This window comes from Canis lupus, chromosome 8 (genome assembly GCF_003254725.2).
Source record: "Canis lupus dingo isolate Sandy chromosome 8, ASM325472v2, whole genome shotgun sequence".
In the NCBI taxonomy this organism is placed as follows: Eukaryota; Metazoa; Chordata; class Mammalia; order Carnivora; family Canidae; genus Canis; species Canis lupus.
This window is the reverse complement of record NC_064250.1, coordinates 2781058-2853146: the sequence shown is the minus strand read 5'-3', so window position 1 is coordinate 2853146 and position 72089 is coordinate 2781058. Positions and strand designations below refer to the sequence as shown.

The following is a 72089-nucleotide window of genomic DNA, read 5'->3' as shown; positions in this document are numbered from 1 at the left end:
GCCCTGATAAATATATGCATTTCTTATTTTTAAATTTTTTATTGTTTTTCTTTTTCTGACAAAGCTACCGCCTCAGTTTGGGTAATCCATTTCCTTTCCTCTTCCTTCATTGTCTACCCCTTGGCTGGCACTCACACAGCTTTTACTTTATTGCACTTTGGGACTATTTCTCTGCTTTTTATTGGACTGACTCCCATCAACTCATTAGATTCTGGTTTACTAGAAACTAATTGCGAAAGGAAAGGAGAATCAGGGAGTTTTTAACGGGGACGTGTGGGAAGGTTTGAAGGTTTTGGGGTCATTTCCGGTCTGCTTACCTGGGATGGGCAAGGAGTACATGTGAGCTCTCTCATCCAGGGGCGCTCATGGGCCCAGCCTGGAAAGGCAGAGGGCCTTCACTTTTCATACTCACCAGGATTGACAGTCAGCCTGGTTCCTTGCCCAAACACCAACTTTTGGCTGCCACTCCCTGAGTCACACTACAGCAGATGGCTTTACACAAACTGCACACAGGGCCCCAGTCTCCCCCTTGAGGGCGACGTCTGATCTGCTTTTCTAGCAACCCAGCTGCTGTGGACAGTGGCCCGAATCTAACCAACTAGACAAGCTCAGGGCCACGTCACCTTGAGGCTGCCCTATTTTCTCCTGGACACAGTCTCCTTTAGGCTCCTTTGTAGATGTGTACCAGCTATTTAATCTCTTTGCCAGGCAAATATTTAACGTCTTTATTTCTACTTCATAGAATTTTAACATTTTTAAAAAACTTTCTTTCTGCCTCTGTAGAGCTCCCCCTAAAAACAGCGGGATTAAAAGAATCTTTGAAGACAAAATACTTTAGGTCTCCTGAGTGAAGTCAAGCTGGCTTCCTTCTTAAAATTTCTGGTTTGCATCCTAGGGACTGCTCACCTGGGACCTAATCCATCGGGCTAAGATAGGAAAGGTTAGGAAATCTAGGGGAAATCCTGCCCTGTGAGTCTTTCTTGTCCCTGCACACTTATTTGGACTTATTTCTGTGCTCGTTCTCTTCCTCCAGACCAGGACATTGCTAGCACTTGTCACTGTCAGGGAGCCCTCCTCAACATGGGTTTTAGCAGAAACACATCCACGTGCCCTTTAGTCTGAAAACAGACGGGGTTTCTTTCCTCTGCTCAAGGAAATTTGACTGAAAAACAATTTTCCATTTTGCAAAGTGAAGAGGATTAGAAGAATCTCTGTTTGCCTCTGTTCTCCTCTTCAATAGTGTTAAACTATTTATAGAAACATCCCCTTTGGGGTTAGAGAAATGTGGCAAGTTTCTAATCTCTTCATCTTTTTTTCTTGCTACCTATTTACCGCAGTCATATATTTACAATCTAAATTTACATTTCATTTCCATTTGCAGGAGCTTTCCTATTACTTCCAGAACACTGTGTAATGATAAACTCTATTGAAATAAACCAATTCACAAAGAGTTTTTAGGGCTGGAGGTTGACATTTCTCTCTTCCCAAGACAGTTATTATTACTTTTCAGGGTGAGCCTAAGATAGGGACAGTCTAGCCAAGTGAGCAACCAGGCTTTCGGGGTTGATGTTCTTATGTCTAAATAACTATCTACTGAGCATTGCTTCTTGGGATTAATTTGGATTTTCTTTTTAATCTAGTTCCAAAATGTCAGCTTCCAATCTTTATAGCTCTGAGAATCTCTCTGACAGGCAAAGCTTAAGGTAAATCTCATGGATGTTTTTTGAATCTCAACCAATATTTCATCTCTGTACATATCACAAATAAAGGAACCAAAAGAAGGATGAATGTAACACCTTCGGGAGAAAATTTATAACAGTTCTCCAGGAGAGATGAGAATTATAAATAAAAATGGAATTGTGTGTGCTTTTTCTGATTATCATTTCTAATATCCGGGGGGTTCTAAATACCCAAACGAGTTTGGAAATATAGCTGCTAATGCACCTGCTCTTTGGACTCTTGTTAATGACTGGACACATGGGTCAGCTTGGAAATGCCTTCTTATTTTTGTTTAAGCTTATGTTGTTTGATGCATAAGGGACTTTAGGAAGGTCACCTGGAGCTGATGTAATACTCACTAGGGCATCCTGGTTCTAGCTTTTCTATGGTGGATAATAACTGGGCCACAAAAGTAGAGGTTTTGTTTTGCAGTATTCATTGGGTAGCTGGTATACCTTGGGAATTTTAAACAAAAGTTAACCTCAATTTTTGGGAATGAGCTTCCGTTGTAGTAAATGGAGATGCCTTCATGAAGCTGCATTTCAGCTATATTCAAGTTAATTGAAATTAGGTTTGTTTTGAGAATGGTGGGCAGCAGTCAAAATATCCCTGTCTTGGGTATTGCAAACTGGAGAGAAGGGTCGTTATTACATTTGGATTAGGGAGGGCTTCTCTCATGCTTCCAAGCTCAGCTGCCACTTTTTCACTGAGAGGCACAGAGATAAGTGGTTATCAAAAGGGGCTCAACAAACAAAGGCAGGGATGAAAATGTCCCCATCTGAAACACAGTCCCCAACAGTGTCTTGAGGCATGTTTCTAGAACTTTATGATCTTTCTGACTACTTTGAATATTTGCTTTCAATCTTATCCTTTCCCTAACTATCAGTTTTGTCATCAATATCAACACCAGAAAATCTGACATGGCTTTACCCAAATAGCTGGGTTCCAAAATTTTGAGAGTTACAGGGATTACAAGGTTCTTCTCCTGGTTGCATGGACAAAGAGGCTTTGGGAAGATGGGGCAGATAATATGAGAGAGGTCAGTTGTGTTGGTTGTATCAGTAGGGCCATAGCTCACTGTCTCCATTTGGATCAAGTTGCACTGCACACCCCCTGCCATTGCTAGGTACTTTTGTCTGTTCTTTCTTTCTAGAGAATCTCCCTCTTTTCTTTCTAGATGCCTTCTGCCCCTCCACACTAAAACTTTAAGTCCAATTGCATTTGTCAGACATGCATCTCCAGCAATAACAAAAGCAAGCTCAGCATTTCCAATGCTTAAAGGTGCTGAAGAACAAAGACCCTAAAGGGGCTCCATCGGAGGCTGTCTTCATCATCTTTTCCACCAGAAAGACACATGGCAGCAAGCCCCCGAAGATGCTAAGAACTGGGTGAGTAATTCAGTGATCTTTCACTGTAGAATTTCTAAGAATGGCGGCTTATGTGTAGATACAAGTCATCTTTAAAACATACCTGATCGAACACTCACAGTCGTTCCTTTGCCAAATGTCAGCTTATTATTGCCTCCCATATCACACAATGACACGAGACTCTACAAAAACTCAGCCACCTGTACACCCTCTAGCTATCTGCTTAAATGTTTACTTGTCACCCAAGGATCCCCCTGGTAACAAGCCAGCTTTTTAGAATGAGGGTCTGGTGGTAGAGTCCAGGGACCACTGGGACATTCCTGTTCCTTGCACTGCTGTCATTGTACTGGAAGTGTGTGGACATCTCCTCACAGCATGCTTGCTTTGGTAAAACAGGAGTAGAGATTGCCTCCCCCATTTTACAGAAGAAAATAGAGGCTCAGAGAGTTCACTGATTTTCTCTCAGTTCCTGGAAAATCCCACCATTTTTAATAAGCAGTTAAGCCTTCTAGCAGAATGACTCCTTAGCTCAGTGATCCACTGGCACCATTATTCCCACCTGTTAGATACAGCAGCCCGGGAGGGCAAGCAGGAAAGTCCTGCACGGGGTAGGTACACGTTGGCAGTTGTTTGAACTGCAATCCATCCATGGACTGCCGTGGTTTGGACTTAGGTTATAAAATGGAACGGAAAATTTAGGAATCGGGGTTCCAGAGAGCAATTTGGAAGCATTAGTTATTCAAACTTACATGGCTTTACTGTCAGTTTTATTTCTTTTCCAAAGAAGAGTTGTTCAGATCCACCTTGAGGAACACCCTCCCACCCCTGCCCAGAATGCTTTACAGGGCCTTTCCACCAGGGGCTGGGAACGAGGGCCCCCCCTGCTCTTCCAGGGCCAGCACAAACGCAGAAACACAGTGTGGTGCGATTATACAGTTGGATAGTTAATCCTGAAAACGGAGAGGAACTACAGAAAAAATTAATCACTCTTTACCTAACAGCAAGTTAGATTGTTTGTCATGAATTCATTACTTATTCTAGCTGCAGTTAATTTGAGATAGTTCTGGCTTGGGGGCCAGCAATAACAAAAGCAAGCTCAGCATTTCCTAAGTTGCTGGGCCTCAGTTTCCCCATCTGTAAAGTGGGAGAGAATCATAACTACTGGACTATGTTGTTGCAAGGATTAGGATATATAAGTGGGTCGAGGTAGTGGTCCTGGCTTTACTTACTGAGAGCACATTTCCCCTGGGAATTATTTTGGTAATATTAGAGGCCAAACATCAGTGACCCTGCCCCCTGCCTCCTGAACAGCCACTCCACACCCCCCCTCCCCCCCCCCCCGTCCAACTAGTAAACATTTAGTACTGGAATCTGGTTTCCAAGAATGAAATTCTGGGCCCTCTTCCTCACTGAATCAGTTTAAGCAAGTTATTCACCCTTTCTGTGTTTCTATAAAAACATAAGATATAAAAATATAAAAAGTTCTCTTCTCGAAAATGAGGGTAATAATAGCACCTACCCCTCAGAGCTGCTATAAGGATGGAATGTGCTAAAGGCTGGAGAGCATGCAGCATATTGCCTAACACATAGAAAGCAAGTAAGAGATCGTCGGTATTTTTCTTCCCAGAAGCCAAACACATGTCAACATTCTCCTTTCACCATGACTTAAAAATGACCTGTTTTCCCCTAACTGATAGACTGGCAAAGCTTTGAGGGCAACAAAGGAGCCACCGAACACTTTGATGAAAGGGTTAAGTGATTTTGTGAGAATTGGTAAAAGCTGCATCTAGCTGCGTGGGTGTCACTTCATGGTTGGACTGTTTCAGGGAATGTGGAGAGGGCAGCCTCTAGCCAGCCAGGACTTCAATATGAGCAGAGATGGGCCAACAAGCCACATCTTCTTTAGTTGGAGTCAAAAGTTGATCTCAAAGCACATTTAAAAAGAGGATTCAGTGCTCTCCTCCACTTACCAAGATTCACCGTGAGCAGAGTTCCTTTCCCAAATGTCATTTGAAAACCACTGGCTTGTTGGACACTATGCTGAGGGCCTTTGCAAAAACCTGTGGCATCAACTTAATGAACTCAGCTTTGCAGAGCTTCCCAAGAACTAAGTGATAACTAACTTCTTTAACCTCCACATCTTTAGGACAGGGTAGGGTGACGGTATGTTTCTTTCTGGCAGCCCAGGGCTTCAGGGCTGAGGGAGATATCCAGAGATATGATTGCCACTTTAAGACACCAGAAGGCTTAGCAAGCCAATTCGGTATACATATTCTGCGGCCCAAAGCAATTGCATTGCTGGGTGCGATCTCTCATAGAATATAAACTCCCAGTGGGAAAGAAATTAGCTCTGCAGTATTTTTAGGTAGATGTTTGATGGTCATAGTCATTGTCTGAAGACAAGACCAGCATTTTCATTTTGACTTTTTCTATCTCTGCCCCAGAGTCTGTAGATGGCTGAGCCTTTCTCCAAATATCGAGTTCAGCTATTGTTCTTACTTCATCCGCAATAGACGGGCAATGATTTTATCTCCCTTTGGCACTTTGAGGTTCTGTTTCAAGTCCATTAAGTCTTGGAGAAAGAATGTCTGGGGCGCAAATGGCACTGCTATGGCCAAAGACCAAGATGTTTTTTTCTCCCTTGGGTCAGGCCGGGTCAGAGCTATGGGCTGTCTTGGCTTTGCCCTGGACCAGGCTCAGCTGTGTGACCCTGAGCAAGTTTACAACAACCTCTCTGAGTTTCCCTGTCCTTATTTGCAAAATTAAAGCAGTGAGTTAGATGGTCTTTAAGGGCTTTCTGAGCTAATAGTTTTTGATTTGATTCTCTGGATTTATCTAAAAATGCTGTGCAATGCTCCCCACAGCCCTGCCCCAAGGGTGTCTAGTCCTCCTCCCCACTTCCTAAACAGAATAAATAAGCAAGGTAGGTGTCTAGTTATTATATAGGGAAATAAAGTTTTCCAGGCCTACCATCTGCCTTAACATTTAATCTTTTTAGAAGTTTGAAGTCAGGAGTTTGGAACTGAATCCTCAGGGGAGAAGTGTTCTTTCTTTGGAGCTTCCAGATAATTCAGAAACAAACCAAATAAACCAACACCTCTGCTGTAAAGCTAGTACTTACTAAGTTTCACTCTCACTGGAGTCCTGGTTCCAGATGTAAATTTCCTGTTTCCTTCCTTCCCACAGGAGCTGACGCCTTTACATAAACTACAGGCTCCTGCTCACCCACAGGAAAGGTGGTTTGATCTTTACAGCTTTTTCCCACAGGATAAGGGAATTCATCATCTAGCTGAGACTTTCAGCTATCTGATGGCCAGGTGTTGGGTATTGAGGGGGTTTGATGCTGACACAAAATGGAGGGTACTTACCCAAGCCTACAAAGAACTGAACCCCCTTCCCGAAGTGGGGTTTCTTAGGGTCTTCACACGGTGCCTGGGCTCTTTACCAGAAGTCCCTCCTAGGGTGAACTTGCCACTTCTGTTCTGAGACCTGTCTCTAGTGTAATTAGGGGCACAATACGTAATGAGGTCATTTCGGGTTGCCCTGTCCTACTAGTGCAGTCCAGGACTCAGGCCGTGAGGAGGGCAGGACTGAGCAGGTCAGGATGGCTCAAAGCTCTTCTCTGGCTTCACGGGCAGCTGGGACCCCCTTATTCTGAACACCTAGCAGGCTGTTCTTTGTTGCCCACCCTATTGTCAGGCTCTATAAGAACCAGAATCGCCTAGTGGCTCACTGCTGGTTCTGACCTCCAGCAGGAAGGGAGTCTCCCTTGGGCATCAAGTATAGGAGGGATGCCAGGCTCCTCTTTTTCATTATCAGAAAAACGAAAATGTACCACTTTTCCTATGTTGACTGCTGGGAGCCTAATTTCAGAAATGTAAAATTCTTGAAAAGCTTTTCCCCTGTAGACTTTATGGATCAGCTCAAGATAACTTACAACTGGGAAAGTAAACTTGCCCTACAAAATAATGAACTACATGCTAAAGCCTATCATAAAATAACATTTTTGATTACCTCGTGTTTTAGATTTTCCAAGCTATTGTGCACATTTTTTTTTTTCCCTTCTGAAGCTCAGCTACTTACTCAGGACCATATTCAACTGTGTCTGGGTCTCAAAGGTAAATCTGCTGTCCTTGTTCATCCAGTCTCAGACCCATTGATAAAACCCTCCTCCTCCCTTAGGGCGTTGATCAGATCTTCTCAGAAACTGGCCCAGATGATCCCTGGGAAAAACTCTGGGCACTTAATAAATGTTTGTTAAATTGAATTGTATTAAACTTTCATCTTTTGTTCTTATTCCTCGAGGAACACTTGATTATCTCTCTGACAATTTCCAGATGAAAAAAAATTAATTCTGCCAGATATTACTTGCTGAGTTTCACAATTCTTTTAGTCTTGGTTCTAAATGTCAGTTTCCTATGAACCCTTTTCCCACAGAGGTGAGCACCTTTACAAAAACCAAAAGCATCAGCACGGTTGAAAGGCATGTGGCGTCAACTTTGTTCTGTTTCCTCATAGACTGAGACACCTGCCTGTCCTCTGTGGGTGCTCCATCTTCCCTGGGGAAGGTCTGCCCTCCTTCCCTCTTTCACAGCAGAGACAGGAGGGGGAAGAGTAGATTTCAGGGATGAAGATGATAAATAAGATATCAAAATGTTATCACACTATGCAGAGCTGCCTCCACCTCCTCCTCCTCTTTTTTTTTTTTCCAAATTGATGTTTCTTCCAAAGGCTGTTTTCAGCACTTTCTCTCTCCCCAGATGGAATAATAACTGGATTCCAAGTTGGCATCTGGGCCTGAACCTCCAGGCTTGATGAATCACACATATTGAGTCAAGAAATTATGCTATCCCCCATGAAGAAGCATGCTTTACTTTTTCCCCTCGCTGAACAATGAGGAGCTCAAGCAACACACATGGAGGAATATAAACTAGTGACTCTCCTAGGTCAGCTCTGTAGCTTCATACATTAGTATTCTAGAATATGAGATCTGGAAGGGAACTTAGTGACTGCCTGGGCCAACGCCCTCATTTTAAAGATGAAGAAGCTGAAGCCCTGAGAGGTAAATTTGCTCAAGGTCATGTAGATAGGTAGAGGCAGAGCTAGGGCTAAAATTCAGGACTCCTGAGTCCTGGTCCTGCCTCTGCTGCTCTCTTCCTGTGACACAGGAGAATAAGGATCTTCCCTAGGTAATCTCTGTCCCTCATGGCTCTCTGACCAGTCCTGGTATGGTTATCTCTGTTAAACAGTGGGTAAACCATACAAGGGAGGTGTTTGATTTTGGCACATAGTTTGTGATTTCAAGAGAGATAGAGAACATCTTAATTCATTAATTAAAAAAAAAATTTCTTAGGCTGCAGGCACCACCAATTGATAATAGGGGAAATGATCTATGAGATTTCAGGGAAGCCAAAGGGAAGATAGGGATTTAAAAATTTGCCCTTTACCAGAAGGATAATCCAACAGAAAGTTGGCTCTGATTATCCTTTCTCTGTGGGGCTCATTACAGGAATGACATCTAGAGCAGGGTGGCAAATACAAAACTGTGTGGTGTTACCTCCTGCTCCTGCTCCCATGGCAGATATTGCTAATAGACACATCAATCTTCTGCTCTGAGTCTGCAGGTGGCCTCACAATCCTTCTTAACAGAATGCTCCGGAGAGCCACTACCACTGGCCAGTCAGATATAATCTGTCTGCCCTCCTCACCCTAGGGAATGATTGCAGAGAAGCCCCCACAGAAGGCTTGAGAAACCTGGTTGTCAATAGTCGGGTCCCACACCACCCCAATACAAAAAGGTGTCACTGACCTGGTTGGGCCACCACCCTTCTTTCCACAGGCTGCTCCAGATGAGGCAACAGCAGCACCACAGTTTCATTTCTTCCTCACAGCTTTCCTTCAAATGCTGGCTTTGGGCAACGAATCATGGTGGAGAGCTTCATGCCTGTTCTTGCCCAAAGGGCCTTAGCGAGATCCTTCCCAAAACAGAGGTCCTGGGGGACCCCCTGCCTGGGGGTGAAAGACACCTGCAGGACCTCAATTCCTGCTTGGCAAGCTTCTTGTTATCCATCAGCCCAGGTCTGCCCTGGGGGTGTTGGAATGGAATGTGGCACAGGAAGAGAGTGATAGAAAAACCCTTTCTCCAGACTATTGAACCCCCATCAGCACACATTCAGAGGCTTCTAAGCTTTTCCTTTTAATCACATTTCTATTCTTTCATAAAAAGAGATACGTTTGTCCAGATTCACCGGAGGAAATTGCCCCGTGTCCTCTACTGCTGCACTAGGCTTTTTGTTGGCAGGGAGATGCCTATCTACCCTCTTAGGGTGCTGTCTTACATCCTTAAAGATCGTCCTGTTTCAGTGACTGGGGAGAACAGGCCAACAGAGAAGCAGCTGCAGCTCTAGGGGTTGAAAGGGGAAGGAGAACAGAAGCAGCAGTTTTGACTTAAGATGTGAACAAAGTATTTTCCTCCTCTGACCTCTTTTAGGTCGACATCCCATGTGACCTAATTATGGAGATGGGCTAATTGGAGCAGCAGAGGGCGCTGCAAGGTCAAAAACAGAGCTGCCCGCCTCCTCCAGGAAGAGAAAAGTCTTTTTTTGAGCGAGGGCGGTGACCAGAGAGAGCTGAGCTGTGGGATGAGAATGGCCTTGTTTCCCAATTCCCGCCGGGGACCCTGCCAGATCCGAGGGTGTCCCTTGAGGGATCATTTCAGGCTGAGGAAAGGCAGTCTGGGGCACTTACAGCTTTGGGGAGCTGCTCAGGCTGCAGGCATCAGGGGTTTAAAGGGGCCTCGATAGAGAAATTCAAGAGCCCGTAGTCTGTAATAGGTCACTAGCTCCTGAGTCTCTCTTGTCCTGAAACGCTGGGGGTCACTTGACCATACTAGGCTGCACACTGTGGCCTCGCGTGAATAAGTCTGTTACAACTTTTAGGAAGCATGGGAGCTGCGTTAGAAGGCTCATTTCTCATGCTTCCGCTGCTCTTCGGGATCTGGGAAGAGCACTGCTGGCCCCGGGCTCCAGAAAGCGTGGAGCTCTAGGACGTGCTCACATAATGGACAGAAAATTAGAGATGTGGGTCACTTTTTTTTTTTTTTTTTTTTTGGCTATTAATTGGTACAACGTGACTTTTGCCAGATTTCACAACTTGCTATTTTTAGATTAACTCAGCATCTTTTCTCTAAGTAACTTTTATGAGAATAATGCTCTAGGGAACTACATCCATCAGTCTATTTAATAACTGCAAGAGCGACAACAAAAGCCAATCTTAGATCATTTGCTGGATGTTTTGCATATGTTACTTTATTTAATTTTCCAGCAATCCTGTGAAAAAGCTAGTATTGTCACCTCCATTTTACGATGGAGAAATTGAAGCTTGGAGGGGTCAGGTCATGCTTAAGGTCATAGAACAAATAAATGCTGGAGCTGGATGATCCCAGGCACCTGACTCCAGGACTCCACTTCTCTTTTTTTTTATTAAAAATCAAAACATTGGGGCACCTGAGTGACTCAGTCCTTGAGCATCTGCCTTCCACTCAGGTCGTGATCCTGGAGTCCCAGCGGGGGAGCCTGCTTCTCCCTCTGCCTATGTCTCTGCGTCTCTGTCTCTGATGAATAAATTTAAGAAAACATTAAAATTTTTTTCCCAGCTTTGTTGAGATATGATTGATGTAACATTGTGCACATTCAAGGTGTAAAACCTTTGATTTGATGCACTTATATATTGCAAAATGATTACCACCATAGTGTAAGCTGGCACCTTTATCACATGACATAATTACCACTTCTTTTTTTTGTGGTGGAACATTTAAAATCTTTTTTATTTTTAAATTTTTTAAATTTTTTAAAATTTATTTATGATAGGCACACAGTGAGAGAGAGAGAGGCAGAGACACAGGCAGAGGGAGAAGCAGGCTTCATGCCCCGGGAGCCTGACGCGGGATTCGATCCCAGATCTCCAGGATCGCGCCCTGGGCCAAAGGCAGGTGCTAAACCGCTGTGCCACCCAGGGATCCCTAAAATCTTTTTAAAAAAATATTTTATTTATTTATTTGAGAGAGAAAGTGCATGAAAGCAAGGTGGGAGGGGCAGAGAGAGAAGAGAATCTTAAGCAGACTCCACACTGAGTGAGGAGCCTGATTCAGGGCTTGGTCCCAGGAACCTGAGATCAGGACTTGAGCTGAAACCAAGAGTAAGATGCGTAACCGACTGCGCCTCCCTGGTCCCCCAAGAGACATTGAAGATCTACTTCCTTAGCAACCTTCAAGTATGTAATACAGTATTACAAACTATAATCACCAGGCTGTACATTAGATTCCCAGAACTCATTCATCTTCTGACTGGTGGTTTGTACCCTTGGGCCGACGTCTTGCTGTGCCTCCTGCCCCAGCTCCCTGGTGACCACTGCTCTCCTCTGTTTCTGTGACAGAATTTCATTCTTCATTGTGATACTGCACTGCTGTTCTGAGAAGGGCTCTTCCGGAAGGGATGCTTTTCATGGACTGTTGGAAGGACCCCGCTGGTGGGGAGGGTCATGACTATGACTATGATCATCCCGAAAGTCTCAGGTCCGGGTGAAGCATTCCAGCGAGGGACATCCCTCTGTGCTAGGGTATCTGAAGCCCTCTTCTCTGTTCTTGGGTGTGGTCAGGTTGGAACTGACTTTGGGCAGTCAGAAGAGTGTTGCAGCTTCATTGGAAAATCGTTACTGTCTACATCGGGAAGGGAACACTTGGTTCTCTTATAAATATCAAGGCTGCTGATACCTTTTGGGGAGGGACAGACGCTGGATGCTGGGTGGGGACTGGCAGACTGATGGATGTTGGAGACGGGTGGCCCTGAGCTGGTCTTCGTGCTAGCAGGGGGCTGGGTTCCTGTGGAAGGGACCCCAGCCAGCAGGTGGCAGTGCAGGCCCTGGCAGCCAGGTCACTGAACTATCCTCTTCTTGCTCCTGGGATCTGGGGCTACACATGGGGGGACTTATTCTGGCTGCCCTGTGTTCACTTTCCTTATTCTCCAGGCCTGGGGCTGTCAGATGGAATACAGGGTGTCCAGCAGAATTTGGATTGCAGATAAACAATGAATACCTTTTTAGTATAAATGCATCCCAAATGTCACTAAAAGTGTTTTATTGTTCTTTTGAAATGTGAACTCGACTGGGTGTCCTGTATTTTTATTTGTTAAATCCAGAGAACTGCTCCACATCAGTGGATTTTTAAAGTGTTTTTAAATGAAGAAAGTCGCATTCCTTTATTCTACAAATACTTACTGATTGTCGATTCTGTATCAGACACAATCCTAGGCGCTGGGGGGTATATCAGGGAAGAGATGAGCAAGGCCTTTGCCCTCATGGAACTGACATTATGGAGCACGTGTGTGTGTGTGTGTGTGTGTGTGTGTGTGTGTGTGTGAGGTTGGACAGGAGGCAGTGGATGGACCATTTGTAGGAAAGGAGATCCAGCTGCTATCATCTAATTTACATTCCATAACCTGGAGAATAGATTGTCCAGGGAGAAGAGCGGAAGCAAGAGGACCAGTTAGGGGGTGACTGCAGTGGTCCTGACAAGAGACGGTGGTGTTTGTGGGAGGTGGCGGCAGTGGAGATTGAGAACCTGGACAAATATTTCATGGCAGAACCAACAGGACTCACTGATGAGTCAGACACAGGGAAAGGGAAAAAGAGACTCCTATAAACATTCCTCCAAATGCTGCTGGATGTGGAGGGGTGAAGTAGTCGGTCCTCTCTTTCTCGGGGCAGCGCCTTCCCATTGTTGTCATGTCCTGTCTTACACAGAAAACGATATTTGCCTGGCAGGTGGCTGGAAGGGCTGCTTTCAGGCACGCCAGCCACCGTGGCTCCGGTGGCCACACTGAGCACTAGCCCAGTGAGCTTGTAAACCACTCACAGCACTCCCACCCCCACCCCAGGCCCACCGTGGGCAGCTCTGCTTCGGGGGAGAATTTGCCAGCTGGAGCTAAGCATGTGCTGCAAAGGGCCTACTGAGAGATCGGAAGTCACACTGTGTGACGTGCAGTAAGCACTCTTGGGGGCAGGGTATGCCCCCAGGCATTAGAAATAGAAGATTTCTAGAATTTAGGGCTAGGAGAGATTTCAGAATCAATTTTTTAAAAAAGATTTTATTTATTTACTCATGAGAGACACAGAGAGAGGCAGAGACACAGGGAGGGAGAAGCAGGCTCCACACAGGGAGCCTGATGCGGGACTTGATCCCGGGACCCCGGGGTCACGACCTGGGCCGAAGGCAGATGCTCAACCACTGAGCCACCCAGGTGCCCCCCAAATGCCATTTATTGAGTACCAGTGCAGCTGTGCTGGGTGCTGTGTGATCCTGGACTGGTACCTAGTCTGTGGCCCGAGGATACAGGAATGGAGGGTAAGCCTCTTGTATAGCAACTGGATGTCTAAGCACGTGATCATTGGGCTTGCAGGTCTATTTCTGTGTGTGTGCGTGTGTGTGTTTAAGTAATTTTTATTTTCTTTGTGTTTCATAAAAGGATTAGTTCAAGATGGATTGAGAACCAAAATCACAATAACAACAACAGTTTCTTGGCAGGAAGCATTTGCCTCAGAGAGTTACAGCTCATCCAGTCATGTGACTGTCAGGGCTGCCTGCCTGCTCCTATTCCCTCCCACCTCCTCCCACCAGAAGCCGTGGGATGGTTTCAGAGACTCAGGGACCCCACTTTATTCTTCAGCCTCTGCCCCGCTAGGAAGAGAAGATGATTTTTCTTGTGGGCTTTAGCCTTTTGCTTTTTTGTGAGTATACTCATTTGTGTACATTCCTCTTGTCCTACAACCCTGTTTCCCTTTCTCTTGACTTGAAACACTTGGCCTGTTTCTCTCTACACTTGGTTTTCCAGTTATATCTCTGCCTTTGACTTTCATCTCTGTGTCTTCCTCCTGCCTTTGCCCACTGAGTTCCCTCTGGGTGGGCCCGCAGGGGACCCAGTGCCCATGGAGCGCAGGACTTCACTATATTCTGTTTCTTCTCTTCCCAGACAAGGGTGTGCTGTGTGAGCAAGTGATCCAGAGCTCCCTGGAACAGATGGTGGCAAGTGGCAGTAAGGTGACACTGCTCTGCACTTACGACACTTCATATTCAAACCCAGATTTGTACTGGTACCGAATAAGGTCAGATCATTCCTTTCAGTTTATCCTTTACAGGGATAACACTCAATCCAGAAATGCAGATTTTACTCAGGGTCGATTTTCTGTACTACATAATCCGTCCCAGAAAACCTTCCACTTGGTGATCTCCCAGGTGGAGCCTGAAGACAGTGCCACTTACTACTGTGCCATAGATACCCACAGTGACACAGTTGTCCAGGACGTCTGAACTGAAACCCCTAGCACAACTTCATATAGCAACCACGGCAGGTCACTTCATCAGACATGGGATCCTTCTTCCTAATTATTTTGTGTTCCAGCCTGGCCTTTAGAGGTGCCCTAATGTATCTGCTGAATAATAAAAAGCCAGCTCTGGTTTCCGATGAAGCAGAGCACCTCCCACCTTCTGACTCAATGGGCCCTGGTGGTGGTAGAGGGGGAGCGGTATGTCTGAAGAAGTCTCATCTTTGTATCCCCAGGTGCTCAGGCCACTCATGCCTGAGAGAGCAGGGCCTGACAAGTATGTGCTGAGTCCTATGAAGATATCAGGATGGTGGGGCAGGTGAAGGGCCAGGCTAAGGAGAGTTCATCAGGAGGGTCTTTATTTTAGTCTCCACCATTTATCCATCATTGTGAATTGGTCTGTTTTCTAAGGCTCAAAATTAGACACAAAGTTATTTACTTCAAAAAATTTTCCCCAATTCACCTTTTTTTTTCTTCTTGTACAGCCACCTTATTTTTCCTAATGCTGTTTGACACTGCCATTTTACTTACATTATTTGGAGAATATTTTTCTTTCACTGAAGAGCATGGAGCTCCTGCCAGAAAGTTGTCTGTGATTCCCAGAACCCCAGCTTCAAAGTCCCTGAATTTGGAGCTCTATGGTGTCTCCAAGGAAGATAATCATCTCCAGAGGAAACCAACTATGGTCAACTATAGGCCAAGTAGGGTCAAAAAAGATACACTCTAGGCTCTGGGCATGGGTCCCTCTTTTCTTTATTTTTGTTGAACTCTCTGCCTTCAAACAATGAGTACAATTATGAGATACAACCTTGGAGAGAGTAGAAGTCTTAGCTATGATTTTATAGGAAAAGCATTGGAGCCCAGAGAACTGAGGGACATTCATTCCCAAGGTCAGAGACCTGGTTAATGACAGAGCCAAGGTGGGATACTGCACTTTTAGGGCTCTCCCTGGTAGCTGCACCCTAGCAGGCTTTATCAGTAGGTGCTCTGGCAGCAGTTTATCTGGGCTTCAAGACAGGTGAGTGAAGAGCAGTCACTGTATAGAGAGGAACGTAGAAAACAAGAGTGAGGGAGCAAAAGGGTGTGTGCACCTGACTCAGCCTTCGGAGTCTCTGTTCTGCCTGTGACTGAGTGTGTGTAGCAGCCTTCTGGAGGACTCCCTCAGGGTTGTTGTGGACTTAAACGAGGTGCTGTATGTGAAAGCTCTGGAAAACTAGAATCCACAGTATGATGCCCCCCCCAGACCTGAAGACAGCCACAGTCAGCACACTCCTCTCCCCCAGCTCCTGGCATTAATCTTTTCTGAAGGCTCCTTTAGGTGGAGGAAATTTGAGATCCTGTGATAAGCTATGATTTTTTTTTTTGTTTTTTTAAACCACCAAAGTGGACCAGAGGGTGGCTCATTTATATGCTAAATATAGGATAATCCTGAAGTCCAGTCTAGCTGAAATCAAATCGACACCTTGCCCTTGTCTTAGGGATGCAGTGTGCTCTTGCAGAAGAAAACTTGGGCTGGCACTCTTGATAATGTGGTGCTGCTCATAGACATGTCCTTGTCTCACCAAAGGACTTTGGTCCAGGTACATTACCTTTTTTTGGGGGGGGGATATTTTATCCATCTGAAAAATGAGGATGTGACTTTTTTTTCTTAGCCACTTAGAGAAACATGCTAATGTTACCCAAGGTAACAAATGGGAATGGTTTGGAAAGCAGTTTTCTTTCCATATACAAGACGTAGTTGTAGGGACTCTTAATGATTTTTTTTTTTCCTGGATGGACTTGCTTAGCCACCTAGATGGTCCTAAACCCCATGACTCAGAGAGCTACCGTCCCTTTCTTTGCTTTGGGCTATGAAGACATAACATGGGAGCGCAGATGGCGATGGCAGGGGAGTTGGTGAGCATTTGCCCTTTCACTTGTGACCTCATAAGCCCCCTCTTGATACCCTAGTTAGCACCCTGGGTGCTGAGGAAAACACACTGCTAAGTTGCAAGGACTCTGCTATCTGAGTGGGTGCACCTGGGAAAAGCTGCGGTCTTGCTGAGGTGGGAGTAACAGAAGCCACAGAGGGGTTAGCAGCAACAGCAGGACACCCAGGGTCCCCGAGGCAGGGTCCCTGGGCGGGAGCCTGCAGGCCTGGGACCCAGGAAGCTGCGGTGTGACCTATAAGCTCAGTTTGGCTTTTGTCTGCCTAATAGTGAGTTCACAGCACCCACTTTCCCCTGCGGTGGTGTGTTATGAGTAAAACTAGACGCAAGGCACACTCAGTGTACTTTAATAAATGCAACAGAGAACAGCACTGGGAAGGGCAGAGAACCATCGACAGCATCGGGCAGGCCAGAATCAGCGTCGCCTGAACTCAAATGCCCCGTGCACAGATAGGCAGGCAAAACCTGGTAAAGATAATGTTTTTACAGCCAAAATTGAGGGGTCTCATTCCTATTCCCTCCCTCAAGAAACACTTGCACAGTTAGTTGCTTGAAAATAGGCTCATGCCTTAACTCCCTTTGCACCCTTGGCACATTGCCTAGAACTTAGAGGGACTCCATTCATGTTTGTGAAATCATTTAATAGAACGAAGTACATTTTCTCTGTATTTTACTCTGATCTTTGCTAATAGCTTGGAGAGTATTTAAATGAGGTTTTAGAAACCCCATTGGCTGCATGAGAAGTCAAATATAATTTTGTTTGTAAAGTACTAGGAAAAGCAGAAAATGCTTTTGTGGCCAGCTAGGGGCAAACCTAGTGCTGGGCTGAGCAGAGCCATTCATGTTAGGTAAAGGGCATCTGCTCTCTATCCCCCAGGATTTATTTTCTTCGGGGAGCATGGAGCTGGGAATCTGTTGGATCCCACTTTCACTTTCTACTTCTGAAGAAAGTCAAAGAAACAAACCACCTTTTTCAAAGTATATCAGTTGTAGAAATAAAAAGAGAATGAGTCCTGTATCTCTTTATAAAGCAGCATATAAAGCAGTTAGGACCATAACCCCCGTACTCCCTAGGACTTTTGTCTTTCCACCAGGCTGGAAAATGAGCTGGATTTATTGTCTTCGAAGGAAAACTGGTTTGGGTAGCAGCCATTCAAGCAAGGCTGGGACAGGTCAACTTGAATCACCAAGAAGTCAGAAGCCTAGGAGCCAAGTCCTCTGTAGGCTTTTGTGAAGACATAACGCAAGAGTCTCATAATCAAGCCTTCGCATACCAGTCAGCCTGCAAGTGAAGGACAATTGTCAGAGTGACATAGATCACAGACCATCACTGCCAGAAGGAATAGTAATACTCATGTCATCTGGGGCTGGCCAATACTTGCCATGCCTGTATCATTGCAGACATCACTAGTCTATGGTGGCATGGTTCCCTTCTACACATGGCCATAATTCAGCTGGTCAGTACTAGCTTATGAGTGTTGGCATAAGCCAGCCAACCTATTTGCTCTCCTCAGTCATAACTCCTTTGTTTTGTGGGTGCAAAAACTCAGGCCTGAAGAGGTGGAGCAACCAGGCTAGAGTAGCATAGTGTTAGTGACAAGGTCAGGCTGAAAACCCACATCTTCTGACTCCTAGTGTAGTGCTCTTTGTATAGAGCCACAGTGCCTGTGTCCTTGGGGCTACTGGAAACCAGTCACCCATTTAGAAATGACTGGACATGTTTTCAGGATGGAATGGATCAGGCTTGCACTCGAAATCCAGAGTTGTCACTAGATCAAGAGTTGGGACTGAGGAGTGTTTGAGGATATAGGAGAAGGGGCTTTGTAGGCAAACCTGCTCCCTAGTCTGAACTTTGCATCTGAGATTACCTGAAGAAGGAATGCAGGTAGCAGGCAAATAATGTCTCAGCTGTGATTCTGTATGCATCTTGAATAGCTAGCAGTGAGTGGGTTGGTCACTACTAATGGAGGTAGAGGTTCATCCCAAAGATGGGATGGTCTACACATTGGAGTGCCAAAGGAATGGGAGCTGGTGTCCCCTTTGTGCAGGCAAAGGCATATTCTGAAATTCTTTGAATGAAGCTTTACTGATGGCCTTGCAAATAGCCCATGGCCCCGTGGCCAGATAAACAAAATAGTAAATAAAGAAAACTATTTCTCCTTACTTAGCTTCCTTATTTTTTAGCTCCTGGGTAAGAGGTGGGGATTATTGGCTGGTATTACATTATACTACACAATACATTTTGATGAAATAAGAGGATAATAAGAGATGGGGCATTATGCTGAACATCTGAGGTGGCCCACCTTATTAAATCATATGTCTCTATGTGTTTTCCCTTCTCAAGGCTTCTTGGCTTTGTACATTCCTAAATTCCTTTTCTCCCAGTGTAGCATAGTTTGAGTGGAGGTAGGAATAAAAAGCAGATAATTCTTACCTTAAAAGAAAAATAACTTGGCAGTCAAGACAAAATTGATGGCAAGACTCTTGGCAAACACCATCCGGAGCCCCAACACTGTGAGGGACAGCATGTTCACTGTTCCAGTTGTGAACTCGGAACTGTGATGAACTGTGGATGAACAAGAGTAAAGATGTTGGATTTAGCAAGAGACTAAGTTCCTTTCCAGAACTTATTGGAACACTGACAACCAGCCTGCCCTGAAGCACCAGAAATCTGCCTGGTCTGCAAGCCCGGCTTGATGCCTGACAGCCCTCTGGGACCCCAGGCTACTGTTCACTTGCAGTCGCGCAAGCTGTTGAGAGACTCAGGGAATCGACTGGGCTCAGGTCTGGTTTTGGTTTTCTTTTGAAAGCCGGTGACTTTTGGCCTCATGTGACAATGACAGAGTTTGCTTTAACCTTCAGTTTCGAAGTTGACCCTTGATTTCAACTAACCTTTGGGCGCATAGAAGCTCTCTGACGTTTGCTCCACGTTTGCAGGTTCTGTTGGTTTTGTATTACCTGGAACAAACAGCAGTGGTCAGGGATTCACTGGCAACCAAGAGGCTCAAAGGATTTCAAGTATTAAAAGTGAAGGAGACTTTGAGTAAGAAAACTGAGGACCAGGTGTTATGACTTGGTTAAGGTCAGGCAGTTATTCACATAGCCAACATTCTTCCCATTCTGGGATTTTTTTGTTATACTATGAGGCCTGCATTCAGCTATGCCTCTAATTCATAAGAAGAACTAGGATTCTCAATCTCATGATAGGCTGGGCTGCCCTTTGTTTTGGCATTCACACCGCATTAGGTTGTACATCAATTTTTAAGCCAGAGTCCAGTAGTAGGACAGTCATTAGTATGAAGGAGGCAGGGATTGGTGAAGAAGAGATGGGGGATGAAATAAGATGGCCTTTATATCAGATTCAGGCCAGGGATGCAGAATTCAATTCCAAGTCAATGATGGGTCATAGCTGGTCCTCAGTCTTGTTTCCAGCATGATGCCATATTGAGAGTTCTCTGTCAAGAGTTTGTATCTCTAACCTCCTTTTCCCTCTACTTTTCTTCCCTACAATTCCAGGCTCTTGAAGCTAGATATGACCTACCTGAAGGTTTTTTCTTTGGCTCAAAGTCAGTGGAGTGCACAATTTCATTGTTGTGTTCAACTGAACAGGTCACTGAATTTGGATCTGCATACCGACCAAGCTTGACAGCACTGTACTTCCCACTGGGAGAGATGGCAATTGCAGTGTCATACTCTTCTAGTTTTTTGGATGATTCAAGTCTTATGTTTATAGCCTTAGGGTAGAAATCCTTCACCAGGCAAGCAACAGCTGTCCCATTTCTCATGGTGAAAACGGATGGTTTGGCAGGAAGCTGGCTTCCTACAAATGTAAGCAATTTATTTTGAAAGATGATTATCCACAAGTATGGGAACTAAACAGTGGTATTTACCTCAATTCTACTGGGGCCAAACGTTATAACCCAGACTTTCCTACATCCTGTTAGTGACCTGGGCTTCTTAGCACACCCGTGAAAGGATGGCCAAGAGAAGCAGAAATGAAAGGCAGTCTGTTTGACTTCTATTTAGGAGCTGCTAAGTGATATGGCTGGAAGCAGAGATGGAAAAGAACAACAACAAAGAGGTTTCTATGTTGTCTGAGTTTCAATTGTTTATATTTTATTAATCAATTCTCTGGACAATTGCAGTCAGGCTGAGTAGCTGTCTGCATCAGTTGGTTTATTTTAAATGCATCAGTCCTTGGAGTGAGAGCAGGGCAGGTGCTCCTTCTTTGCATTGTGTCAAAGAATCAGGGTCTGAGAGGGACTACATGACTAGTTGAAATACTCTGAGGATGGTAGTGTTGCAGTTATTCAGTTTGTCATCCCCATTTTATGGGCTAGAAAAGATAACCACTGAAGTCAAGGGGTAAATCTCTCTGCCTTTAGGTAAATACTTCTTTTGTAAGGGACACTCCTGCAGTTTCTTTTGAGTCAGAAATAACAGCTATCATTCCCAGGAAGTCCTTATAGAGATAAAACTAGTTTAAACCCAGTTCTTGTTTTTTTCCTAAGTGAAGCTATGCAGTGTTGGTCCCAATAATTGGCTCTCTTCCTGGCTTCCTCTGTATTCATGCCTCATCTTGATCTACCATCTACCTGTCATTCTGTATCTGCATCTTTTTCTTTCCTTGAAACTGAAAGTTTTAAAGCTTTGAAGGAGGCAGAAATGATTCTTTCCCATTGTGACCTACTGAAGTTTCCAAATTATGATAAATTTTGGCCATGGTGACTTGGCTTCTTAACTATCTTCAAATAACTGTTAAAAAAGGTGGTGTGTGTGTGTGTGTGTGTGTGTGTGTGTGTGCGCGCGGGGGGGGGGGGGTTGGCACCTGAAAATGCATGCAATCAGGAGAGACAACCAATCTGTGAATGGTGATCTGGATATATTTCCATTCACAAACTTACCTGTTAATTTTCAATATTAATTGCTTATGTGAATATAGCTCTTATATTTAAAACTTAGGTGTGTTTGGGGGCACCTGGGTGGCTCAGTCAGTCAAGATTCTGATTCTTGATTTTGGCTCAGGCCATGGTCTCATGGTCATGAGATGGAGCCCTGACTCCAGCTCCTCATTCAGCACAGAATCTGCTTAAAATTCTTTCCCTCTCCCTCTTGCACCCACCCCCATGCCCCACACTGCTTACACTCTTTCTCAAAAAATAAAATAAATAAAATTTAGGTGAGTTTTAAAACTTGTGATATCAAATTAAAAATGCTGAATTCCAGTGTACTTTTATTTACTATGATCTATAGTCAAGACACAAGGTAATGCTAAATGAAAAGTCTTGGTAATGAGTGAGTAAATGCAATGATTTTTCTAATGTTCTGTCCTGAATTTGAATCTGGGCATCAGCTGTGAAGCTCACGGTAGTAAAGCTATAACCAAATTAGTTGGTTTATATCTGGCTGAGATGGAGTGTTTGCTAGTCAGAAGTTCCTGCTGATTGCCATTTTGTGAACGGATTATGGCTAATCAGGGCTTTCCTAGGGAATCAGCTGTTCAGAGAAGCCCCCTCATGACTAGCATCAACATTCTCCAATACATTCTTTGCCAGGAAGCTCAGCTGAAAGACTAGATTCTGTTTTAGGCACTCAGGGCAGGAAACTCATTCTTAAGAATCTGGTTCCTTGTACTTTAGCTTTAGCTCTACACAAGAGGCGGACTGGGGATTTTTTTTCAAGGGGCTCTTCCGGAACCAAATTTCAACCTATGTGAGAAAAGCTTCATTGTTTTGCTTTCCAGCATAGTCGAAGTCACTGATAACAGACACTGATAACTCTCACAGTAACTGCTTGAAAAACCACATGTTCTGCTCGTTCACCTGCATTCAGAAATGTGACATTTCTTGCTCAATATACTGACCCTGGTGACATGTATTCTGGTTGATTTTCAAGGAATCAACAGATATACAGAGAAAGGAGACTAGTGCATTAAAAAATAAACAAAACAAAATAATCCTATCTCTTTGGTTACTTAAGAATATGACCCAATCCTAGCCTGATTTACTTGGATAATTGAGGCTTGCTTGAGATTTTAAAATCTAAATTCAAAGGCAGTTGTCAATGATTACTCAGCTAGAGAGACCTGGTTTGAATAATTTGAACAATGTAATACAGCTGACAAGACAAATGTCTGAAGAAGGTCATACACTTTTTGATATTGAGCTCTTAATCTGTTAGCTTTTCAGATAACTCATAATGCATTGGTTTGGTAAAACATTTTTCTCAGACTCTCTTTCTCATTGAATACCTATCTGTTGAAAACAATTGTTTGAAAGTAAAGTGCTTTATCTAATCCATTCTTTGATATCACAGTAATAAAAAAAAAAGGTTATCTGACAGAATTGAACCTTTAAAAAAATCAAAAAATGGTTATCTGACAGAATTGAACCTGCATTTTCTATCATTGACGTATGTAACCTAGTCGGTCTTATATTTAACTTAACCCAAAATCTGAAGTGGGATAAAATTTGCACTATTGTAGTCCAAAATTTAAAGATGTAATTGTTTATTTATTGAGAATTTCCAGTCTTTTTTCTTGGCCCACAAATATAATTACATTTCAGCTTGGGTTCCAGGGCCCTATTTGTTTGAATAATTGTTTTATTTCAGACTTTCTCTTTTTATGAGTACTGATCCAATGCTAAGGTTATGTTCTGGTCAACAATACCAGAAGAAGTATGTACCTTTCCTGAACAGTCTTTCTTGACTTATAGAAGTAGAAATCATCTAGATTTGCATAGGAATCCTACTGGTTCCCTAGGAATTGTACCATCTGTAACAAATGTCACTCACAATTTCAAGGTTCTCTGACAATAGGAGATTTAACTTGAACACTGAAATACAAGTTTGCTCTACCTGATTACTCTGATCTGGTTAACTGTCTCCCTCCTGAATCTTCTAAGCTACAGGACATTTGTTTGCAGATTGCAATGAGGCATGTACACTAGTCAGCTTAGCCAAAGACATGGATAAAAACAAAACAACCTTCTGGAGATTTTGGGCCAAAGCATCCCTGCATATCCTGCCCCTCCCCCCCCCCCCCCCCCCGCTTATATGTTCCAACAATTACTATATTTTTTCTAGTTTTCTTAGCTGCTTTGAAGAATTCCAGAAATGAGTGGGGGCTATAGGTTTTTTAAATTTTTATTATTATTATTTTTAATGGACTCTACACCCAGCATGGAATCTAACACAGGGTTTGAACTCATGACTCTGATATCAAGACCTGAGCTGAGACTGAGTCGAATGCTTGACCAACTGAGCCACCCAGCAGCCTGGGCCTATAGTTTTAATATATGCTTTTTAAAAACAAAAGTAGTTACAGAGCTACTTCAATGACTCAGCCTGTTTCTTTACTCTGGCCTACCCCCATGTCTAGGCTACTCCATCTCCTAGTTATACTTTGCCAAGTAGTGCAAACCGGGTGGCAGCACCAGTGCCAGAACTCAGTTTATCCCTAGAAATATAGGGGAAAAATCAACTCACGTGGCTCCACGAAGAGTCTGGTGCCAGCTCCAAAAAACATCTGTCGAGTATCCCAAGAGCACATTGCAGCACTGCCTCACAAGTAATCAGCCTGGGGCTGGCCCTGGGGCCTGGGTTAGAACATCTGTGCTCTGCCTCCCCAGCCTGGGTCCCAGCCTAGAGACCCCACAACTCAGAGAACTACAAAGCTGCCCTTGATGAGATGAAGGGGCTGAGTGCACAAAGTCTCAGTTCCCTTTGAAGCTTATAATAGTTTGCTGGATAAGGATGTGAGCATGAAATCCCAGCCAGGAAACACAAGGACATGAGGGACAGAGCTGACATAGAGGGAGAGAGGAAGGGGACAGGTCATTGATAGCTGCCTTCAAGACAGAAAATTTAACTCTCAGTTGATTGGGAGGCCTCTCTAAATAGAGCACAATAGCTTGGGAATAGGGATGGGGCACTGACTGGTGACAGTTCTTGTAATGAGTGTTAGGCTGAGGAGGGTTTAGACACAGGTCTCGTTTTCATATTCTGGCTTTCTTCTCTTGGGTCACAAATTCTGCTTTTTGACTAGAAACCTGATTTCTTCCCTACTCAGACTGAGTCTCACAAAAATAAGGAATTTGTTTCCAAATTTCCAAATTCCATATTTGTTTGGAAACAAATTCCCTAAGCCCAGGAAAAGGCTTTCTAAGGATCTGAGGGTTGAACAAGAAGTTGGTAGCCGATGGGGAGCCCAGTGGTGCCACGTACCATGGATGCAGGTCTGAGAAGCCAGTGCTTTCTTTGGACTGTTTATTTTCATTTTATAATTTCTCCTGTCTAGACTCAGATACAAGCTTTAGGAGGATATACTAATCACTAATCATGTGAAATAGAATTTAAAGACCATATGGATTACTTTGTCTCATCACCAGAAATCCAGAGTCTAGGACTTCTAGAGCCAAAGGGAATGACAGTTGTATCAGGCCATTATTTGCTGTCAAAACTTTAAGGATTGACTTGCAATTCTCACTTTCCCTACCTGAGCTTCACATAATCATATTACACTCCATCACAGCAGGAAGAGAAAACTAAAGAAGTAAATGGAGTATCACTGGAGAGCACAGGTCAGTGTCCCAGCAGAGGGGCTAAGCATCATTTTCTTCTCTTTCCTACTTCTCTAAGACTCCCATAGGCACAGCCTCAGAGATTTGATTCTAACACTGCAGATAATTCTGAATTTCAAGTGGAAATGATTTAAAGGGAAAATGAAACACAATTCTTTTTGCTCAGATGCAATTTGCCCAACATCGATCAGACTGCAATCAGCTACAACATGGTTGTTTCCCTCCTTCTTTCTAGTCTCTCTCCTCTCAAAGGCAACTCACCAAATTTCACTATTTCCCTGGAAGCAACAAGCAATCAAGAACCCCTGTAAGTTTATTTTCCTTCTGAGAAGCAGACGCCATGTTGACATGACCAGCTGCTTTCAGGACTGTCAACCTTGCCGTATTCATATACTTTTCCCTGCTTCTTTATTTCCTCTGAAATAAAATTTAATCATGTAAGGGGTAATGCCTGCATTTTGGAAAGCTTCTGAGAGACTATTGTTCTCTGGACTGGTGTCAGTGACTGTCTGTTGGCAGCTATCCAAACTACCTGAATATTGCCCTGGGATTTCCAAGCCCTGGAACAGATCACCAGTGGACAATATCCCTGGGAGAGTACCATTACTTCCCTATTGTTCTGAAGTTGGTGGCTGTGATTCTACAGTGGATATAGGCTTCTGAACGCTGCGCAGAGTCTTTAGATTCAGGGCTAACAGAAGAGATGAGCACATTAACTGCTCTTGGCCGACCCGGACTAGGGTGGGACCTTGGGGGTCAGTTAGTCTGAGCCAGGTACACTGACTTAAAGCAAGTTCTTAGCCAAAAGACACAAGGGCAAGATTGGCTTCTCAGGGAGAGAAGACTATCTTTTTTGTTTGTTTGTTTTTGACAGAAGACTATCTTGATCTAACTCCGTCTTTAATGATATTTTCCTTCCTTTAAAAGGTCTGTTCTTCTTCTTACACTGTGGCCATGACTTTTTTCCCTCATAAATAGTGGAAGAATCTCCTCACCTAGAACTTGCCTTTTTCCCTGGTCGCAATCTCTGACGAAGAAGAGGACCAAAAGCCTGACTAACGGCTTTCTTCAGGCCACTGTAGAAGGCTTATTGCTGTAAATCTTTAGAACCGAGTTTCCAAGAATATTTTTCTTCAGATAAATTTGTCCTAAAATTTTACCTTGACTCTCTGCAACAACAAAACAATGGATTTCTAGTTTGGAACCTCCTGACTTCTTAAGAAGCTCCATTCATTCAGGACCAGGCTACAACTCCAAGTGAATAAATGCACTAGAGTAAAATGCATAACCTACTTGGTTCCATGAGGAGTCGAGTCCCTCTTCCAAAGACAAGCTGTGCTTCATCACACCACCTCAGGCATCATTACAAAAAAACCTTGCTACCTATTTGCCCTCTGTGTAGTCCATCTGTTTGGAAGGGGATGGGTAGAGCAGAACAGGTATAGTTGGAGATGTAAAACTCTTCAATGGTTTCTGAGATCTAAGCATTATATTTTGGCAGCTTGTTTAATATGTGTTATCTTTTGAGCGTTGGCATTGAGGGAAGTCCCCAAGTTTTCTGCTATTATTTCCTCAACCTGCCATCACTTACCCCTGATCTTGCTTCAGGATCACATTTTCACAGGGAGAAAGGAATCATTTTGGCTTTGCTGAGAATTGACAAATGGCTATTGTTAGCAGAAACCTAACTACAAGGCTCAAGTCCGTCATAAAAGACTATGCCTTAGTTAGAGGTGGAGGAACATGATGGTTAGAGCAAGAGCCATCGATGCAAAAGGCTTGGAGCCTACTCAAAGGGTCATAGTAATCCTAGGTAACTACCATTTGGATAAGTGCTTTGCTACTTACAAATGTCTTGTGTTTATACTACTTTAGCAAACACTGTAACAAACTCCATGAGGTCATATTATTAGATCCTTCTTACAGATGAGGTCACTAAAGCTAAGTATGGTTAAGATAGTGAGTGGCTGGGCAGGACCTTACTCCCAGTTCTCTGTGATTTCCATGCATTGAACTAGAATAGTAGATGATAGGATTGGAAGGAGCCTCATCAGTCACTTGTCAAAGTGATATTATTAGATCCTTCCTACAGATGAAGTCTCTGAAACTAAGTATGGTTAAAATAGTGAGTGGTGGGCTAAGTCTTACACCCAGGTCTCTAGGCCTAGTTTCCATGCATTGAATCAGAGTAATAGATAATAGGACTGGAAGGAACCTCAGCAGTCACTTGTCAAACTTCTGTGATGAAACATAGGTTAATTAATGGATGCATAGGGACAGTTTTGACTCTTTTTACAGTACCTTTTAAAAAGTCAAATCATAGAGGGGTGCCTGGGTGGCTCGGTTGGTAAGCATCTGCCTTCAGCTCAGGTTGTGATTCCAGGGTCCTGGTATTGAACCCCCCCTCTCCCACCGCTTTGCACCTTTGCACTCCCTGCTCAGCGGGGAGACTATTTCTCCCTCTGCCCTTCCCCCACCATTCTCTTTCTCTTTCTCAAATAAATAATAAAACTTTAAAAAAATCAAATCACAGAATTGCTACTGTGTCATAAGACACTCAGACTATTGGACTTCTTTGCTTTTCCTACTAAATCTTCCCTAAGAATTGGTTTGGATGATAATCAGAATCATAATGTGCTCAAGCTGGGAGACACCTTGTAAATCACTTGGCTTAGGTAGAGGGAAACTAAAGTTCAGTGAAGTCAAGTCATAGACCTTGTCGGTCAAAGAGAAGAATTGGAATTTGGTCTTTGAATTCTTGGTCTGTCATGCTCATTATCACATCTCTCTTTTATTAGATGTATTTAGTACAGGTCTGGTTATGACCTGGATCTGTGAATAGTGAACACACAGGTGGTAAGTTGGTTATCTAAAGTTAATCAGGTGGAGGGAAGACAACACATATTCTCCAGGAAAGATCGTGGGTCAGGAGGACCACTGCAGCACATACCTCATTCTGGATCTTATCAGAGACTCAGACCCTGTTGCTCAAATCATCCCTTGCTAAATTACACACTGGTTAGATCTTTTCTTTTCTTTTTTTTTTTTTTTAATTTTTATTTATTTATGATAGTCACAGAGAGAGAGAGAGAGAGAGAGAGGCAGAGACAGAAGCAGGCTCCATGCACCGGGAGCCCGATGTGGGATTCGATCCCGGGTCTCCAGGATCGCGACCTGGGCCAAAGGCAGGCGCCAAACCGCTGCGCCACCCAGGGATCCCTGGTTAGATCTTTTCAAGTGTTTCCCAACCTAGTGACTTGGGAAAATATTTAACAAAGAAAATTGCTAAACATAGTGATCATAAGAAGAAAAAAAGAGTCACTTACATGGTTCTACCACCAGATAGGCTCCTTTGCCAAAGATCATGGATACTGCACAGCTGATAGACATAATTTTAAAATGGCCTTGCTTTCTCTTTATGGCAACCCTGGTACCAGTTGCCAAGTCACATGATATCATGGATGGTATTTCTGTCTCATCTTTAGACTTGGGGGCTATCCTTCAAGACAAAGCAGAAGGTGATTCCTGTGTCAAATAGAAATCTGAACCTTTGCCATGTTGTAATCTGAATTTGTGCTCTGAATGAGAGAGAATGAGTTTGTGCTTTGAATGAGAGAGACTGGAAGGAGTTTCTTAGTTTGATCAGGAGAGAAGGAAGGTGGAATGTTGGTCATAGAGTAGTGGTTCTCAGCCTTTGGGCTACATTTAGGTGGGGCAAAGATCTAGTGAGTTATGTACCTCACTCATTCCTCATTTTAGGGGAATTCCACTTCATACTCTGTATGAGCTTTGTATCGTCGTCAAGCATTGTGCAACAGCCAGACTTCTTAGTATAAACTAGAATTAGAGTCTTCAGTGCATTTTAATAACATATTCATGAATATCGCATTGTAGCAAGCTTTCATGAAATACTCACACTTAAAAGTGACAGTTAAATTAGCCTCTGTAAAAATCAGAGTCTGTAAGATTGCCCCTGTCACTTATAAAAACCAGGGAGAGACTACATTTTCAGATCTGCTTCCAGCCCTGTAAAGGACTGCAGATCTACTTTCAGAATCACTAAAATGAAAAGTGGGTTTCAGTTGTGGTGAAGTAGAAAGATGTCAGAGAACCTGAAATCTAACTGGACTTTGTTCCTCACTGAATGAATAATCGTAGCCATTTTCATAAAGCCTCATCTGCCTCCTTTATAAAGTGAGGGTAATATCTTCTGTATGGGGGGGGGGGGTGGTTCCTAAGATGAAATGAAAGGCTATGTATAAAGCATTCTGTAAATAGAAAGCCTTGGTAGAATGATTAGAATGTTCATTAGGGTTAGACCCAGAGAAGACACATTTTACTTGAAGCAAGGGGTATAATTTTCCTAAGCACAGAGCTACCCAGGGGCAGGATGTTAGGGAAAGATTGTTAAGAGAGAAGAGAATCCTATTTCTTTGGAGTTTAAGATGAGAGTGCTCACTTCTTAGGGGTATGAGTGAAGCCAGAAATCCAAGTTTCTGTCTCCCCTGGTCCTTTCTCGAGGTCAGCTGTGACCTCCATCCCATTCTCCAATCTTCCCTTTCTAGTCCCCACACCAGAGTTCTTACGGTGGCCTATGAGCTTCCCTGTCCCTAGGCCTATTACCAACCTGACCCCCTTTTCAAATTCTCTCCCTGTCACTCTCCTTCCTCCAGCCACATGGGCCTCCTCACTATGCTTCACACACTCTAGGCAGCACTGCGTTCCCCTTGCCTGGAAGTGTTCTTCTTTGGGATTTCTGCATGTGGCTCACTCTGTCACCCCCTCAGGTCTCTGTCAAATGTCACCTTTCCAGTGAGGCCTTCTGGGACTCCTCTGTTAAAAACTGCACACTGCTCCCTCTGCTAGTCTTCTGCATTCCCTTTCCTGTTTTATTTTTCCTTCACAGGGCTTATTACCACCTAAAATATTATATATTTTATTTATTTATTTGGTTTACCATCTGTCCTCTGCCATCAGCATGAAGGCTCCGATAAGGCATGAATTTTTGTCTGCTTTGTTCATGCTGATTCACTCAGCAGCTAGAAGAGCACCCAAGATACAGGGACGGTGACTTGTCAAAGGTTGCAGAGCTAGGACTTAGGCTTGCCTCTGCAGGTTCAGTTGGCTTTTATTTCCGTTTCCCTTTGCCTTATGCCATAATGATTATTCATTCATTCATTCAACAAACGTTTATTTAGTGCCTTCACTGTATTTGTGAATACAGTGAGGAACAATTCAGAGTCTTTGCCCTCAGGGGGCAAGGAAGACAGATGGTAAGTGAGTATATGAAGTTTCAGGTGGAGGTGAGGGTATAGAAATAAAACAGGGTAAGGGGACTACAGAATGACAGGAGGTGGTTGGGGAAGCCATCACTAGAAGTGACATTGAGTAAAGACCTGGAGAAGGAGAGAGAGCTTTTTGAATCTCTGGGAAATAATGGTACCAGGCCAAAGGAACTATAGGGCACAGGCTCCATTCTGAAACTGGTGGTTGCCAAAGGGGAGGGGGTTGGGGAGTGGCAAGAAGGGGAAGGGGAGTGGGAGATACAGGCTTCCAGTTACAGAATGAATAAGTCACAACATAAGATAAAGGCAAACAGAGAGAATATAGTCTAAGATACTGTAATAGTATTGTATAGGGACAGATGATAGCTACACTTGTGGTGAGCATAGCATAATATACAAACCTGTTGAATCACTATGTTGTACACCTGAAACTAATGTAACATTGTATGTCAACTATACTCAAATTTTAAAAAAGTACACTTTGTTCTGGGAGATGTACATCCTAAGTGAGAGGGAATGCCAAAGACAGGTGTGAGAAAATTATCTTTTGGTATTTTAGAAACACATTGACGAGTTTGGGATTTTTCTGTACTCATCTTTCTCGGGATGATAATCTTATCATTAGCTACTTCTTCCTGAGTATAGGGACCCTTGAGTCCAGGGATGTAGTGTGAGGAATGGGTCTTGCCTGAAGAATACCTCTTTGAGTAACTGGTTTTGGTATGGCGGTGGAAGAGCTTCCTTGGGGAAGGATGGTGGTGGAGATGGTGGTTGCAAGGGAAACAGCCTAATAGTGGCTTCACGCGCAGGCAGCTTGGAAAGGAGTCCAGTAGAGGAGGAGGACGAGGCTGGGCCAGGTAAGAAAATCCTCCATGTGTGCCTCAAACTGCAGTCTCCATAGAAAAGTTCTTAAGATGCACAGAGACTGGAATCAGACAGATGACACACATTCTGACTTTGCTAAGCTCTGTGATCTTGGAGAATCCACCATCTATAAACAAGCAGGTCATAGTTCTGCATGGTCACAGTGAGAAGTGCATAAATTGGCATTCATTAATAAAGTGTCTCATCCATGATGTAATGAGCACTGGTTATTATATAAGACTGATGAATCACTGACATCTACCTCTGAGACTAATAATGCATTATATGTTAATTAACTCAGTTTAAATGAAAAAACCCGGGCAGCCTGGGTGGCTCAGCAGTTTAGCGCCACCTTCGGCCCAGGGCCTGGTCCTGGGGACCCGGGATTGAGTCCCACGTCAGGCTCCCTGCATGGAGCCTGCTTCTCCCTCTGCCTGTGTCTCTGCCTCTCTCTCTCTGTGTCTCTCATGAATAAATAAATAAAATCTTAAAAAAAAATTTAAAAAACCCCAAAACCTTGGAATCTCAAAAAAAGAAGTGCCTTGTCCAGTGGCCTGATACACAGTAGACACTCAGAAAGTGGTAGATATAATACTACATATTAATCTAAGTGTGTCTCATGATCCAATTTAATGAAGATGTTCCTGATGACCTTGTGCCTTTTCTGGACTCCAATCGTTGTCACTATCAGTAGAACACATTTATATTGTGGCTCTTTATTCCTTGCTATTTTGTCCTGTTCTCTGGTTCTGTTTCATGAAGTCAGGTGGCATCCCCAGGTTTTCTCTCGCCAAGGGCTAGAAGGCTGATGGATCTGGGGCTGTGGGTTTGTGTACATCTATTGTCAGCTTTGTGCTACTCAGGAGTCCTGCAGGAAAGAACTTGAAAGGAGCATCCAAGGAAAAGGAAGCTTCAAAAGAAAGTAGGTTTCTGCGAAAATAAAGGCTCTGGGTTTGCAGTGAGGCCTCCTCAATCCAATATTAGTTGGCTAAAAAAGAAGACACCATTCAAAGATATTCTGGATCCTTCTCTCTTTGGATGCCCCTTATCTTTTCATTTCAAAGGAGGATGGAATGTACCAGATCAGTGTTTCTTAGCCTTTGATTAGTCACATCTCTGAGTTTTTTTCTTCTTTCTTTTGGTCACATCCATTTGTCATATAATTTGCCTAATAGTTTTCTTTAAATTTACTCACTTTTTGACTTTAAATATAATTAAACTTTAAGTCACATGGGTTTGACAACCTAGTTGTTACTATTCTGATATCCATTAAAAGATAGTACAATTAAAATAAAATAAAAGTCTATATACCATGTAAAATATGGTTTGTGCATCCACACTTTGGGAAACATTGGATCATTAGCTCAGAAAACAGAAGGACTTAATCTATTAAGAAGACACGGTGAACAAAGGGAGACTAGGGAAATCATTCAGTAACTTCACAGGGAATGTGGATGAACAATTATTTTAGTGAGAAATTTTAAAGCCAATGAGGTATAAGGGCAGGAGCCTGAACTAGTTGAAGTTTCAAAATTTTGCCATGATCTTTCTTTTTCTTTCTTTCTTTCTTTCTTTCTTTCTTTCTTTCTTTCTTTCTTCTTTCTTTCTTTCTTTCTTTCTTTCTTTCTTCTTTCTTTCTTTCTTCTTTCTTTCTTTCTTTCTTTCTTTCTTCTTTCTTTCTTTCTTCTTTCTTTCTTTCTTTCTTTTCTTCTTTCTTTCTTCTTCCTTCCTTCTTCTTTCTTTCTTTCTTTCTTTCTTTCTTTCTTTCTTCTTTCTTCTTTCTTTCTTCTCTCCTCTCTCTCTTTCAGAATTTTTCAGCCCTGACTGTGCTAGCATAGCTTTGGATCTCTATCTCTTTCTGGGTGCAAAACCCTACCCCACTTCTCCCCATAGTGTGAAGTCTGGGAATGGCCAGCCTGCGCTCCTTCCTTTTTTTTTTTTTTTTTTTTTTTAAGATTTATTGATTTGTTTTGAGAGAGAGAGAGAAAGAGAGAGAGAGAATACAGCAAAAGTAGGGGCAGAGGGTGAAAGAGAATCCTAAAGTAGACTCTGTGCAGAGAGCATAGCCCTACGTATCTACATATGCAGAGCTCATTCCCAGGATCCTGAGATCATGACCTGAGCTGAAATCAAGAGTCGGTTGCTTAACCAACTGAGCCACCCAGGTGCCCTTTGCACTCCTTCTTCTCCTTTCCTTAGCCCCCAATGCTATGCCTCTTGCAATCATACACCCAGGCATTCTCTGGAGAGGAGCCCACCCCATCACATTCTTCTGCCATGCTTCTTTGGAGCCTACTTTCACCTTGGAAAACACAAGCTGAATGCCAAGCATCAGGCTAGAGTGTGCTGTCACTTTTCTAGTAGCCAGCTCAGCAGATTAGGGACCATTGATCTCACTGTTAGACTTCCCTCACACCTTTGAAATGGGGTTTTGTATTTGTTTTTTACATTTGATGGCTTAATATTAATATCCACTATCTAACTGGAAGCTGCCACCTTTTTTTTTTTTTAAAGCAAGACATGGTTGGATTCAAATATCACTTAAATGACATGAAAAGATGACTTCTATGTTGAGTACAATAATTTGACAACTTTAGCATTGATTATTTTATAACAGTTAATTAGTGAGTGGCTTCATGTCCTCTTAGTGAGGAAGATGAACCCCACGAGTCCTTAGGGACTTACTCCTGCCTGTGTCTTATAGACTTTAAAGCATTTCTTAGTTGGAAGCATTACACATTCACTTTGTTCTGCTTGGAATCTGGTCTCATTGGGAACCAGAATGTTCCCACATCTTTTCTAGTGACCTAGCTTCCATCTGCAACTCAAACAGTTAGAAGCAGATGTTTGGAACTGGTTCCTTTTTTTCTGAAGAGAAATGTAGTGACACCAGTGACCACCCTCTGGCCTCACCCTCTATGGCCAGTGAACTCTCTCTCTCTCTCAGCCTAAAGAAGGTCAGAATTATTTATATCTGGAGAACTTTGATAGAATCACAGACTCAGATCAACTTTTTTTTTCCGATCAGCTCTCTCCTTGGGGTTAAGCTAAGCCAAACAATCTGTGGTCTCTCCAGCCTGGACCTGAATCCCACAGATTAGGCAAAATTTTCTGTTTCTCCAGAGCTGTATGGGTTCTTTCACAGCCCAGATTCAATTTTTTTTACAGACAAACCTCTTCCCAGCTCCTACGGAGGGACTAACCATAGTTCACATCTTCCCCACAGTCCTCCTTGACACTATTTTGATGCTATTACCTGATATTTCTGCCCCCTTACATGAAAGACCCCCCCCAAACCCAAAGAACAGACAAATGAGTTACTTACTTGCTTCTACAACCAGGTGAGTTCCTTTTCCAAAGAAGAGCTTATTTGTAACACAGTGATTGAGGCCATTCCAAAAACTTCAGCAGCTCTCCTTGGGCGTTCCTCTTCGTATCAGCTTTAGGACTGGAGGGTCTTTAGGGCTCAGTTCTTAGAAAGATGCCCTCATTGCTTATCCAAGTGATTCATGATGATTTAATTAACCATAGGTGGGGTGGGTTTGCTTTTGGGAGGCTGTTGACTGAGGAGTAGGTAGGAGCATGTATTCCTACAGTGAACTTTCTGGTATAGTATGCTTCGTGATATTCTCTGAATTACTTCTTTCTCTTGTTTTAGACTCTTCTCACTCCTAGACCCACGCCTAACTCTCAGTCTTGGAAAACTGGTATTGCCAAGAAGATGAATCTTGGATTCATGACTATTTCCAGAGTCAAAGCCTTCACATTCATTAGTGCTGCTTTAAGGACGGAGAGTATGTGTGGCATAACAAGAGGTGACTGGGCATTGTGAAGCACTGATGAGGTTCTGGTGATTTACAGTACAGTCCGCTTTTAGAATGAACAACTACGGCTGGAGATTGCTTAAAAACAAATCAGTCTCTCTTGGAATTTGTCTTCTCAAACTGCAAAGCAGAGCACTCTGGCAAATCTCTCCAGGGATTTGGATTCAGAAATTCCACATGAGATGGCTCATATAACTCTTACCATAGAATCAACATGAACCAAGACAACAAACGTTTTTAAAAAAAACACTCTTTTTGTATTCTCCACATGTGGCTATAGAAGCATATTGAAATGCCAGTTTGATCCAAGGAAGGCAGCAGTGACTGAGAGGCCAGCAGCTGGGGTCACTTCTCTTGGTTGGGTCGACTTCCTGGTGTCCTTCCTGGGTCCCTGAGCAAAGAGAGGTGGTTTCCTGCAGGGTTCATCCCCTGGGGTATTGTAGGCAAGCTGAGGATTTCTCAGGGAAATGCCACCTTTGGCCCTGCAGTTTTTGTATAGGTCTCTGTGGGTTTTGTAGCACTGTGGGTATCCCTCCAATCACAGTGCTACAGGGCTTTACAAAAACCTCCCGTGGTTTCACTCTGTGTGGCGTCTGAGAACCGCTGGGGCCTGATGTTTTCTCCAAGTCAAGCTCCAGCAAGATGAAAGGGTTTTGGCAGTTAGGCTTGCAACAAGCTTGCCCAGTTGCTTCTGTCTGAGGCTTTTCGGCCTCTTGGCCAGACCTGGCCTGGAGCGTGCGACTAGAATGGGCATTCAGAAGGCATCATGTCCATTCCCATCTGTGCCTTCTGGCCAGTCTACTCTCAAATGGTTTCTCATAGAGGAGTTTGTCAGATTTCTGGATGTCTCAAGTGGATTCTACATGCTGTGGTTGGGCTGTGGGTTTGTGGTCAGTGTTATTTCTCCTGTGACCTGCTAAGCCTCTGAATCACCTCTGCCTGTCCCACTTTACACCTGAATAGTGTTATACATTTTACAAAGGGCTTTCATGTAAATTTAAAATTTCATCCTCTCCATTGAGTCCCTAGTGGCTAAATCCAGAGCCAGTAGCCCATATGGTGCTTTGTGTGATGTAGAAAGGGCAAACCTGCTGGGCATATGCAGAGGCACCCCCTCTGGCTCAGGCTTGACAAAGAGATGGCACCTTTGTGTGCTGTATAAAAGCTGTCCCTTTCTCCAGCTGATGCACCTCTCCACCAGGGCCTTGGCTCGGCTGGCAGAGCACAAGCTGAATTTTAGCCCCACTTGACCCCAAGGACTGAGTGCCCTTGTGCAAGGCATGGCCCATGCAACAAGACACAGTGGCTCTGGCTAAATTCAGCGGATGCTTGCTATTCATCTTCTTGTCTGACCTGTGGTTTTCAACAGGTTATTTCCTTTTTGAAAACTCCTCTGGGGCCCTTAACATACTGGTCCCAGTTTGCCTGTGATCTCTGTGACTATTACAATGAAAGCCAGGTGACATTATTAAATGATAACCACTTAAGGAGAGTGTGCATTTTGCTGCTGTTGCTATCAAAAGGGCCTGAGATTTTCTTTCTTTATTTTTACAAAGATTTTATTTATTTATTTGAGAGAGAGAGAACAAGTGTGCATAAGCAGGGGAAAGGGGCAGAGGGAAAGGGAGAAGCAGATTCCCTGCTGAGCAGGGAGCCCGAGCTCAATCCCAGGACCCTGGGATCATGACCTGAGCCCGAAGGCAGACCTTAACTGACTAAACCACCAAGATGCCCCAAAAGGGATAAAGGTTTTAAAAAGATTTCTCTTCACACTCTGTCTAGCTGATCTTATGCAAATTCATGCCTTGATTAAGTTATCACAATTTTACTTATCATCTTTGTGACAACTCCTTCCTACCCTACAACTGCATGCCTGTCCCATAAATTCCAAGTAAATTTGTCTCCATATACAAAGCCTAAGATTCTTCTGTTGAAAAACAAAACAAAACAAACCCAAACAAACCAAAGAACAAACAGGAAAAAGGGAAAAGAAGAAATGTTATGCTCTCAATAGTAATGTAATAGGATGGCTTTGGGCAGAAAGCAAGGAAATGTGGGTCTCGTGGGTAGGGCTAGATGAGAACAAGGAACTATAACCTAGACTCGAGTAGAACTGGTTTTAGGTGCTAGGGTTTGAAATGGCAGGAGGTGGGTGGTTACTGTGTTTGTTAATGAACTAGGGTTCTCGTTAACCCATGTGAGACTCACTGACCCATTCCTAGTGCTGGTGTAAGGCTTTCCCAAACAGCCATTAGAAACTGGTTTGAATAGACCTAGTTATAGGAGACAAAAAGTTGGGGAACTTGTAACTCCAAAGTTGGAACTTTGGAACTTCCAACTTGGAACTCCAAAAAACAGTGGAACTTGGGAGTAATACCAAACTTAAACCAGGCAACCTTATGAGTCTGGGGCAGTGAACCTTCAATCCCCTGGCCATGGCAGAGAGATCTGGGGTGATGAATCCTGATGAGAATGTGCCTCTTGTGGCTTCTAATCCTTCACTCCCTCTCTGCAACAGAAGTGTGTAGCCCAGGTACTTTGCCCCATGACTTTGCAAGGCCCACTACAAGCAGAGTATACGTCCCACTCTGTTGACTTTGGGGTTTGGCCCTATTTTGACTGATAGAATATATGGAAGGGACAGTGTGCTAGTCTAAGCTGAGGCTCCAAGAGATGTCCTATCATGGATTTTCACCAGCACTCCTAAACCTCTTTCTTCTGAAATGAGAAGAGTATACTCCAGGGATCATTGCTGCTTCAGCCTGGGTTCTAGAATGAAGACAAGTAGAGAAGACCTGAATCCAACTCACGTCTTGAAGCCAAGTCCAGCTGGACTGCAGAACAGTGAGCAAAAGCAATGTATATTTGCTGTTGTAATCAACTGACAATTTGGGATTGTTATAGATCATAATCACAGCAAGAAATAGCTAATTAATACAGATGCTAAGCCTCGGGAGGATCTCAAATATATAATTATATGCTTGAAATTATTGGTAGCTCTCCATTATCCTCAAGATGAAATGATATGGAGCACAGGCTTTTGTCTACCTACCAGGCCTACATGTACTTTTTTCACTTGCTCAGCTCACTTAAACTCAGCTGCACTGAACTACTTGCTTCCTAAAAGCACCATGTCATTTCCTACCTCTTTGCCTTTGTCATCTGATTGCTTTTGCCTGAAATGTCCTTCCCTTCTTCTATTCCCCAATTTGGACCATAACCCACTTCCTTAGATACTATTCATTTTCTGGTCTTATCTATGCTGGTGAATTCCCTGGGAAGACTAGGCTGGGTTAGATACCTTTCTTTTCCCTCCCTGCAACAGAAATGTGCAGAAAAGAGGATGAAAACCATTTTTCTCTTTTTCATTAGGTAGAGACCCTTGAGAGAAGGGATTTTATCTGGTTCATCTCTGTGTATTCTGGGCCGGCATAGTGCCTGCCTCAGTGAGTGCTCAGAAAGTATCTTCTGAATCCATTCTAAGGATGAAATTCATCTCACGTTTGGGGAGGATAAGTTAGGAAGTGACGCAGCCATGGCCAGAATCCACATGTTCCCAACTCCAAGTCCTTTGTTTTCTCGCTGGCGCCAGCCTGCCTTACGGAATATTACCTACACTTCTTTAGTGGAGCATAGCAACATTAGTTGTAGGCAAATTGATTTTTAACATTAGCCTAAATTAAGCATCATAGGGAAGATAAGTCTCGTGATTTGCTGCACACCAAGAAATATATTCTAAAGTCACATAGAAATGAGTTTCACCTGATCTACATTCAGATCACATTCTTTTTCACTAATGAGTAATCAAAGACCACTTGTGTCTCTGGAGAGGCACCCTAGAACTGGGGAGACCTGAGTGATCATATATTCACTCCTTTGGGTGTTCAGATGAAAGAGTCTAGAAAGATCCAAAGAGGTTTCACAACTTCACCAAGGTACCCAGTTTCAAAGCAACGTTCAAGAAATCAAATATCCCAATTCCTAGTCCAATGCTATTTTTTGGTACACTTAGGCAAATATTTAGTCTTCTTTGGTTTCTATTCTGGCATTTATCACTGGGTATCATGTCAGTCCCATAGCTGACCTCCTTCCCTGAAGTGACCGGAGACTAGCCTGGATAACGTGTCATTTTCTTTCTCTCTCTGTGGTTTTACAGTATTGTATGAGATGCCCTTCTGTGGGAAAGGGGAGGAGCAAGCAGACACAGGGAGGGTGTATGCTCAGGTTCAGCTCTTCCTAGAATGAGCCTGGGCCATGTTCTCAGTGCTGGGCAACCTCATTCTCAGTGTTGGTGGGGAGAGAAACAGAGGAAATGGAAACTGTGTGAAAACTGGGCTTCCATAGTATTGTCTAAGACCAGGCCCTGTGTTCAGAGACTCCAACCATTTTGAAAAAGTTCATGGGATACCATGGCAAGAAATGAAGTAGAGGTTGGTCAGAGGCAGCCTCCAGGCTTTAAACTAGTTTTATTTATCTCCACCCCAGCTCCTGGTATATTGACATATACTCTGACGGTTATAGACAAACTGCAGGGTATTCAAAGGAGAATACCAGGCTGTTGAAGATACTTTATATCATGGACAGGAAGGAACAGCTAGAAAACATGGGGAGTGTAGACTGAAGGAAAAGATACTGGGGGTGTTTGATCATATTCGAATATCTGTCAGGGCAGAGCTGGCTTATAAGAAGGCAGCTGGATTCTCAGGTCTACTTACACATTCTGTCTCTGCAATATGCTGGTTTGGTTAAAAAATATAAGAAAACACTGGCCTTTATGCAGATATATAGTTCGAACGAGATGTTAGTTGCAATATGGAATCTGAAATCATATTAATAAACTTTTTATACTCTGTTGAATCCATTGGTTTAGTTTGCATTTTGGATGAAACTTTCATCCAGGCATGGTTTTGTAACATCATCCATTGGTCATTTGGTTCACTGATTTAGGCAACTTCCATATGTTAACGCATTTTATTATAGAGTATGAAACTATCATAGTTGTTATATCACCATCAGTAGCTTTAAATCAGATAAGAATTTAAAGGTTGAGGGGCTCATGGTGGCAGATACAAGATTTCCTAAACTCTACCTTTGGCTAGAAAGCTTGGATTTTTATCATTAGCAACAACTTTCAGTTGTTTTTCTTGATGTGACAGGCTCAGTTCATTCATTTTCAATATGCCTGCCAAATTCTCAAGTCTGAATAACTATAGTTTATCTGTCAGTTATTTTTTCAAGCAAAAGTGATGTTTCAGGGAAAAAGTGGCTAGTTCAGCTTGCAATTCAACCAATTGTACAAATGTTTTCCCTTGAGATAACTATCATAATTTAGAATGCCACAAAAGTATTTTATGTGTACATAAAACTTTGTGTACCCTTTTTTGTCACAGAATACCAAAATGACACATATGCAAGAGGTGAGATTTAATACAATTAATAGTTTTTACTGCTTTGTCAATGTTATAGACTGAATTGCGTGCTCCCCTCAATTTATATATTGAAGTCCTCTCTCCCAGTACCTCAGAAGAATGTGACTGTATCTAGAGATAGGATTTTTAAAGATATGATTAAGTTAAAGTGAGGCCGTTTGGATTGGATTAGGATGAGTCTTAGGGTGGACCCTAATCCAGTCTAACTGGCATTCTTATAAGAAGAGGAAATTTGGACACACAAAAGGAAGGGAGAGCAGGGCTATGAATACACAGAGGAAAGACCCTGTGAGAAGGTGGCCATATACAAGCCAAAGGAAGAGGCCTCAGGGATCAGCTCTGTAGGCACCTTGATCTTGGACTTTCAGCTTCTGAACTATGAGAAAATAGATTTCTGTTTTGTAAACTATGTATGTGGTATTTTATTATGGCAGCCTTGGCAAACTAATACAGTCAATAATACTTTAAAGCAACACTGAATTCCCCCCCCCCCTGCAAATACATGGAGGTAGAGAACACAATGACTACTAACACAGAATTGATGCCCCTATCTTGATCCATGCCAAGGCGCTAGCAGCATCACCTATCATTGCTTTTGCACTATTAGTGCAAATAGCAACACAATGAAAAGGGCAAGGAATGTTTGGTATTATTGTGAAAATAGTTCTGACCTCACGGACTCCTTGCAAAGGTCTTGGGGACTCTATAGGTCCATGGTCTGCCTGTACTTTGGGAGCTACTTACTGTTTTACATCTATATTTGTGCTGCCAAAGCTGCAGTGGCAACTGGAAGGCCCAAACTTTCTCTATGGCTCCCGCACTCTCAACTTGTTTGCTAGTGATTAGCAGATCAATTGTAGCAGATGCTTTGATTGATCAATGAATCTGACCATCAGAATGATGATCAGAAGCCTAGAGCAGCAGCCTCTAGTTCTGTAAAAATTATAAATATGACTCAGATTCTTTGGTTGGATTCTCTAGAGTCAAGGACCATGGATATGCAAGTGATTTGCCACTGGTTTCTTTTTTTGGGATGGTACACTGGGGATCAGATGCTGGATCCAGGATAATTGTGCTTTGGTGACAGAGAAAGAGCTCAGTGAAGTGATAGAGTCTGACTACATTGTCTTCAGTACCCATTCAACATTTCTGTGGCAGTGCTTCAGACTTTCCATTAAAAATAATGTTTACTTATTTAATTAGTTTATTTATTGATTAATTGATTTATAGCATTTGAGAGAGGGGAGGGGCAGAAGGAAAGGGAGAGAAATCATCTCAAGCAAAGTCCACCCTGAATGTGGAGCCCAACACAGGGCTTGATTTCATGACCCTGAGATTATGACCTGAATCAAAATCAAGAGTTGGTTGCTGAACTGACTGAGTCACCCAGGTGCCCCCAAGGCAATTCATTCTTAAACATTTCAGCATGCATTTAAAAAAACAAAAAACAAAAATATTTTCCTGCATAAGTATAATACCACTTCCCACCTAATAAAGTTAACAATTCCCTAAAATCATTTAATAGCCAGTCCACCATCAAATTTTCCTAATTCTTCCCCAGATGTCTTGTACAGATGGTTTTTAAAAACAGGAATCCCATTAAAGATTATGCATTTCATTTGGTGCTAAATGTTTTATGTTTCTTTAACATGTGTTTGTCCTCCTTCCACTGCTTTCCCTCCAGTGTATGTCTTTTTCTTCCCATAACACTGATTATCAAAGGGACGCATCCTGTTGTCCTGTAGAATATCTCACTTTCTGGATTAGTCTCATTGTTTCTTTGTGGAATCCTGTATTTTGTACTTCTAGCTCCCTCATCTTTTTTTAAACTTAAAGGTTGGATTAGGTTTATTTACTCATTTGGGGCAGGAATACTGTATGGTGATGCTGTGTCTTGTGTACTACATCATGTTAAGATGGACATGATGACTCAATGAGGCTAAAATTGATCCCTAGGATAAGATGGTGACAGAAAAAATATCTACCTTTTGTAAAGTTACACATTCCCATTGCGACCGGCAGGTAATCTGAAATTTTTAAAGTGTTTTAGATGTTTTTTTTTTGGCTTGATATATTTTTTTCTGCATGATTTCTTACATGAAGCGGGAGGCTTATCTTATTTCTTCTTTCTGTGGCTGTGAGTGCCTCCAGTCTGCTATACCAGAAAGAAATGTTAAAACTCAACACTCTATGCCGAAAAATTTGTATCTATAAGAATTTGCTCTTTTAGAAAATAAGCAAAAGTGAGAATTTCATTTAAGTGTTATCTGTGAATTGTTTATATTCCCTGAAAATGGGCTCTTCTGATTTTATTTTGATTGAGTTGATGTATTCTACCCTTTAAGTCATAAGCCTTGTTATTTTGCACAACCTGGAAGGAAGTCTGGGTATAATTTTATTCTCCTCTGCGTTGCTTTTGCTCTTCTAGAAATAAAAAGAGAAATTGGACTTGGTGTGCTAGCTGGTGATTGTAATCCCAGGATGAAGAGATTAATCCCTATGCTCTTGGATCAAACATATGCAGGGTCAAGAGAAAAGTGAAGGAGAGTCCAGGACTCGTAAGCTCTCAGATCTATGGTATTAACATTGACTGATCCTCTGAAGTGAACAGAAGTATTGCCTGGTTCCCGGGAAATATCTTTCAAAAACACACAGTTTAGGTGAGTAGGGATAAATTGTGTCTTTGCTTGGTGATGAGGAAACTGCTTGGTGGCATTCTGTCACAGAAGGAGATTCCTTGACTCTGAAATAATATTCCTGATTGTGCTAGATCTTTCACTATCTTCAAAGACCAGCTCAGGATTCATCTCCAAGATCATTTCCCAGCTAACTCTACCTGCAAAATTTCCCCTGCCACCATCTGTTTACTTACTTGTGACTTTCTGATAATTCAGATTTTATTTATGAAAAGTCCATATTCTCCATCACATCCCTTGGCCATTTGTCCAGGACGGCCTGCTAGCAACCTCCTAGCCACCCCTACTCCCTCATTCCACAGTTTGTCATTTGAACAAGACACATGAACTGTTAGGATTTGGAGATTTGGTGTCAGAGGTTCATCTCATGGATCTGCTTCTGGTTCTTTAAAAAAAAAAGACTCTATAAGCATGTCATATTCCAAGGAAGAGAAATTCAATTCATAACAATCACTTTCCAAGCACTTGTTTTATTTTGTACTAGGCATCGAACTCTTTGAAGGGAGAAATTTTGTAAATCAGCCAGACACAGGTTCACCTGGGTTCATCATTTACAAGTGTGAGACCCAGCAGCCAGGCTCACAGCCATTGTTACTTCTGTTCTCTGTACTTCTTCCACGGTATTTTACACTGCACAAGGATATTTAATAAATGTTATTAAAATATGTGGTTGGGGTTATTTATCACTGATAACTTTGGTGATTCGTGCCCACATTCTGCAATGATTGTAGTAGGGGATATGGAGTAAATCTCCAAAGAAAGGAGTCGGGGCTCGGCGACGCGCGGGGGGTGGTCACGCCAGCGCCCCTCGCCGCCCGGCCGGGCCCCTCGGATGCCTCGCTTCTGCGCGGCGATTTGCTGTAGGAACCATCGGGGACGAAAGCTGAGTTGTTACCCGTTTCCTCTACATGGCAAAGAAAGACTTGAAAAATGGTTAAAGAATATGAAACGAGATTCATGGGTACCCAGGAAATACCAGTTCCTGTGTAGTGACCATTTTACTCCTGACTCTCTTGACATCAGATGGGGTATTCGATATTTGAAACAAACTGCAATTCCAACAATATTTTCTTTGCCTGAAGACGATCAGGACAAAGACCCTTCCAAAAAAAAAAATCTCAGAAGAAAAAAATTAGATGATGAGAAAGAAGTGTGCCTAAAAGCCAAGTCACAAGAATCATTTGCTTCAAATGAGTTAAAGAAAAATACGGTTAATACAAATATCCTCCCTGAACACACAGAATTACGTAATTCATCTACTTTGGTGAAGCCACCAGCTGCCAAACCAGAATGTATACAAAATAACATATTAAATCTTAATCTGCTTAAACAAGATATTGGAATACCAGTATCTACCTTGGAAACTTCAGTTACCCAAGACATAGATATAGGTGGTTTTCACACATTTTTTGAGAATCTAAATTCTACAACTATTACCTTGACAACTTCAAACTCTGAAGATGTTCAGCCGTTTTTGGAAACCCAAGAAGTGTTTGAAATAACTGCGAATCATCTTGCTAACCCAAACTTTACAAATAATTCCATGGAAATTAAGTCTGCACAGGAAAGTCCATTTTTACTCAGCACAATTACTCAAACAGTCGAAGAGTTAAATACAAATAAAGAATCTGTTATTGCCATTTTTGTACCCACAGAAAATTCCAAACCAATTAATTCTTTTGTATCTGCTGAAAAAGAAACTGTGGAAATGGAAGATCTAGACATTGAAGACTCCTTATATAAGGATGTAGACTATGAGACAGAAGTTTTACAAATTGAACATTCTTACTGCAGACAAGATATAAATAAGGAACATCTTTGGCAGAAAGTTTCTAAACTACATTCAAAGATAACTCTTCTCCAGCTACAAGAACAACAAACTCTTGGAAGATTGAAGTCTTTGGAAGCTCTTATAAGTCAGCTAAAACAAGAAAACTGGCTATCTGAAGAAAATGTCAAAGATTATAGAAAATCATTTCACAACATATGAAGTTACCATGATATAGAGTGTAAAGAGTTTAGCACTATGACTTTTATATAAGCTTTTTGTAGCCAAACTAAATTATATGTAACTTTTTCTGGTATAAAGTTCTCATCTTAAGCTAAGAAAATGTTCTAATGTTAAAAACTGCATCCCATTCTTGTAGTGTTCATTATTAAGAAAAACAAGAGAGTTGTTGGACTGTAGGGAAGAAGTTTCGCCACTTGGTAATCTTCTAAATTAAAGTTAAAATAGAGTGAATAAATAATATGACTCATAAAATGGGAGAACATGGAGATGGTGAAAGGAGCCCAGAAGAGAAATCAGGCTTGGATATCAGTGCCAGTTCTACCTTTGGCATGTGATTGGGGCGAATTACTTTGGAGCCTCAGTCTGTAATCTGTACAATTAGGGCACTTACAAAATCTAGTCTGTTTATAGTTCCTTTCCTTTCTATTAAGATACTTTTTTAATAGAACAACTTTTTGGTAAGGTAATACATGCTTACATAATACTAGATGTTGGAAAAAAAAATACTAGATGTTGGCTAGTATTTGATGTTATTTGCTATTGGATTATCCTCAGAATTGAATTCTGTGGTATTTGACTTGTTGACTATAGTTATTTGTAATAATAGTACTCCTTTTATAATTTTATTCCACTTGAGTGATAATAACCATTAGTCCGGTTCATAGGAGAGGTACTTTAAACTTAAAAGAATATGTATTTCAATACCCTATATGTAGCTGACTATCATAATACATAGTCAGGTAATCTCCTTAACATTCTATATTTAAGGTTATAATTTATAAACCAAAAATTGTAAATCATAACATATCTATTTAATGTGTAGCTTCTTTAAATGTGTGCTTTTGTCATTTTTAAATTCCAGAATGATAGAGTACTCTTTAATATTATACAGGCCCACTTATATATATGTATTTTATTGAAATTTATAAGCAAGAAACTGTAGATCTGGAATGATCTTAGACAAGCAAGAAAGGAATGATGGTGATGTAAATAAAAATATTGCTTATATCCATGAGAAATTTTTTTTAAATGTGAAAAAGAGTGGGAACAACAGAAATGTAGAAAATAATGATTTAAAATTGACAGTTAATATAATTGAATATGTTACTGATTATAGTATTGAGCAAGTTCCTATCAGTTCTTTTCTTTTCCTATCAGTTCTTATCACACTTTACCTTGCCTTTTTTTTTTTTTATAAAAAAAATACTACTACTTAATCTCAAAGGCGTGTTTTGAGAATTCAATGAAGTAACATGTTTTTGGTTCTGGAAAATAGGAGGTGCTCAATAAACATTAGTTGACTGCACAGCAGATAGTATACTAACTGTTTTGTAAATTCATAGTGATTATTTTCAGCCACACTTTATTTTTTCAAGCTAATACAATTCATTGGCATTATATAAATATGTATTTTAAATATGAAAAGTTGATTTATTGGTATTTTTATTATGGGAGAAAAAAACCATAGATTTTTGCATAAATTATGTACAGATAATTGGTAGAATTAATGTATTTAAGTATTCCCATGCTCCATTTTACAATACTTATTTGAAATAATTACTGTAGATGAAAATAACTTTAATAAGTCATTATAAAATAATGTTTCAACTCTGTTTTTACCTGTGCATATTGTAGTTATTTTCTCTTTATTTAAAATTGTAGTCTACTCAGGAATAATTTAAACTGGTTGTATTTCTTTAAATTTAATAAATTATAAATATTTAAGATATTTTCTTGGCTTGCCTATGTTCAAATCAGGGTGTTTCCAGCCTGTTAATTTCTATATTTGGGGGTTCTGGCCAACTCTATTTCTTATCTGGATTATTTTAGTCTCTTAGCTAATCTTGCCAGTGTTTTCAGTCCCTTCCATATCATTCTAGATTTTGCTTCAACTATAGAGCTAACTATATCATCCACTCACTACTTAACTTTCCCAGAAATCAAATTACTCTTGAATATAGAATAAAGCCAAGCTTCTTACCATATATGATTCTCTCTGATTTGCTTCATCCTGTGTTCTAGCCACACTGGACTACTTAGCATTTCCAAACATACCATACAGGTGACTTTCTTCATGTTTATTTTATTCCCTAAATTCAACCAGTCAAAATTATAGCTTTGGTTGAATTTTGTCTCCCTTTTCCCAGTCAAAATTGTTTCCTGTCTACTCCTACAGAAAACAAAACAGCTTTGTTTTATAATACTGTAACAGCATCTGCCTTATATTTTTTTTTATATCATATTTATGGATGTTCTTTTGACTAGATTGTAAGCTCTTTAAAGCAGAATTTTCATTAATTACTTGTTTCTCTGACAGCGTAATTCACTCAATAAATGTTTGGATGAAAAAAAAATAAAGAAAGAAAGAAAGGATTCGGGGGAAGGGAGCAATAAAGCTCATGCATTAGTTTCCCCCAGACACTCAGAGGACTCCTCCTCATACTGAGACATACGTAGGGGATTACAACTGGGTGTTTTTGAATAAAGGCTTAATGCACTTCAATCTCCGTGGTAGCCCACCACAGTGAAAAACAGCAATACAAAAACGCTCTTCCTTTCTCCCTTTCCTTGGCACTTTGCCACCCAGAATACCTCAGTTTCCTTTCACCGTGCTGTTATTGTGGTGAATTGCTGTAAAACTCAGAGGCACAAAATTATTACAGTCAAAAAAATCAATAAAATACTAAGAACCTGGGAAAAAATGGACAAAGGACAAATAAAGAAAGTTAGTGCTTAACAAACTTAGAAAAATAATTTAACCTTCTAGTAATAGAAAACGTAAAGAAAGCATTAACAAACCATTTTTTCCTGACAGATATTTAAACAACACTTTTGTTAGAAAAGGTGATGTTCCCAGTGCTGGCAAGATGTTGGTAATGATATAAATAGTTATTTTTTTTATTGGAAGCTAATTATTTAATATCAAGAGGGTGGAAATACTCATGCTAGTTTGAGGAAATCTTTTCACTCCGAGGAATTCACTGTGGGAAAATGCTATGTATGAATATAAAGTGAGGGTTATTATCCTCAGAGAAGAGAGAGTGCCTTATATTTGATTCCTTACAACAATTTTAAAAGACAGTATATTATGATGCTTTTACACAATTTTATTTTGTATAGTTGAGTACAGTTCAGTGAAGACACATTAACCTAGAACCATCTCAATCAATGCTAGTTCATGGCTCATCAACAGATGAGATTAGTGAAAGATGAGAAAGTAATTTAACAAGGATTTAGTACTTATTTTAGCAATTATTCTTGAGAATGTGAATGTTTTATGAATAGTATCATGGTTCCAAATTTTTTTTTTCCAAAATGTTTCAGTGATAGTTTCATATATGGATTCATAATATGCTTTAACTCAACTTACACAAATGATTTTGATATACTCTGGAAAAATGTTTGAAGATTAAAAGAAGCAGCTCTACTGAAGACAAATACATTGATTTGAGATGCTTGTGGAGAATTTGAATAGAATTTTATGAATTATGTGGATGGAAAAAACAGTATTTCAATATGATATACTATGTTATAAAATATGTGATTTTAAATATTTACATGTAACTAAATTAATACAGTAAACATTTTAAAGTAGAATTTGACAATTTCAGCTACAACTCTAAGGGTTTATATATCCAAGCTGGCTAAAAATCTTTATTTTGAATCCTCTAAATAGGGAAAATGAGGACTGCTTCAGATTCACATATAAACAAACTTTATATATGTATTTTTTTAAGTTTTTAAAACTTTTTAAAAATTTATTTATGATAGTCACACACACACACACACACACACACACACACACACAGAGGCAGAGACATAGGCAGAGGGAGAAGCAGGCTCCATGCACCGGGAGCCCGATGTGGGATTTGACCCCGGGTCTCCAGGATCGCGCCCTGGGCCAAAGGCAGGCAGGCGCTAAAGCGCTGCGCCACCCAGGGATCCCTCTATATATGTATTTTTACTCATATACATATATGTTAATTTAAATCTTTTTTAAAGATTTTATTTATTTATTATTTATTTTATTTATTTATTCATGAGAGACAGAGAGAGAGAGGCAGAGACACAGGCAGAGGGAGAAGCAGGCTCCATGCAGGGAGCCCGATGTGGGACTGGATCCCGGGACTCTAGGATCACACTCTGGGCCCAAGGCAGGCGCTAAACCGCTGAGCCACCCAGGGATTCCCACATATATGTTAATTTTAAATAATGAAAAGTTACATACAGATATGGTCATTACAGCATTTTAATATTAGGAAAAATGTAGAATGTAGAATGCCTCTAAATTCTCAATCATAAGAGAACTGATTAAGTAAACCCTAGTATGTTTCTAGACATAATATTAATATAGTTCACTAAAAATACTCATTATCAGCTAACATAAAGAACTGATCATATAATATAATGTTAAAAAAAGATATAAATGTGTATATGGAGTATGATTACTTATACAGAGTAATAATCTATACGTTGAAAGAGAAAACTGGGAAGGAGTGTACCAACATAATAGCTGCAGTTGCTTTTTGATAGTGGTCCTGATATTCTTTCAACATAGACTTTTGTCAGGAATTCTAGGGAGGAAAAAGAGTTCATGTCATTGAGTTCTAGCCCAACCAGATTGTAAACCACTTTCCCAGCATAGGCATCCACCTGAACCCACTCTGACAGGGATGTTTGTTTCCCTGCTGAATGGTTGTGAACAAAGCTATTCCCGCTATTGACATAAATATGGATTTTTTTTTCCTCTTTGCCCCAGTTCTGCCCTCTGCTGCACGCTTTTCTACATGGGCAGGTTGATGTTCTCTGTGTGCTCCAGCTGGGCCTCTTCTCGGACACATGGGAAGAGACAGACCTGCTCCAGGAGACTCCAGACTCGCCTTGAATGATCCACACTAAGCTTCCAAACAGAGAACAAATTTCCATCTTTCATTTTGAGCAGTGTTCCTGAGTTTTGAAAATTTCACCTCGGATGTGTTAGTCTTTAGCTGTTATCCCTATTAACATACAATGCTTCCTCCCTCCCACTCAAACCTGAGAAAATCCAAAGCCTCCATCTATTTTTTTGTCACTCACTAAATAGTGTGAATTGGTTTCAGATCGTTTCTTGATAACAAGTTTTGATGGGAATAGAACAAAAGCATATGAGGAATGTGATGGGGAGGAGGACCCAAGGAAAAGACACAGAAAGATGAGAATGGGGGAACCATGGATGACCTACACTCCAGTTTGCAGAGGGCTGCCAGGGGCAGCCTCCCTTAGCTATCACCAAGACTTTGGATTATTCAGACCACAGCTAAGCACTTTTCTGGGCAGGGTGGGGAGGGTGGATTCTAGAGGATTGAAGCCTTCTGCATTTCTTGAATGCTCACATTTTCTTTCAGCGACCCTAAGAAAAATATCCTAATACCGACCTTTATATTTTTTGGGGAAGATCGGGTTAATATCAATTCAAGTGATTAAATACTCTTGCATCAACAACAGTATTTTATCTGGTACTAATGTTTCTTGTTTCTTTCCTTGCACTCTGTCCCTGTCCGTCTTATTTTTCTTAGCTTTACTAAGTAGGCAGTGCACAGTAAGGACCATTTTCTTGGTGTAAAAAAATAGTAAAATCTACAAACTTAGGGAAATCCAGGGTACAGTCTATTACAGACAGTTGAAGTACAAGGAAACGACCTTGTGAGGCTTGGCACAAACTAGTATTGACACTCTAAATGACAGAATTCCTTTCCCATTGTCTTGCAAGTGGAGAGAGGAAAGGTCCTGTTTCTCATGGCTTTGAATACCTATCCAGAGAGTGATCACCTCACAGGATTTGGAGAGTGAGATCAGCAAGGTCAATGATAAGAAGGCATTGTCAAAGTTTTGGATAGATTTGCAGGTTTTCCTTAGGTCCGTGTAAATCTGTAATACCTACTTTCCTAGGTAGGTATTCCTACCTACCTTAATTCCCTTAATTCCCAGCCTTCTTAAATCTTAGTAAACCCAGTATTCTTAATTCCCAAAGGAAGCATCTCTAAAGATGATCGAGACAAAGTCTCCCAGTCTCTCTTTGCGCAGGTGCTAGATGATTGTTGGGATCATGAGTATGGGAATTTCTAAGAAGCTGATTCTCATGCCCTGCCCTGGGTAGTTGGCGGTTATGACTCACATCTGCTGTGAACTGGCCCAAAGCCAGTGGCTTTTGTTCTCTGAATTGAAAAGGAACTCAGAAGTGGGGTGTTAGGGGGTACAGGGAACCACAGGATGTGGATATTCTGGGTCTCCCATGCCTCATAAAGAAGATGCATCTGTTGGATTAAACAGCTGGTAGAAGACTGAATCAGCAGTGGATATGAGCAGTTTCCTGGCATCCAGGTCCCACTAGTCCCACTACTTTCTACCTCTCTCCCTTAGAACATGGGCTTTTCCAGGTTTATTAGCCAATCTGTGTAGTCAGTTCTGACTATTGAGATCAGTGTGATGGTATGAACAATGCTGAACAAAGAGATCCTTCCTCCAGATGTGATGGAGACCAGCTGGTGTGGGGCGTGGAAGCCAAAAAGCCATGGCAGAGCCATCTTAACCCTTCCTGGCAAACAATCTATCCAGAGAGAAAGCCACTGTAGGAAGAAAGTTTCTCTATTATTTTTCTCATTAAAATAGAGGTTAATAAATCTCAGTGCAAAATCATCTCCCCATTTCCTACAATCAATCTGCAATGATAGTTGAGTTAATTAGTGTATGTAGGGTAGATCTTTACTTTTCATCACTGAATTCTCTTTGTGCAGAAACAATGTTCAGGACCTAGGAGAAATATATCCAAATGGAATGTAAGTGATTAGAACCCTGCTTTATACATAGATAGCTCTTGGAGTCTTTGCATTGGAGAAAGGGGAAAGTCTTACTCTGGAGTCAAAGTCACTTAATTTACCTTAAGCCTCCAGACTAACACAAGAGTATGTTGACTTTTTCTAGGTTTCTTTGGGTGGACTAGATGTGCTGTAAGTACACAGTAGAATGAGTTATGATATTAGGAGGACAAATTCAGACCAGAGAGTGGGAGTTGTCTAAGGTGACAATGCTTCTTTCTTCCAATGAAGGCACATGATCCGGACAGCTCCTTTTACAGTACACAGAACTGGTGCATTCAAGCCGTTGCCTTATAGCTTCAGAGTATCCATATATCCTGTAGAATCTAAGATTTAGTTTCTGAGCTTTTATAGGGATGATATGCAGATAGCTCAAACCTTTCCTTTCAATTCGTGTGGCAAATTACAGTGATGAAGTAGTTGGTCCTGGATTTAGGTAGAAACTGCCAAGTCTTTCTGAGTTAGGTGCCTTCTAGAGTCATCAATGGAGTGCAGGCTCTGTCCCCCAAATGGTGCTCCAGGAACAGAGCTCTGAGAAAAATGCCCACAAATGGCGCAAGGTGGAGCTAACTTTCCAGAAATGCATGGCATAGGTGGGGTGAGGGTGGGGTGAGGGTAGGGCTGAGAAACAGGAACAGGAATAGGAAGGGACCTGGTTTACTTCATTTTCCTGTTGAGATGCAAATGTTCTGGGAACAATTAACTTGTGGGGTATAAGGCTTGGGATGAGAGACGCTAGAAGGAAAAACCAAGAGGTGGAAAGTTATAGAGCAGCAATACTCTTGTGTGTAGACTTCATTTTTTTTTTTTTATCATTTGTTTTTATTGAAGTTCGATTTGCCAACATATAGTATAACACCCAGTGCTCATCCCTTCAAGTGCCCTCCTCAGTGCCCATCACTCAGTTACTCCCACCCCCCATCTACCTCCCCTTCCACAACCCTTTGTTCATGGCCCAGAGTTAGGAGTCTTTCATAGTTTGTCTCCCTTTCTAATTTTCCCTACTCAGTTCCTTTTGACAGATGAATGGATAAAGAAGATGTGGTCTATATATACAATGGAATATTACTCAGCCATTAGAAAGGATGAATACCCACCATTTGCTTCGATGTGGATGGAACTGAAGGCTATTATGCTGAGTGAAGTAAGTCAATCAGAGAAGGACAATCATCATATGGTTTCACTCATATGGGGAATTTAAGAAATAGTGAAAGGGATTATAAGGGAAAGGAGGGGAAATGTTACCACTAGATTTCAAAGAAGAAAGTATGATGTTATAAAGAGGAGCAAACTTAGAGAAAGATGCTTAGAAATTGATGCTGTGAGAGACATTAAGTGAATGATTGGTATGAAACAGGAACTCAGAGAGCAGTTTGTACTAATGTTGGACTGTTCCAAGGTTATCCAAGTTTGAACTCTTTGCTCCTGATAGCTGCCTGGGTTAAGAGAAATGGAAGAGAAAATCTCTATAGAGATTTCTGAAGAAATTAAAAAATTTAACTCGTACATTGACCTTGTGATGGAAATAAGGATGCACAAAACTCTTTGGGAGTTAGCTTCAGAAGAGAAATACTAGATAATGAAAATAAGCCCAGAGCATTTATGGAAAAAGAGAAAATTCCATGCACAGAGAATGGTCAGATTTAACTTAATATGGAACATATAATTTTCCATTAGAATATTGGTGACAGCATTTCAGTAAACTTGGGTCTGGATGCCTTGTGTTGAATAAACATGGCAGCTGGTATTCTGTGTGAGTTCAATCAGGGAGACACAAGGGACAATTCTTTGTTTAACAGAACCTCTGTTCTGGCTCAAGAAACACATTGAGATGTCTTGTGTTTTCTAGGTCTTTTGATTGTGAATGCTGTTCAGGGCTGTTTTTATATCTGAAGGGCTTGCCTTTTTCACCATGTGTATGTAATGTGGGACAACCTGTGTTGGAGAAACACATGACTTATTTGCAAGCTTTGCCTAAGACCTAATTAATATCCATACCTCAAGTAGCTTACAAGATTGGATTCCAAGGCTATGATACACGAATACAGACTTCCTGTCTTTTTCTTACTGTCCCAAAATATAATCAGATAATCCTCTGTCTGGTTACTTGGGAGCCAAGCTACTTTCTTGCAGAAACACTCTAAAGAGTTTCTTTAGAAAATCTAGGGAAGTGTAAGTCAAAAGACAAGCTATAGCCTGAAGCCCAGGCTGCTGACTTGAGGACAGATGGGAGAATGTTAACAGCCAAGAAATATGAGGTCTTTGGCTCCTTTCCCAGAACTGCCAGGCTAAGACCTTGGCAGAGACTCAACAGGAAACTGAACTCTATTTGCATATCCTTTTATACATGGGAGATTAAAAGCTTCAACCTTGAGTGATCACAGTTTTTGAGAATCATGATGAGGCATTAAAGAGAAGGAGGAGTGTCTCAAGGGAGGTGAGCTGGAGGCGAACCAAGGTAGGTGTGAGGTTACCAATGACTTTCAATCCCCTTTGATTAACCATGAGTGTATTTCATTTTGTTCTTTTTAAAAATTTTTTATCCTTATGGGGTCACATAAAGGAATCCCCTAGGCAGAAATCTGTGCTTCCCAATCTTGGGAATCTGTCAAATTTGATATCTTTTGTCCCATGGCTTCTTCCTTCTCTCTCTTGCTGGGGAGAGGTTTATAGTTTGTTGTTGGTGGTGCTGAAAGAACCGGAGAGATCATCTAATATAAACTCTTTATTGTACAGATGAGATTCTGAGGCTTGAAGAGGTTAACTGATTTATCTAAAGTTACACGAAAAGAAGTAAGAATTCTGACTCTCATTTTTTTTTTTTTTTCAACAGGCTGCTAGCTCGTCTTAGCCGTGGAAGTTTCCCCAGATCTCAGGTAGCTTCTTTCCAGCATGTGATTTGACACAGGTACCCTTCACGATCTTCTTCCATCAGAACATGCATTTCTGGCAAGAGAATAGCTTTTGATTTCCCTAGCTTTTCTTTCCAGATCCCCTGGATAAAGTCCCTATAGTTCTTTAATGGAAGAGGCTAGAGCACTGAAATGGGTATAGGGGATATTTATCATTGGGATTCATTTGGGGAAACTGGGCTTTCTTGGCCAAGTACTGTAGTGCAAACTAACCCCATGCAGATAGCATGGTCAACATGATGACGGACAAATGTCACTCTTCACACCTTAATTACTTTACCCCACTTTATAGGTTCCTTTGTAAAGGTGGGAAAGTTCTCTTGATTCCTAAAATGGTGCATTAAGTGTACTCTAAGACTGGGGAGGCCCTGCGGGAGCATACCCTCAAAGAAGGCAGAGCTTTCTGAAGATTGAGAATTTAGAGACTGGACCTCTGGAAAAGGGGAAGCACTGATAAGAATTGTAAGACACAGACCTCATTCTACCTCAAAAAAATGATGACTCTTGCATTTACCAGAAAGGACCAGTACAAGGAAGGTCAGCTGAGGCAGGCAACACAGGCTGGAGACTGAGGCGGAAAAGTGCCAACAGACATTGGCTTCCACATCATACACAGAAGCTATCTGTCCTAGACGCAAAATGTGAGGGTAGAATCGTGGGCTCCCAATAGGAGATAGTTCTGCCTTCCTTGTATAGAGTAAAGCCTACTGCAGCCAAAAAAGACTCAGGGAGGGTACTGGACCACTTTTTTTGCCCACAGATATTATTTAAGAAATCGCTTTTAATAAGCTTTTTAATAATCAGGAAAAGAAGACTCCTGACTTGTGGTACCTGTGAAGGCAGGCTTCCTGGGCTTGTGTCCAAGCTCAGCCACTCACCAGCAGTATGACCTTGGGCAAAGCCTTATAACCTCTCCTTGCTTCAATGCCTCCATTTGTGAAATAAGGATTATAAGGGGAATGGCTTGTTGTGAAGATCAAACAAATTAAAACCTATACACTATGTTGAACAGTGACTTGCATATAGAAAAGTACCCCATCACTGTAGGCCATCAATTATTATTACTGGTACCTTTTTACAGTTGTTGATGATTTTCAATTCAAGGATATCTTCATTTTTAGCTTCTTTTTGCTGAAATCTCAGAATGTTTTCTCTTTTTCTTAGTTCCTGGGAAATGAGGACAACCAATCATAGAGTCATAGAGAGTAAGAACTGAAAGGGACCTCAGGCTGCATCAATTCCAGCTTCTTCACCTTCTATAAGTGAGCCTGGGGAAGCAAAGTGATGGGTTCAAGTCTTCACAAGGCAGAACTAGGTTTTGAACACAGGCTGCAGTCTAGTGGGTTTCTTTTCCATTGTCTAATAACACTTCACATGCCACAATTCAACACTGTTTAATTTTTCTAAGACTTACTCAGGATAACTCAGGAACATGCCAAGCCTGTGACCCTGGGGGAGGATCTGACCAATGCTGGGTGTCACATTGTCATTCTTACAATCTCACAGCACCTACTTGGTTTTCTCTTCCTTAACAGCAATGTCATATTGTTGGCTTGCATTTATTTTGGGGGGGGAAAAAAAGGGAGGGGAGAATTTGTGTCTGAATGGAAGGCTCTAGTCACAGATCCATCCATTCCTTAGCAGAGAGGATCAGAGACATTGTGTAGGGACAAAGGGCAGAGAGTGATGAGCAGGGTCCCTAAGGAGTGGAGCTTACTTAGGTTGAGATGAGTGAGGCGAAGCCCAGCCTTTTTTCTGACAGGGTAGACTTGGGCTGTGTTTCCTTGGTGTTGTTCCTGTGGGTGCTGATTTTCCTTCTCACTGCCTCTGAGTAATATTGCTCACTTTGTCAGGTGGCAAGTGAAGATGGAAACCAACTCTGGGACCAATCCTGAGACTTGTGGTCCTAGCACACCCAGAAGCCCCGGAGGGTGAATCCTTAAAGCTTTGTGGGGAATTGAAAAGACACTCCACAGTTATTCCAGATTCCCCGGGTTTATATTTCCCTGGTTTCCTGGTGATGAGGAAAAATCAAGAACCTCAGTGAGGTGAACATATGTTTTGTTTAGCTTCTCTGTCTATTGGGACCATTTTTTTTTTGGAAGATACATCAATCTGCAAGTATAGATGAGGCTGCAGATCCTTTCCGAGGGATGCTGGTTTAGGGTCCTCTTGGATACTATCAAGAGAAATGCATCATCTGATTTGTATACTTTCCTTTTACGATCAGGAGGAAATATTCATCAACCCAAAGAATGTGGTCACATAAGTAGGGACAGAAGGCAAATAGCTTGGCATTACATGTCCCATATTCCATTTACCAATGGTTCTGCCATTTTCCTTTTCTAAGTTTTCCAAGTTTTGACCTTTGCAGGATGGCTTCCTCTCCACTTTGTACTGTTTAATGGAATTTCATCACTGGGTCTTGAAAAATGAAATTCTCAGCTGTTAGTGAGAGAGCTCTCAGCAAGGAGGAAGGAAAGACTGTTGCCTATTCCTCCAGGCTACAGAAAAGCTGGTACTATGGGTCACAAACCTGGGCATGAAAATATCATTTCTAGCCTAAAAGTCTGGCAAACACTCAGACTTCAAATATTTCTCTCCCGGTTGTCCCTAGGGCCTTTATTGAAATGTTATCTTCTCATTGCAGCTTTTCTCGACCACCTGAGTTAAAGTGGTTATCTACCCCTCAGATCCCTGGAAACACCCCCACTCTATTCCTGTGAGTCTTCTCCACAAGTGCCACCATCTAACATATAGCTTCTCTTCCTTTTTGTTTATTTTCACTAAAATAAACTCAAGAGCTTCTGAGTACCATATTCCCAGTGTATCTAGACAAGTACCCGGCACATAGTAGGCACTTAATAAATTGTGATGGATGTTGTCACATCCTATGAAAGTAACTTCTTTCTTTAAAACCCTAGACTTTGAGTCGGTCTTCCTTCTTAATAATTTGTTGCCCTAGTAATATATTTATACTGACATTTCTTTCTCCAAAAGTTATAAATACTCATGAGGTTTTGCCCTTAAGCTAGAAAAAGATAATTTAAACTTCCCTATTCTCCCACATGGATGCAGGTAAATAAAAAGCTTACAGCTATTAGATTTCTTATTTAAACACAGAGTTTGGGAAGCTGCCGTGTTGACATTAGCACAGGCAATTGTGTTTTGGCTTGATTTCCTTGGTCCTGTCACCAAATCCTTTTCTTATGGAGTGCACAAGCTGGGTGGTGGCCGTGCTCCACTGGCTGACTAATGCCTTGGGAGCCCATGAGCATCCAGGGTGTCCTTGAGCATCCAAAGAATTCCTTCAGGAGTTGATAGGCGCTACTCTACACTGTTGCCATTCATAATGTATGTGTTTGTGTATGTGTAAATTGCTAAAACAAAAACAAAACCAAAACCAAAAAAACCACCCCCAAGGACTCTGCATTCTTGAAGAATACCAAAATCATTTGGTGGTAGTGGTTGTGGCGGAGGTAGGGGGCAGGGAGTTAGGTATTGCTCTTTTGAGAACCAGAAATGATAGATCTCAAGCCCTTTTGCTCTCTTCATTTGAAGGATAAGTCAATAAAAATAGAAGTGACAAACTCAGACACTTTGCTGCACAGTAGAGATATCTATGGATGGTAAAGTTGGCCATCCTGTGGATCTGCCAGAGACCCATAGAATTTCTCAAGTTCTCTTCAAATTACCCCCAGACCCCTGTAGCTGTCATTCTAGGCAGGTCCCTGAGAAGGAAAGGAGAAGGCAGAGGGTCCATTGGTACCCCAGAAACTCTAAGGGAGTCAACAAGATATTATATTGACAAACATCAGGACGAAGGAATATGTGAGTTCATTTCCTGTGTTGTGGCCTGGGGGAAAAGCTGCTGACCTAGGGGTGGGGCTCAGGAGTGCAAGTGGCAGGGGCCTGTTATCTCCTGGGTAATAGCTGTCCTCCTTCAGCCAGAGGGGTGAGGCATTTCAGGAGAACAGCCTGGAAGCTGAAATTACAACTGGTGTCTTAAAGCAAGGAAGGGAGAGATGGGAGGTGGAATGTGTTTGATACACCCTCTTCTGGAGACTGGACAAGGAGTCAGAGACAATGTCTGTAGCTCTAGACGACTGGACATCACACACCTGTTGCCAGCTGTTCTTTAGCTCAGATAGTGTTATAGGTGATGCATTTCATCAGTAGATCCCCCAACCCCTCGCCCAGTGCCAGCACCATCAGCCTTCAACTCAGACCTCAATCCTGGCTCTGATTCTGTGACCTTAGGTCAGCTACCCAGTCTCTTTGAGGCTCAGTATCTGTAAAACACAACTGACAGTAATGACCCCATGGGATTGGCGGAAGGATTAAGTGAGTCCACATCTGCAAAGCGGCTGCATGTTATCCGCCCTCAGTAACTGAATTCACTTTCTCCCTGATGATCCCATTTTATCATCTGCCCTTATGATGAGTAACATCTACTGAATAGCTACTATGTGTAGTGCAATTTACTTTCTATCATTAGCTTCTTACAACAACACAGCGAAATTGGAACTCATTATCCCCATTTCAAAGATGAAGAGATGCAGATAATTTTAGAAGATAGTGTGAAGCTTGTGTCAGGATCACAAAAATCTCAGAGTTAGAAAACACTGGAGAAGTCATGTGGGACCACTGCTGCATTGTCCCAGTTTCTTAACAGATGGTCACAGATCATCAGTTTGAATAGGTCTAGTGGTGAGGGCACAGCCCCTGTTGTTCCTTAATTCTGACACATCCTGGAGACTGCCTCCTCCCCAGTACTGGTCCCGCCCTGAATCACAGATGGGTGTCCTCTAGCACAGACTCCAGAGTCTGAAATCTGTTGCCTTCTCTTACTAGATGTGGCTCTTTGGGCAAGTGTTATAGCTTTTCTGTCCTCATTTGTAAGATGGGGATAATAATAGAAAATGCATCATAGAGCTGTTGAGAGGATTAAATCGTGTAACACATGTAAAGTGCTCAGTAGCACCTGACATACAGTAAGTGCTTAACAGACGTTAGCTATTATTACAGCTAACCTACAGTTTTATGGATTTGTCCACATAGTTTTCCTCCTCCTCCGAGATAGTCTTTCCAGTCTCTGTCAGGAGGACCCATTGAGTCTCTTTCTAGGAATCCATCTTGCAGACCTTATAAAACCGTGATTCTAAAACTCTGGCACCATCTGTGTAACTAGCTTCCAAATGTCATTCTTTTTCCAAAGTCATGACTTCAAACTGGGAGAAGAATTGTACCCTTTTAGTGTTGGAGATGCACTCTATCTTCTCGCCTATTGTTCATTCAAACAGGAATAACTGGATATGAGTAGCAGGCAGTGAGCTTGATGAGTTGTCACAGGGCCTATGCGCATGCTAGGAAGGTTGGGTCTGAACTCCTTTCCCAGAATGTGGGGCTCAGGGAGTCCTATCTAGATGAGGATCCTGGAATTTGATTTTATCCAAGAGCAGAGTCAATACTCAGAGCCTTGCCAACGGTTCAGTCAAAGATGCGACCCAACAGGATGGGCAGAGAGGTGAATACCAGGCCCAGGTCTGTGTTGAAATCAGGACACTAGGACAGAGTAAATGGGTATGGGGTAGAGAGTAAAAAGAAGAGATTCCCTGAAGGGTTGAAATGTAGCTTTTGGGGAGATAAATGATGAGAACTCATGGGGAGTCATGGATAAAATATACAAAATATATGTTATAACTATATATAGTTATAACTATATATAAGTAGTGTATAAAAGGTACTCATATGTGGGTTTATATCTATCCAATCATATCTCTGTCTCTGTGTGTGTGTGTGTCTGCATGTCGGTCTCTGTCTCTCTCTGTATATATATATATAATATATGGAAGACTCTTGGTGGACAAGTGAGAAGCCTGATTGAAGCTGACTGTATGGTTCTAGCAAACAGTTGTCAGCCTCTTTGTGATTCTGCAGAGGGCAATATCTTTGATCAGCAGTGTTAGAGAAAGATTTTCCTAGACATTGCCTGAAGTTGTCCAAGGAAGCTTTTAAAAAACTGTATTTTAAATTAAAGAAATATTTTTATGACTTTATCAAATTATATGTGATGTGCAACCAACCATGTATATTTACAGTGCACTGTCTGATGAATTTTGAGATACCTATACATCCAAGGAGGCATCACCACAGTCAAGTTGCTGAACATATCCATTATCACCAGAAGTTCCCATGAGGTGCTGAATAAGGTGAATTGTAGATTTTCTCGATGATGCAGGAAGGAAAGCCACAAGTTTAGCCTCAGAATAGGCTGTCAGTCACCTAAATCTGGAATAGTACATTGATCAAGAATAAAGTGGGGTTTATTTTTTTTTGTTTTTGTTTTTGTTTTTTTTTTATTTATTTTTTTATTGGTGTTCAATTTACTAACATACAGAATAACACCCAGTGCCCGTCACCCATTCACTCCCACCCCCCGCCCTCCTCCCCTTCTACCACCCCTAGTTCGTTTCCCAGAGTTAGCAGTCTTTACATTCTGTCTCCCTTTCTGATATTTCCCACACATTTCTTCTACCTTCCCTTATTTTCCCTTTCACTATTATTTATATTCCCCAAATGAATGAGAACATATAATGTTTGTCCTTCTCCGACTGACTTACTTCACTCAGCATAATACCCTCCAGTTCCATCCACGTTGAAGCAAATGGTGGGTATTTGTCATTTCTAATAGCTGAGTAATATTCCATTGTATACATAAACCACATCTTCTTTATCCATTCATCTTTCGTTGGACACCGAGGCTCCTTCCACAGTTTGGCTATCGTGGCCATTGCTGCTAGAAACATCGGGGTGCAGGTGTCCCGGCGTTTCATTGCATTTGTATCTTTGGGGTAAATCCCCAACAGTGCAATTGCTGGGTCGTAGGGCAGGTATATTTTTAACTGTTTGAGGAACCTCCACACAGTTTTCCAGAGTGGCTGCACCAGTTCACATTCCCACCAACAGTGTAAGAGGGTTCCCTTTTCTCCGCATCCTCTCCAACATTTGTTGTTTCCTGCCTTGTTAATTTTCCCCATTCTCACCGGTGTGAGGTGGTATCTCATTGTGGTTTTGATTTGTATTTCCCTGATGGCAAGTGATGCAGAGCATTTTCTCATGTGCATGTTGGCCATGTCTATGTCTTCCTCTGTGAGATTTCTGTTCATGTCTTTTGCCCATTTCATGATTGGATTGTTTGTTTCTTTGGTGTTGAGTTTAATAAGTTCTTTATAGATCTTGGAAACTAGCCCTTTGTCTGATATGTCATTTGCAAATATCTTCTCCCATTCTGTAGGTTGTCTTTTAGTTTTGTTGACTGTATCCTTTGCTGTGCAAAAGCTTCTTATCTTGATGAAGTCCCAATAGTTCATTTTTGCTTTTGTTTCTTTTGCCTTCGTGGATGTATCTTGCAAGAAGTTACTGTGGCCGAGTTCAAAAAGGGTGTTGCCTGTGTTCTTCTCTAGGATTTTGATGGAATCTTGTCTCACATTTAGATCTTTCATCCATTTTGAGTTTATCTTTGTGTATGGTGAAAGAGAGTGGTCTAGTTTCATTCTTCTGCATGTGGATGTCCAATTTTCCCAGCACCATTTATTGAAGAGACTGTCTTTCTTCCAATGGATGGTCTTTCCTCCTTTATCGAATATTAGTTGCCCATAAAGTTCAGGGTCCACTTCTGGATTCTCTATTCTGTTCCACTGATCTATGTGTCTGTTTTTGTGCCAGTACCACACTGTCTTGATGACCACAGCTTTGTAGTACAACCTGAAATCTGGCATTGTGATGCCCCCAGATATGGTTTTCTTTTTTAAAATTCCCCTGGCTATTCGGGGTCTTTTCTGATTCCACACAAATCTTAAAATAATTTGTTCTAACTCTCTGAAGAAAGTCCATGCTATTTTGATAGGGATTGCATTAAACGTGTATATTGCCCTGGGTAACATTGACATTTTCACAATATTAATTCTGCCAATCCATGAGCATGGAATATTTTTCCATCTCTTTGTGTCTTCCTCAATTTCTTTCAGAAGTGTTCTATAGTTTTGAGGGTATAGATCCTTTACATCTTTGGTGAGGTTTATTCCTAGGTATCTTATGCTTTTGGGTGCAATTGTAAATGGGATTGACTCCTTAATTTCTCTTTCTTCAGTCTCATTGTTAGTGTATAGAAATGCCACTGACTTCTGGGCATTGATTTTGTATCCTGCCACGCTACCGAATTGCTGTATGAGTTCTAGCAATCTTGGGGTGGAGACTTTTGGGTTTTCTATGTAGAGTATCATGTCATCGGCGAAGAGGGAGAGTTTGACTTCTTCTTTGCCAATTTGAATGCCTTTAATGTCTTTTTGTTGTCTGATTGCTGAGGCTAGGACTTCCAGTTAAAGTGGGGTTTAAACAGAGCTATTCAAAGAAGGTCGAAGAAGTGCCAGTGGAAGAAATTTATAATATTTCTCTAGCATCTAGAGAAGAGGAAGTAAGGAGATAGAGATGGGAGGGAGGGCAAAAGACATATCCAGTGAGCAATCATGAAAACAACGTAGATGCTGGAGACGGAGCATCCACGTTATCCTTCACATTGGGCAAGATGACTAGCAGTGCAAATTGTTGATGCTGGAGGGAGGAGTCTTCCCAGCTTCCCAGCCTCCTCCTGTAGAACAGCTAAATTTCTGGTTAATATGGTTAGGGAGAAACTGAACACCACTCATTATCATACTTTGGAAAGTGCTGTGATCTAAGCACTTTGAATGTGTGGCCAAATCTTTTATGAAGCTAAAAAAAAGATGAGTAAGAGTACAGTGAGGGGCTCCTGGGTGGCTTAGTCGGTTAAGTGTGTAACTCTTGATTTCAGCTCAGGTCATGATCTTAGGCCCTGGGATGGAGCCCAGGGTACCGCTCTATGTGAGCGGGGAGTCTGCTTTTCTCTCTCTTTCTCCCTCTGTCCCTCCCACTCTCTCTCTCTCGGTCAAATAAATAAATAAATCTAAAGCAAAGTGTACAGGAAATGCTACAACTTTTGACTTTGGCTTTATTTCTTCTCTCTCCATGCCGCCCCCTGGCCACACCCCACTTCGAGTAGTCTGTCTGAACAACGTGAGTACATGCAAGCAGGTCAAGGGTGACAGAGCCTGAAGAAACGGCAAGGAATGCCAGCCTTCTTAGGCCCTCATTTCTTTTTTTTTTTTAAATAAATTTATTTTTTATTGGTGTTCAATTTACCAACATACAGAATAACACCCAGTGCTCATCCCGTCAAGTGCCCCCCTCAGTGCCCGTCACCCACTCACCCCCACCCCCGCCCTCCTCCCCCTCCACCACCCCTAGTTCATTTCCCAGAGTTAGGAGTCTTCATGTTCTGTCTCCCTTTTTGATATTTCCCACACATTTCTTCTCCCTTCCCTTATATTCCCTTTCACTATTATTTGTATTCCCCAAATGAATGAGAACGTACAATGTTTGTCCTTCTCCGACTGACTTACTTCACTGAGCATAATGCCCTCCAGTTCCATCCACGTTGAAGCAAATGGTAGTTGTCATTTCTAATGGCTGAGGAATATTCCATTGTATACATAGACCACATCTTCTTGATCCATTCATCTTTCGATGGACACCAAGGCTCCTTCCACAGTTTGGCTATTGTGGACATTGCTGCTATAAACATTGGGGTGCAGGTGTCCCGGCGTTTCACTGCATCTGTATCTTTGGGGTAAATCCCCAACAGTGCAATTGCTGGGTCGTAGGGCAGGTCTATTTTTAACTCTTTGAGGAACCTCCACGCAGTTTTCCAGAGTGGCTGCACCAGTTCACATTCCCACCAACAGTGCAAGAGGGTTCCCTTTTCTCCGCATCCTCTCCAACATTTGTTGTTTCCTGCCTTGTTAATTTTCCCCATTCTAACTGGTGTGAGGTGGTATCTCATTGTGGTTTCGATTTGTATTTCCCTGATGGCAAGTGATGCAGAGCATTTTCTCATGTGCATGTTGGCCATGTCTATGTCTTCCTCTGTGAGATTTCTCTTCATGTCTTTTGCCCATTTCATGATTGGATTGTTTGTTTCTTTGGTGTTGAGTTTAATAAGTTCTTTATAGATCTTGGAAACTAGCCCTTTATCTGATACGTCGTTTGCAAATATCTTCTCCCATTCTGTAGGTTGTCTTTTAGTTTTGTTGACTGTATCCTTTGCTGTGCAAAAGCTTCTTATCTTGATGAAGTCCCAATAGTTCATTTTTGCTTTTGTTTCTTTTGCCTTCGTGGATGTATCTTGCAAGAAGTTACTGTGGCCGAGTTCAAAAAGGGTGTTGCCTGTGTTCTCCTCTAGGATTTTGATGGAATCTTGTCTCACATTTAGATCTTTCATCCATTTTGAGTTTATCTTTGTGTATGGTGAAAGAGAGTGGTCTAGTTTCATTCTTCTGCATGTGGATGTCCAATTTTCCCAGCACCATTTATTGAAGAGACTGTTTTTCTTCCAATAGATAGTCTTTCCTCCTTTATCGAATATTAGTTGACCATAAAGCTGAGGGTCCACTTCTGGATTCTCTATTCTGTTCCATTGATCTATGTGTCTGTTTTTGTGCCAGTACCACACTGTCTTGATGACCACAGCTTTGTAGTACAACCTGAAATCTGGCATTGTGATGCCCCCAGCTATGGTTTTCTTTTTTAAAATTCCCCTGGCTATTCGGGGTCTTTTCTGATTCCACACAAATCTTAAGATGATTTGTTCCAACTTTCTGAAGAAAGTCCATGGTATTTTTATAGGGATTGCATTAAACGTGTAAATTGCCCTGGGTAACATTGACATTTTCACAATATTAATTCAGCCAATCCATGAGCATGGAATATTTTTCCATCTCTTTGTGACTTCCTCAATTTCTTTCAGAAGGGTTCTATAGTTTTTAGGGTATAGATCCTTTACCTCTTTGGTTAGGTTTATTCCTGAGTATCTTCTGCTTTTGGGTGCAATTGTAAATGAGATTGACTCCTTAATTTCTCTTTCTTCAGTCTCATTGTTAGTGTATAGAAATGCCACTGACTTCTGGGCATTGATTTTGTATCCTGCCACGCTACCAAATTGCTGTATGAGTTCTAGCAATCTTGGGGTGGAGGCTTTTGGGTTTTCTATGTAGAGTATCATGTCATCAGCGAAGAGGGAGAGTTTGACTTCTTCTTTGCCAATTTGAATGCCTTTAAGGTTTTTTTGTTGCCTGATTGCTGAGGCTAGGACTTCCAGTACTATGTTGAATAGCAGTGGTGAGAGTGGACATCCCTGTCTTGTTCCTGATCTTAGGGGAAAGGCTCCCAGTGCTTCCCCATTGAGAATGATATTTGCTCTGGGCTTTTCGTAGATGGCTTTTAAGATGTTGAGGAATGTTCCCTCTATCCCTACGCTCTGAAGAGTTTCGATCAGGAATGGATGCTGAATTTTGTCAAATGTTTTCTCTGCATCTAATGAGAGGATCATATGGTTCTTGGTTTTTCTCTTGCTGATATGATGAATCACATTGATTGTTTACGAGTGTTGAACCAGCCTTGTGTCCCGGGGATAAATCCTACTTGGTCATGGTGAATAATTTTCTTAATGTACTGTTGGATCCTATTGGCTAGTATCTTGTTGAGAATTTTTGCATCCGTGTTCATCAGGGATATTGGTCTGTAATTCTCCTTTTTGGTGGGGTCTTTGTCTGGTTTTGGAATTAAGGTGATGCTGGCCTCATAGAACGAATTTGGAAGTACTCCATCTCTTTCTATCTTTCCAAACAGCTTTAGGAGAATAGGTATGGTTTCTTCTTTATGCTTTTGATAGAATTCCCCTGGGAAGCCATCTGGCCCTGGACTCTTGTGTCTTGGGAGGTTTTTGATGACTGCTTCAATTTCCTCCCTGGTTATTGGCCTGTTCAGGTTTTCTATTTCTTCCTGTTCCAGTTTTGGTAGTTTGTGGCTTTCCAGAAATGCGTCCATTTCTTCTAGATTGCCTAATTTATGGGCGTATAGCTGTTTATAATATTTTTTTAAAATCGTTTGTATTTCATTGGTGTTGGTAGTGATCTCTCCTTTCTCATTCATGATTTTATTCATTTGAGTCTTCTCTCTCTTCTTTTTAATAAGGCTGGCTAATGGTTTATGTATCTTATTAATTCTTTCAAAACCAACTCCTGGTTTTGTTGATCTGTTCCACAGTTCTTCTGGTCTCGATTTCGTTGAGTTCTGCTTGAATCTTAATTAACTCTCTTCTTCTGCTGGGTGTAGGATCTACCTGCTGTTTTTTCTCTAGCTCCTTTATGTGTAAGGTTAGCTTTTGTATTTGAGTTCTTTCCAGTTTTTGAATGGATGCTTGTATTGCGATGTATTTCCCCTTCAGACTGCTTTTGCTGCATCCCAAAGATTTTGAATGGTTGTATCTTCATTCTCATTAGTTTCCATGAATCTTTTTAATTCTTCCTTAATTTCCTGGTTGACCCTTTCATCTTTTAGCAGGATGGTCCTCAACCTCCACGTGTTTGAGGTCCTTCCAAACTTCTTGTTGTGATTTAGTTCTAATTTCAAGGCATTATGGTCTGAGAATATGCAGGGGACGATCCCAATCTTTTGGTATCGGTTCAGACCCTATTTGTGACCCAGTATGTGGTCTATTCTGGAGAAAGTTCCATGTGCGCTTGAGAAGAATGTGTATTCAGTTGAGTTTGGATGTAAAGTTCTGTAGATATCTGTGAAATCCATCTGGTCCAGTGGATCATTTAAAGCTCTCGTTTCTTTGGAGATGTTGTGCTTAGAAGACCTATTGAGTATACAAAGAGCTAGGTTGAAGTCAGCAAGTATATGTGTATTATTATCTAAGTATTTCTTCACTTTGGTTATTAATTGATTTAAATATTTGGCAGCTCCCACATTCGGGGCATATATATTGAGGATTGTTAAGTCCTCTTGTTGGATAGATCCTTTAAGTATGAGATAGTGTCCCTCTTCATCTCTCACTACAGTCTTCGGGGTAAATTTTAGTTTATCTGATATAAGGATGGCTACCCCTGCTTTCTTTTGAGGACCATTTGAATGGTAAATGGTTCTTCAACCTTTTATTTTCAGGCTGTAGGTGTCCTTCTGTCTAAAATGAGTCTCTTGTAGACAGCAAATAGATGGGTCCTGCTTTTTTATCCAGTCTGAAACCCTGCGCCTTTTGATGGGGTCATTAAGCCCGTTCACATTCAGAGTTACTATTGACAGATATGAGTTTAGTGTCATCATGATATATATTCAGTCCTTGTTTTGTGGATTGTTCCACTGAACTGCTTCTTAAAGGGGAATTTTAAGAATCCCCCTTAAAATTTCTTGCAGAGCTGGTTTGGAGGTCACATATTCTTTCAGTTCTGCCTGTCTTGAAAGCTCTTTATCTCTCCTTCCATTTTGAATGAGAGCCTTGCTGGATTAAGTGTTCTTGGTTACATGTTCTTCTCATTTAGGACCCTGAGTATATCCTGCCAGCCCTTTCTGGCCTGCCAGGTCTCTGTGGAGAGGTCTGCTGTTACCCTAATACTCCTCCCCATAAAAGTCGGGGATTTCTTGTCTCTTGCTGCTTTAAGGATCTTCTCTTTATCTTTGGAATTTGCAAGCTTCACTATTAAATGTCGAGGTGTTGAACGGTTTTTATTGATTTGGGGGGGGGGAATCTCTCTATTTCCTGGATCTGAATGCCTGTTTCCCTTCCCAGATTAGGAAAGTTTTCAGCTAGGATTTGTTTAAATACATATTCTGGCCCTCTGTCCCTTTTGGTGCCCTCGGGAACCCCAATTAAACGTAGGTTCTTCTTCCTCAGGCTGTCGTTTATTTCCCTTAATCTATCTTCATGGTCTTTTAATTGTTTGTCTCTTTTTTCCTCAGTTTCCCTCTTTGCCATCAACTTGTCTTCTATGTCACTCACTCGTTCTTCCACCTCGTTAACCCTCGTCGTTAGGTCTTCTAGTTTGGATTGCATCTCATTCAATTGATTTTTAATTTCGGCCTGATTAGCTCTAAATTCTGCAGTCATGAAGTCTCTTGAGTCCTTTACGCTTTATTTCTAGAGCCACCAGTAGCTGTATAATAGTGTTTCTGAATTGGCTTTCTGACATTGAATTGTAATCCAGATTTTGTAACTCTGTGGGAGAGAGGACTGTTTCTGATTCTTTCTTTTGAGGTGAGGTTTTCCTTCTAGTCATTTTGCTCAGTGCAGAGTGGCCAAAAACAAGTTGTATTGGGAAAAGGAGAAAAAGAGAGAAAGAAGGAAAGAAAGAAGAAAAAAGAAAAAAAGGAAGAAAAAAAGAAAAAAAAAAGAGAATATAAAGAGAAAGAAAAAGAAAGAAAGGAAAAAAGAGGGGTGGGGGAAGCAAACAAATCAAAAAGCAAAAACAAAACAAAACAACAACAAAAAAACCCAAAATCACGGGGGAGTATCTTCAGATTCTGCACACTTTAAGTCCCTTGACTTCCCCTGGAACTTGTCCGTCTAGCTGGTCTTCTGGGGGAGGGGCCTGTTGTGCTGATTTTCAGGTGTTAGCAGTTGGGGGAGCTGCTCTGCCCCCTGCCTGGTGCAGGGCTCAGTGGGGGCTGTTTACCCCGTGAGGCCCCAGGAGGAACAGCCCTAGTGGCGGGGCCAGCTCTGCAGCCCTGGAGTCAGCCCCCGCAGTAGCTCCGGAGCTCTCCGTCTGCAGGGCCTGGAGGCTCCGGGTGGGGCCACTGATCTGCTCAGCTCGGGGCAGGAGCGTCCTCGCTGTCCTGGGCCCTCCCAGCCTCTGCCTGTCCTGGGGGGAGGCCGGATCCTGGGCTGTGTCCCGGCGCCCTGTGCTCCGGGGCCTGCGCTGTTGGATTCGCGCTCCCGCAGCCCCCTCAGCGGAGCCGCCCCCGAGCCCCCCGAGCTGCTCCCGCCCCGCAGCCCCCTCGGCGGAGCCGCCCCCGAGCCCCCCCGAGCTGCTCCCGCCGCGCAGGCCCCTCCGCGGAGCCGCCCCCGAGCCCCCCCCCCAGCTGCTCCCGCCGCGCAGGCCCCTCCGCGGAGCCGCCCCCGAGCCCCTCCGAGCTGCTCCCGCCCCGCAGCCCCCTCCGCGGAGCCGCGGACCAAACCCCTCGGAGCTGCTCCGGGTCCCGCCGTGCGCGCTGCAGCCCTTAGGGAGCTCGGCGCCTCTCCCGGGGCGCAGGTGTCTGTTAGTGTCCCCGGGAGCCCGAGGGCATCCCCGCCCTCCTGGGTCCTGCTCCACCTCCCTGCGAGCCCCTTTCCGCCCGGGAAGGTCGGTGCAGCTCCTGCTCCTCCGGGACGGGGCTCTCCTGTCCTGGGGACACTCGCCCCGGCCTCAGCCCGGCTCCTCGCGGGCCCCTCCCCCTTGGAGGCCTTTGTTTCTTTATTTCTTTTTCCCCGTCTTCCTACCTTGATAGAAGCGCGAACTCTTCTCCCTGTAGCATTCCAGGTGTTCTCTCTTTAAATCTCAGGCCGAATTCGTAGATTTTCAGGATAATTTGAAGGTTATCTAGGGGACAGGTGATTTGGGGACCCTACTCTTCCGCCATCTTGCCCCTCCCCCCCCCCAAGCCCCCATTTCTTAAATGATTTTTTTCAAGAGACAATCAGAGTCTGTTAGAATTGCCTTTCTACATAGATGTCCACAGTTTGGAGTTGCTCAGAAGTAGATATCCAGCAAGGTGGAGCCACTGGCAGGGTAGTAAGTTCCTTCATTAACTTCTGAGGCCTCAAGTCTCAAGTAGAGCCTGGTCATTTGAACAATCAATTTGATTTTGGAACCTGTCCTGAAAACCAGGGCCATAGATGGTTCTTCTCAGTATCTGAAAGTCATTTCATCCAAGGGCAGAGTCAATACCCAGAGCCTTGCTCACAGTTTAGCCAAAGATGCTTGATCTTCACTCTGGGTCTTCCTGTCCCATTTGATACAGTAGTCAGTGATTGTTTCTCCTTCCGTGGAGCACTGGAGGCTGGCAGTTCCCTTGCCCCCCAGACACACATGGTCACTATGAGGTTCTGCACCAATGTAAAAGCTGACATAACCCTTGAGAGAAAAGACATGAGGGGGGCTCTGTGGGGATGGGGGATGAGAGCTCCGTGGAAGGGGCATTGACTATGAGTGTGAGGGCCTGGCAGCCTCCATGCTTCATTGTTGCTGAGTCTTGCTTGGTTGAGGTTCTGGGATCTGCCTCACCTGTCCAGAAGAGGCTGAGATAGATAAGGGAGGATGCCCTCTGTGGGACATCCCCTCAAGGACAGCTCTGCCTCACAGCTCACCCTGTGTGTGGTCCTTCCTCCAAATCAACACTCTGGGATGCATTTGTGCCTGAAGAAAGCAGTCCCTGTGGACAGCTGCTCTGTTCCCCAGGAGGGACTTTGTCAATCATGGGAGGCTGCAGAACCAGTTGCCTATTAATGGGGTGATAAGACCACTTTCAAGATCCATGATGTGGTCCAGCTAACTGAGAGGAAGTGAGGCAGCTTAGTTGATTGATAAGAAAGTTTCTGCTTCCCACCCTAGAAGTTAAGTTTGATATTGTCTCTCCATTTTCATGTTAGATGTACATGTTGTCTGTTCTATGGTGATGTTAACAGTTAATACCAGGAAGAATTGTTGACATTTACAACTGTAATAAAAAAAAACAAACAGTATATCAGTCAGTACAGGATGTGCCAAAGACCACGGGTGTTGTGATGACCACTGTGTTTACTGCAAACTCCCTCCACGCAAAGTTGGATAAGGGTGATTCACCCGAGTGTAAAAGAGCAATCCAATGAAGCGTGGTCTTCGAATTTGAGCCAGAGTTTCCTTGATCTTTATTGAGATCATCTATCTTCCTTTCTGAAGGGTTCTTAGGTCACCTAAGTTGAATTACATGAAGCAAAATATTGTAAAAAACTTAAAAAACCACCACTACATCCCAGTTTATGACTAAATTTATATGTACTTCAAAGGAGAGGAGTGTTTGAATTCTTGAGACCTACACTTTTGAATTTCAAAGACCAGTAATCTATTACATTTTGAAATAAAACAGGTAAATTAATAATGGAAACTAGAGGTTGCAGTAGAAGGCGGGAAGAGGGACAGTTGGTATGCGAAGAGGTAAAGAGCAAAGGTGGCATTCAGTGTCTGAGGTGGGGTGTGGGACATGAATTCTCATGCTAACAGAGAGAGCCACCTAAGCTTTCCATTTTCTCCAGTGTGACTGGGACCAGGGTGGCCTGAGGAGATTCCGATAAAAGCAAGCTCCGGTTGGCTTG

At 42.2% G+C, this 72089-nt stretch overlaps 1 protein-coding gene, 1 long non-coding RNA gene and 1 gene segment (V, D, J or C); 2 read left to right on the top strand and 1 right to left on the bottom strand.

The window, feature by feature from the left end:
- Positions 1-11544: 11544 nt before the first annotated feature.
- Positions 11545-17674, top strand: LOC112657853 (uncharacterized). The gene is made up of 3 exons (XR_003135350.3): positions 11545-11702; positions 13607-13868; positions 14111-17674. It is a non-coding gene; the product is annotated as an uncharacterized LOC112657853 (long non-coding RNA).
- Positions 16722-24151, bottom strand: LOC112657843 (T cell receptor delta constant-like). The segment is given in 5 exon segments: positions 16722-17672; positions 18825-18956; positions 19283-19348; positions 19932-20210; positions 23879-24151. Coding segments are annotated over 4 exon segments (540 nt in total).
- A 10552-nt stretch (positions 24152-34703) lies between these two features.
- On the top strand, positions 34704-46810 carry LOC112657839 (THAP domain-containing protein 5-like). Its single transcript, XM_035719673.2, is given in 2 exon segments — positions 34704-45027; positions 45029-46810. Coding segments are annotated over 2 exon segments (1173 nt in total). The 5' UTR covers positions 34704-43902; the 3' UTR covers positions 45077-46810.
- Positions 46811-72089: the final 25279 nt, after the last annotated feature.